This window comes from Nicotiana tabacum, chromosome 15 (assembly GCF_000715075.1).
Source record: "Nicotiana tabacum cultivar K326 chromosome 15, ASM71507v2, whole genome shotgun sequence".
NCBI classification, from domain to species: domain Eukaryota; kingdom Viridiplantae; phylum Streptophyta; class Magnoliopsida; order Solanales; family Solanaceae; genus Nicotiana; species Nicotiana tabacum.
The window spans coordinates 25364814-25436902 of record NC_134094.1 but is presented as its reverse complement, the minus strand read 5'-3'; the positions used below and the strand labels follow the sequence as shown (position 1 = coordinate 25436902).

General features: G+C 39.0%; 3 protein-coding genes across 3 annotated transcripts; 2 read left to right on the top strand and 1 right to left on the bottom strand.

Moving 5' to 3' along the window:
• Positions 1-10837: 10837 nt before the first annotated feature.
• On the top strand, positions 10838-11457 carry LOC142169880 (agamous-like MADS-box protein AGL62). Its single transcript, XM_075231822.1, has one exon. It carries the CDS (start codon positions 10838-10840, stop codon positions 11441-11443), a length of 606 nt encoding a protein of 201 aa, XP_075087923.1. The 3' UTR covers positions 11444-11457.
• A 13533-nt stretch (positions 11458-24990) lies between these two features.
• LOC142169879 (agamous-like MADS-box protein AGL62) lies at positions 24991-25610 on the top strand. The gene has a single exon (XM_075231821.1). It carries the CDS (start codon positions 24991-24993, stop codon positions 25594-25596), a length of 606 nt encoding a protein of 201 aa, XP_075087922.1. The 3' UTR covers positions 25597-25610.
• Positions 25611-49228: 23618 nt separating this feature from the next.
• On the bottom strand, positions 49229-49843 carry LOC107780853 (agamous-like MADS-box protein AGL62). Its single transcript, XM_016601456.2, has one exon. The coding sequence runs from the start codon at positions 49841-49843 to the stop codon at positions 49229-49231; it is 615 nt and encodes a 204-aa protein (XP_016456942.2).
• Positions 49844-72089: the final 22246 nt, after the last annotated feature.

Here is a 72089-nt window from a genome sequence, read left to right as displayed (position 1 = left end):
GAATTAAAACAAAGATCTCATGCATAGTTTGAAAACAAAAGAATTTGAGTTACTACAAAAGAATTTAAAGCTAAAAAGGAATTATCAAAATAAAAAGTTTGTATAGATGTATCTGATTAATATATGGTTATTTTTTAGTCAGGAATTAGACAGTGATGAAGATGCAAGACTTGCAGATTACTTTGATGTGATTGCGGAAACAAGTACAAGTGGCATACTGACTACTATGATAAGTGCTCCAAATAAAAAGGGTCGTCCCTTCTCTGCTGCCAAAGATATTGTATCCTTTTACTTCGAGCATGGCCCTAATAATCTTCCACCTGGGTACATATATATAGTTTTTATATATTTAATGTTTCTATTCTAAGTTTTAGCTTTTATACAAAAATGGAGTATAAAAATTATTACACTATTAGATCACCTATGTCATGACCCAAATACTTAATCCGTCGTGATGGCGCCTATCGTGAAACTAGGCAAGCAAACATTCTCAATATGCTTTCAATATATAATAAAAGTGAGCTAAAGCAATTAAATTAACTGAAGGTTTATATAACAACGGGGTAAAAACCCAATTATAAGTGCAGAATGATAGCCCGACCTCGGGGTGTCACTAAGTCATGAGCATCTAACAACCAATCTAGAAATAAAGTCTACTACAGTCTGTGCCAAATGCCAATACAAGAGAGAAAAAATAATAAGAAAGGAGAAACAAGGACTGCAGACGCCGACAACTACCTCGTAAGTCTCTGATAATCAGCTCGCACACGAACTCAGCGACCGTCAGAATCGTACACACCTGGATCTTCACATGAAGTGTAGGGTGTAGCATGAGTACAACCAACTCATAAAGTAACAGAATTAAATAAGGAACTGAGAAGCAGTGACGAGCCATAAAAAAATACAGATCATTTCAAAAGTTTTCAGTAAAGAGTGAACATGCTTTCAAATCTGGTGGTATAATTCAAATCAGTTCGAGCTCAAGTAAAACAGATATGAATCTTCCAGAAATTTCATAATAACAACAGATAACAACATAAGTGCAACAATAAATAAAAGCAAGTACAACCTCTCAAGGCAGTAATCACCCAACCCATCTCAACAGCTCATAGTCTTGGCTCTCGACTTTCAGCCCTCATTACACACTCTCAATAGGTACCTGCGCTCACTGGGGGTGTGCAGACTCCGAAGGGGCTCCTTCCAGCCCAAGTGTTATATCGCTGCAGCGTGCAACCCGACCCAATCATATAAGTAGCCATAAGACTCATTGCGGCGTGCAACCCGATTCACAGTCCATAACTAGCCATAAGGCTCGTTGCGGCGGCAACCCGATCCATATACCCTCACATAGTTCACAGCTCAACACGCAGGCCCTATCTCAGTCACTAACATGACCAGCCCATTGAGGTCAAAGAAAATCATAATAATCAGTCCAAACAGAGAATACAACAAGTATCAACAAGAAATGAGAGGGAACGGAGATATAACACATAATTAAGACCGTGACTTAGTACAAGACAGCAATTAGCAGTCAATTCAATAAGAATACGACCGTTGCGTGTCCCAACAATGATATTATATGGCCTAAGCATAGTTTCTAACATGAAAGGCAGTCAATTGCTTAAACACAAGGAAAAACAAGTAATTACAATGGCTATTCGACTTTACAGCCGCACGAGATGGACCAAGTCACAATCCCTCACGGTGCACACTCACGCGCCTGTCACCTAGCGTGTGCATCACCTTCAGCACTCACATCATACCAATTCTCGGGGTTTCATACCCTCAAAACCAGATTTAAGATTGTTACTTACCTCAAACCGCGCAAACTCCTACTCCGCAATGCCCTTGCCCATCGAATCAATCTCCAAATGCTTCGAATCTAGCCGTAAGCATTATGATATAATTAATATAAGCAAAAAGAATCAATCCCACAAGAAAAATATGAAATTATAAGCCAAAATCCGAAATAGGCTCAAACCGGCCCCCGGGCCCACGTCTCGAAATCCGATAAAAGTCAAAAAATATGAACAACCATCCACTCACAAGTCTAGCCTTAAAAGAATTACTCGAATCCAATCTCAAATCACCTTCCAAAACTCAAAATTTTAGCCTATGAAGTTTCTACCATTTTTTCCCAAATTTACAACTCAAATCCCTAATTATATGATGAAAATAGCAATAGATTCATGAAATATAGTCCAATCCGAGTTAGAATCACTTACCCCAACAATCTTCTTGACGAAATCTCGAACAATCGCCTCACACCGAGCTCTCAAAGTCCTAAAATCGAAATGGGAATCAAACCCTCGAAGTTCCATTTTCTGGCCAGTGCTTTCAGCCCTGCGGACCTTCTGTCGCATCTGCGACGCTGCACCTGTGGAAATTCCATCGCAGGTGCAGGAATGACTAAAAGGGATGGGTCCGCATCTGCGTGCAAGTGGTTGCACTTGCGTGTGCGCACCTGCGGATAAAAGTCCGCTTCTGCGACCCTCTCTTCCAATTCACTTTTCGCATCTACGAAGCTTCAGGCGCATATGCAGGCTCGGAGATGCGGAAACACCCTCGCACCTGCGACACCTAGCCATCTCCTCAACTCCCGCTTTTGCGCTCCTTCCTCCGCATGTGCAAGTACGCACCTGCGGCCTCCCCACCGCAGGTGCAAAACTACCAGATATCAGAAGGCTTCAGCAATTTCATAAGTCCAAAACTCAATCTGTTAAGCATCCGAAACACACCCGAGGCCCCCGAGACCTCAACCAAACATACCAATAAGTCATATAACCCCATGTGAACTTAGTCGAACCTTTGAATCACTCAAAACAACATCAAAATACCAAATTACACTCGTATTCAAGTCTAAAGAACTTCTAAACTTCTGAATTCCACAAACGACGCCGAAACCTACCAAACCATGTCTGATTGACCTCAAATTTTGCACATAATCATATTCAACATTACGGACCTACTTCAACTTTCGGAATCGAAATCCGACCCCGATATAAAAACGTAAACCCCCGGTCAAACTTTCCAAAAATTCGACTTTCGCCATTTCAAGCCTAAATTAGCTACAGACCTCAAATTCACAGTCCGGACATGCTCCTAAGTCCGAAATCACCCAACGGAGCTAACAGAACTCCAATCCGGAGTCGTCTTCACACATTTCCGACTACAGTAAAAATCTTGAGACTTAAGCTTTCGTTTTTAGGGACTAAGTATCCCAAAACACTTCGAAACTAAGAACAAGACCTCCCGGCAAGACACTTAAACAGAAACAGATACGGGAAAAACAGTAAATAGGGGATCGGGGCTAATACATTCAAAACGACTGGCTGGGTCGTTACATCCTCCGCCTCTTAAAATAATTGTTCGTACTGGAACGAGCATAGAGACATACCTAAAGTGGTGAAAAAGATGAGGATAACGGCTGCGCATATCATGCTCGGTTTCCCAAATCGCCTCCTCGACCGGCTGACCCTTCCACTGAACCTTTACAGAAGTAATATTCTTCGACCTCAGCTTTCGAACCTGCCTATCTAAGATCTCCACCGGCTCCTCAACATAAGATAAATCCTTGTCCAACTGGATTGAGCTTACATCCAATACGTGAGACGGATCGCCGTGATACTTCCGGAGTATAGAAACATGGAATACTGGATGAACTCATGCTAGACTGGGAGGCAAGTCAAGCTCATAAGCAACCTCCCAACATGTCGCAATAACTCAAATGGACAGATAAACCTCAGGCTCAGTTTGCCCTTTTTTTCGAACCTCAAAACACCCTTCATGGGTGACACCCGGATCAAGACCCGCTCTCTAATCATGAATGCAACATCGCGAACCTTCCGATCAGCATAACTCTTCTTTCTAGACTGGGTTGTGCGTAGTCTATCCTGAATCACCCTAACCTTCTCCAGAGTATCCTGAACCAAGTCTGTACACAATAATTTAGCCTCGCCCCGCTCAAACCAACCCACTGGAGACCTATACCGCCTACCATATAGAGCCTTATACGGTGCCATCTGGATGCTCGACTGGTAACTGTTGTCGTAAGCAAACTCTGTTAGTGGCCAGAACTGATCCCACGAACCCCCAAACTTCATCACACACGCATGGAGCATATCCTCAAATATCTGAATAGTGCGTTCGGACTGTCCGTCCGTCCGAGGGTGAAATGTTGTGCTCAACTCCACTCGAGTACCAAACTCATGCTGTACGACCCTCCAGAACCATAATGTAAAACTGTGTACCCCGGTCCGAAATGATAGATATTGGTACGCCATGAAGCCTGACGATCTCGCAGATATATAATAAAGCCAGCTGCTTGGAAGAATAGGTAGTCATCACAGAAATGAAATGAGCTGACTTGGTCAGCCGGTCCACAATTACCCAAACTGCATCAAACTTCCACTGAGGTCGTGGAAGCCCAACGATGAAATCCATAGTGATCCGCTCCCATTTTCACTCTGAAATCTCTAACTTCTGAAGCAACCCACCTGGTCGCTGATGCTCATACTTCACCTCCTGGTAATTTAGGCATCGAGCTACATACTCCACTATGTCCTTCTTCATTCTCCTCCACCAGTAATGCTGTCTCAAGTCCTGATACATCTTTGCGGCACCCGGATGAATAGAATACCCCGAACTGTGTGTTTCCTAGAGAATCAACTCACGCAAACCATCTACATTGGGCACACATAGTTTTCCCTGCATCCTCAATGCACCATCATCCCCAGTAGTGACCTCCCTAGTATCACCATGTTGGACTGTGTCCTTAAGGACGAGTAGATGATGGTCATTATACTGACGCTACCTGATACGATCATAAAGAGAAGACCGAGAGACCACACAAGCCAATACTCGACTCAACTCAGAAATATCCAATCTAACAAACTGGCTGGCTAAGGCTTGAACATCCAATGCCAATGGCCTCTCTGCTGCTGGAAGATAAGTTAAGCTCCCCAAACTCTCCGCCCAGCGACTCAAGGCATCGGCTACCACATTGGCCTTCCCGAGATGCTACAAAATTGTGATATCATAGTCCTTAAGAAGCTCCAACCACCTCCGCTGACGTAAGTTAAGATCCTTCTGTTTGAACAGATGATGCAAACTCAGATGATCAGTGCAAATCTCACAATGGACACCGTACAAGTAGTGCCTCCAGATCTTCAAGGCATAAATAATAGCTGCTAACTCCAGATCATGGACAGGATAGTTCTTCTCATAGGTCTTCAACTGGCGTGAAGCATAAGCAATCACTCTACCCTCCTGCATCAGAACACACCCAATACCCATCTGCGAGGCATCACAATACACTGTATAAAAACCAGAAGCTGATGGCAGAATTAGAACTAGAGTCGTGGTCAAAGCAGTCTTGAGCTTTTGAAAGCTCTCCTCGCACTCCTCCGACCACCTGAAAGGAGCACCCTTCTGGGTCAATTTAGTCAAGGGTGATGCAATAGACGAGAAAACCAGATCATACGAACTCGCTCGAGTGATCAAAACACCAAAATAATACCTAGAACTACGAATCGGACATCAAAATATATTAATTTTCAAAGAAACTCAAGAACTTTTAAATTCAAAACTGAGCTTCCGAATCCTATCAAAACAACTCCATTTTTCACCAAATTTTACAGACAAGTCTTAAATAGTAAAATTAACCTATGCCAAGTCAAATCAAAATGTGGAAAATGAAATAAACCCTCGATTCCACCCTTTTTCTGCCTAGGCTTTTCGCTTCTGCGAACATTTAATCGCTTCTGCAACTCCGCTTCTGCGAAAATTACATCGTATATGCAGAAGCCACTAAAGATCATGGACTTATGCTTCTGTGGAGAAAAGGCACACCTGTGCATCTGCTTTTGCGGACCTAAGGGCGCTTCATTGCGTCCGCTCCTGTGCAACAGTCACCGCACCTGGAGTCCCTCACCCCCACTCCAAATCCCGCATTTGCGAAGAAGTTGCTGCTTCTGCACGTGTGCACTTGCGCCCAGGTGTCCGCACCTACGACATTCTCTCTGCTAGCCTCCCTTCGATCCCCAACCGCACCTATGATCATAACTCTATTCTGGAGTCGTCTACACAAAAGTTAAACTCTGGTAAACTCTTTTAACTTAAGCTTCTAATCTCAGGACTAAGTGTCCCAATTCACTGTGAAACTCTCCCGAAACCAAACAAAGTACCTCGGCAAGTCACATAACTACAATTCAACATAGATGAGATAATAAATACAGGAACAGGACTAAAATATTCAAAACGACCGGTCGGGTCGTTACATTTCCCTCTCTATGTAATATGCTAATTAAAAGGGCTACGTAAACTTTTGGTTGTGTTATTATAAGCCAAACCAATGAAAATAAAAATAGAAATAAATTTTTTTTGTCGTTCTATGCAAAGGAATTTGAATGGTACGTTTGTTTCTTTCTGTATCTCCACCATCTAGCCAAAGTATCTTCATCTCTTGACATTTCTGTGTCCTCCAACTTCTCCTTAATAATCTCCGTAAATGTATTCTGCAAAAGAGTTAATTAGTTATTATATAAAATAACAAAATCTGCCAAGTTTCTTTCTGTATCTCCACCATCTACTGCCAAAGTATCTTCATCTCTTGACATTTCAGTGTCCTCCAACTTCTCCTTAATAATCTCCGTAAATGTATTATGCAAAAGAGTTAATTAGTTATTATATAAAATAACAAAATTTGCCAAGTTTAGCACCCAGAATGCAGCAAAGGGTGTTGCCTAGTGGTCCATGAAGTAGATGAGAACCATGAGTTCTCAGGATCAAATCCCAATGGAGGCAAAAAGCTGTATTCATGATTTGGTAGATAGAGTTACTTGATACTTGTTGATGGTAGAGATGGCATATTTCCCGTGGAATTAATCGAGGTGCGTCCAAGCTGGCCTAAATACTATGGTTATCAAAAAAGAATAGCACCAAGATAAATGCAGTGGTTTTCATTATTGTATACAGCTTTGCTGCTTTTTACATTGAGTTCATTTTCTTTTCATTACCTCATATAAGTAATTTCCTTTATGTTTTAGCAAAGCAAGACACGTCTTCTTGCAAACATGGATGTATAGAAAGAAGAGGTAGAAAATGCAAAAGAACAGTACATCAATCTCTTTTCTACTGCAGCAAATCATAATATTATCTTTTGCTAAATTATGCTCAAGTAAATACAAGAAACTTCAAAATTTTAAAAATTTGAATGATCATACAGATCGATGGCGCTTTTTTTTTTGCTGGTGCATCCGCTACTTGGTTTTGCTCCCTGCAGCTATAAGCGATGCTTATGGTCCCTAGGAGCATCATCAATGACCTGCATTCCAAAATAATAGAGTTTTAAGTATATTTCCATTTTGTAGCATATTGATTATCTCAGTGGAGTCTACAATTATCTCTAGCGGAGAAAGTGAATTTTCTACCTCAATCTTAAATCTTTAATGGGTTGTGAGTTCGAATCACCCCAAGAGCAAGGTGAGGAGTTCTTGGAGGGAAGGATGCCGAGGGTCTATTGAAAACAGCCTCTCTACCCCAGGGTAGGGGTAAGGTCTGCGTATACACTACCCTCCCCAGACCCCACTAGTGGGATTAAACTGGGTTGTTGTTGTTGTTGTAATCTTAAATCTCTACATAAGCGCCAATAGTTGAGCAAGAGTGTTAGTAGTGTTGGGATACATTCATGAAACCCCAATCGCCCCTACTATTTCTAGTATTTCCCCTTATCCCCCAACAGCATGGTTTCCAATTAACCTACTAGGTTTAGCAATTAAAGAAACTTCAGCCTTTTCATTCTTTATGATTAAAGACATTATCACTCCTAGTAAATCAGATGTGTCATAGGCGGACAACGATTATATCGACCCAAGAGAGGTAGTCATTGTACTCCTGAATTCTTGATGTTAATTAATTCCAAGTTGCGTTCCAAGACTTAATAGAAAAAACAATAGGGAGAGTCATTGGAGTTTTAGAGTTAAAGACCATAATGTCTTTCCAAAAGTTTAATTTGTGAGTTTGGGTAATCAAAGAAAATAGTTCACAACATGAATTATGAACGTGCATCACAGCCTGAACCATATTACAACATAATTCTCTGTTGTGGTTAATGAAAATTCAACAAATACATACTTTTTGAAGTATAATTTTTTGTGTGCATATTGCATTTTACGTGTAGAAGTTTTTTATGTTAAAGCTTTCAAATCTAGTGCTGCATTACGTAGGGTAGGTCGAGAACTCGCTTGATAAAAGAGCCATCTTGTGCAGAAAAAATATATATATATATATATATATATATATATATATATATATATATATATATATATATATATATATATATATATATATATATATATATGTTTAATTTGATAAAGGCGTGTGGTATTTTAGAGATATATACCACTGACATAAAATATAATGGACATCTAGTAGTTATTATTTTTAATTTTTAATTTTATTTTATTTTGTAGTGTAACATATATTGGCCTGAAATGAGTTTAGATGGAGAAAATAATGGCCAGTGATAACTCATATATAACCAACCCCAACTTATTTAGGATTGGAGCGTAGTTATTATTCTTTCATGTACTATTGAGAGCTTTCGACAAAATTAGCCCCTCGGCAAAAACTATACCCACAATTGCACATTACAGCTTGTAGCCAAAAATAAATAAATTATGTTAATCACTGTGCCGCCTCGAGCCTCAGCTTTTTTATACAAAATTATAATTTACTGTTAGGATACTTTCAGATATAGACTTCCCTTATACAAGTTTTTAATATTACGTTTACTTTATTTATTTTAATTTTTTGTGTAATAATTCTTTTAACTTATATTTTAGTAATGTAGATAAATAAGAGTATAAGATAAACGTGCCCTTTTCTATATTAAACTCATGAAATTGATAAATTCTATCAAACTAACGTATTTAACAGATTCTTTAAGGATAACAATCAAAGTAACGGTCCATTCTAGAGCAAATTATGCAAAATACCCATTGAACTTAAAATAATTATCCTTTTCTACCCTTTTAAAAACTAGTTATAATATATACCTACCTAATTCAAACTAATTACCTGACCTACCTGCCCGGTTTAGCTTGGCTTAGCTTACCTTGATTTAATTTGTCTTGTCTTGGCTTAGCTTAACTTGACTTATCTTGGCTTTATGGGTATTAAAAACATTTGTGGGTAGGGGCGGGTAATTTGTTTTTTGCCGCCTAGTTATTTGTAAAACATTCAACACTCAATATGTGCCACCCACCTACGATTACCCTGCCACCAAGAAAAAAGGAGAAAACAAAACCCAACAAACAAAAACATAAATTTATGGAACATAAAGATCTGAACTCGTGAATCTTTTTCCAGATAAGGGAGACAATTTATACGTATAATTATACAAAATAGATTGTCACTATACAGTTCTATTTTTACTTACAATTTTTTTGATTGTTTATCTGATTTACCTAAATATCTTTCTTATATGCTGGATTGTTGACTGAGCAGAACATTTTAAAACAAAGAATTGTGAGCATCAAAGTGGTTTTACCCAAGATTTTCCTGATTTGACCATACATATGTTCTATCTTTATTGAAATTATAAACTGCACAGGTGTTAGTGAGTATGATCTATAGTTCTTGCTTCTTTTATCTCGCCGAGGCTAGTTAGGATACTTATTGAGTACATGAGGTTGGTTGTACTCATACTACACTTTTACACCTTGCGTGCAGATCTTGGTGTGATGCTGCTATGTATGGCGGGAGCTAGCATTGAAGATGTACCTGCATTCCAGTTTTGGCTATCACTTGTCCTTGGTAGCTTTAGATTCGAATTTTGTTCATTTACATTATAAACAGATGTTGTAATTATTTCAATTCAGTTCTGTAAAAATCTAAGTCTTAGTGGCTCATGACTTGTACTACGAGTCCTTGGGGAGTTGTATAAAATTCCGTTATTTCCTTCTTGACTCTTAGCAATATTACTATATTGTATTTTATTGTTATTTGGCTTACCTAGCGGGTAGGGTTAGGTGCCACCACGACGGGTTGGATGTTGGGTCGTGTCAGACATGGTCAGTGATATAACGAACCCCAACTTGTTTAAGACCGTAGTTATTATTCTTGTATTTCCTATTTATCATGTCAGGTTTAGAATGGTGTTTAAGAGGTTTATAAAGATTAATGTTATTCAATAAATTATGCTTAGATTTTAGGGTTTTGTGGTACAAATTTCTTTCACTTGCCATAAGTATTACGATTAGGATTTACGAGTTCGTAAAGGCTCTAAATTAAATTCTAATTATCTTAAGATTTTATATTAAATTTCTCAAAACATTTACACTTTATGAGTAAGAAAATAAATATTTCTCAAAACGTAGAATGCATGAGCACTGTAGGGGAAAAAACTTTACTTCATAAATTGCCATCTTTTAATATGAACATACTAAAACTTATACCATAAAAGAATGGCGTGCAGCAAAAATTTCCCCATAAAAGGTACTCCTTATTTTTATTACTTTTCTTTAACTTCTCCACAAAATAATAGATGTGGTCTAAGTGCAATCCAATAACATAATTCTAATAAAGTAAAATATGTATTGTCTAATTATGATCATTTAGGATTAGCACTGACTAATAAAGAAATGGAACAACGAATGGGGCAGGTATTTGATTCAAATCCTTCTAGAAAAGGAATTAACATTAAAAGGTTTGATTCCCTTGTTAATTGAATTCATTTCCATTCAAACAATAAAAAGATTTTACAGCTATAAATAAACTCTTAGTGGTGAGACCCAAAATCACCTTTCTCTTTGTTTCTCAAATCATAAGTTTAGCCATGGGAAGAAAGAGTAACGGTCGCAAAAAAATTGACATGGTGAAGATACAAAACGAGAGAAACTTACAAGTGAGTTTCTCCAAGCGACGAATTGGCCTCTTCAAGAAGGCTAGTGAACTTTGTACATTAAGTGGTGCTGAAGTTGCCTTAGTGGGTTTTTCCCCCGGAAACAAAGTTTATTCATTTGGCCACCCTTCTGTGGATTTGGTCATGGATAAGTTCCTCGTAGAGAACCCTCAACCCAATATTGATGTTCCTAACCATCGAAATGCTAATGTTGGTGAGGTCAATATGGAAGAGTTGATCGATAAAGAGGGGATATTGGAAATGGAGAGAAGCCGCGGAAAAGACTTACAAAGAACCTGGAGGGAGGAGCGTTGGTGGGAAGCTCCAATTGAAGAGCTAAACTTTTTTCAACTTCAACAAATGGCAGAGGCAATGGAAATGACAAAGAAGCAATGTGAAATAGAGGCGGAACACCAGCAAAAGGTGCATGGTATTGCATTTCCATATCGTACCCTTGGAAGTGCCTTGGCTCCTTATGGGGGGGCTAGGGCGAGCTTTTCGTATGGCTCCAATGCTAGGGCATCTGAATTTCGTGACTAGCTAGCTCTTTCTATTTCAACACTAAATAAGGCTCCATGATTCACCTTTGGTGCTCTTAGGGCAAATGGATCTTCTTCAATTCAATAGTTCTCTATCATAATTGTCGTTTTGTTTTAAATATTTATAGTGATCTTATATTGACATACTTGATGTAGATTTTATCCATATTGTTAGCAATAGCTCGATGTAGATAAACTATTAATTAAGTTCTTATCTATGATTTTAATCTTATTTTTAGTGAATGAACATTATTTTATGCCATATATTTAGTCTGGTTTAGTCACTCATTGACATAAAAGTTATTCCCTGAACGCTAAAGTAGTACTACCTCCGTTCCAATTTATGTGAACCTATTTCCTTTTTAGTCCGTTCCAAAAAGAATGACCCCTTTCTAAATTTGGAAACAATTTTGGTTAAACTTACAATTCTACCCTTAATGAGAAGCTTTTATACCCATACAAATACTCTCGGCCCCTTTTTGAATTGTTTAGGACCACAAATTCCAAAAGTCTTCATTTTGTTCTTAAATTCCGTGTACAGTAAAACAGATTCACATAAATTGAACGGGGGAGTAAAAGGTTAAATTTGAATTTGACAAAGTAGTCATGTAAGTTAGCTTGAAGTATTTATTTACCATAAAAATAGTTATCTTTGACACAAACAAACTCTTGTCTAACTCTTCTTGACAGTCGGGAGTTTAGGCTTAAAACGTTTCTAAGTACAATTTGAGAGTGAAATTTATCCATTTTCAGTTGGGATAGTTTTTCTAAGAAAGCACAATGCTCATAAATAAATACAATGATGAGGGAGTAGTAAGCTTTTTAGAGAAGAAGTGTCGTTTCAGTTTAGTGCTTCAGTTCAGTTCAGATCTTCTTCCTTCTTTAATGTCTCTTTTTATAGCCAACTATTCATCAGCAATCTTCCCAAGTACAAAATGACCCGAATTCAATCTGAATCACACCCAGGCCCCCTGAGAACCCATCCGAACATAACATCAAGTCCCAAAATACACAACGAATTTAATCGACGCCTTAAATTACATCAAACGACATCAAAACTACGAATCGCACCCCAATTCAAGCCTATTGAATCAATTAACATTCAACTTCTAAAACTAACGCCGAATCATAACAACCAACTCCGAATGCGCTCAAATTTTGCATACAAGTCTCAAATGACACAACGAATCTATATCAACTCCTGGAATCACAATCCGAGCCCGATATCAATAAAGTCAAACATCGGTCAATCCTATCAACCTTCCAAACCTTCAATTTTATAACTTTCGCCAAAACGCCTCAAACTAACCTACGGAGCTCTAAATCAATATCCGGACATACGCCTATGTCCAAAATCATCATACGAAGCCACGGAACCATTAAAACTCTACTCTGGTATCGTCTACACAAAAGTGAAACTCTCGTCAACTCTTTCAACTTAAGCTTCCAACCTTGGGACTAAGTGTCCCAATTAACTCCGAAACCAAACTAACCACCCCTGCAAATCACATAACCACAATTGAACATATAGGAGGCAATAAATAGGGGAACGAGGCTAGAATACTCAAAACGATCGGTCGGGTTGTTGCACATACAATAAGGAGGAGGTTCCAGAATTTTGAAAAAATGGGTGCACTATTACAAAAAGGTGGATTCATGATATAAATTTTACGGCTTCAACCTTTAGTTTTTTCATATACATCTATACTCCTCAATGTGTCGGACTTGGAATTTTTGAAAGAATATACCAAAGAAAGAAAGAAAGAAAAAGAGAATGTACTTAATCAATGAGCTAGAAGTGGTACTACACATGCCTATCTCTCGTGGGTGTGGCAAATTCTAGAAAAAGAAAGGAAAAAAAACAAGATAGCTAGAGATAAGATTTAACTCACAACTTCACTGAGAGGTGTGTACCCAATAATTATCGCATCGCATGATATTTTGAGCTTTGACGGTATCCATATATATATTTAAGTATTTTAAAAAAGTATAACATTACTATACATGATCTAATGAGGGGAGTATGGGTTCGCATGACCCTGGGAACCCCTTTAGATACGCCCGTGAAAATGCCATGTGCTAATTCTTTCTATTTGCAATTTTATAAATAAAAAGACTAACTTTTAATAAAAAACACAGTCATCAGTCATCTTCATGTTTGTCATCAATCATCTTCATGTTTGTCATCAGTCATCTTCGTGGGAAAATTGGAACACGGTGGTGCACGAGACGTTACACTGTTTACATGGTTATATAAACCCTTCTTGTTTGATGCTCAAAGCACCAAAAAAATCTTAATACTTGAGCTATTGTTTATTTGCAACTAATTTTGTAGTCCAAAAAAGATACTCTAATTATCTGAAATGGCAATTACCAGATCTTTTTTTATTTTATTTTTTTTGGTACTGGCAACTACTGGATCAACATCCTCTGTGGTGGGAGAAATGGTGATTGTTCTTAGCATTGATGGAGGTGGCATTAAAGGCATCATTCCTGCTACTGTTCTTTCTTTTCTGGAAAGCCAACTCCAAGTTTACTGCAAATATATTTTCTACGGCTTCTTACTGTTGTTCCTTGCCGTTTTTCTTTTTATTACTTGTGCTTAAACTTTTCTGAGTCGAGGGTCAATTATTGAAAATCGCTTCTCTATCTTAACAAGTAGAAGTAAGGTCTGCGTACTTCTCCCAAACCCCACTATGTAGGATTATACGGGATATGATTTTGTTGTTAACCCTCCTATATATAAAAAGAATTAAAACAAAGATCTCATGCATAGTTTGAAAACAAAAGAATTTGAGTTACTACAAAAGAATTTAAAGCTAAAAAGGAATTATCAAAATAAAAAGTTTGTATAGATGTATCTGATTAATATATGGTTATTTTTTAGTCAGGAATTAGACAGTGATGAAGATGCAAGACTTGCAGATTACTTTGATGTGATTGCGGAAACAAGTACAAGTGGCATACTGACTACTATGATAAGTGCTCCAAATAAAAAGGGTCGTCCCTTCTCTGCTGCCAAAGATATTGTATCCTTTTACTTCGAGCATGGCCCTAATAATCTTCCACCTGGGTACATATATATAGTTTTTATATATTTAATGTTTCTATTCTAAGTTTTAGCTTTTATACAAAAATGGAGTATAAAAATTATTACACTATTAGATCACCTATGTCATGACCCAAATACTTAATCCGTCGTGATGGCGCCTATCGTGAAACTAGGCAAGCAAACATTCTCAATATGCTTTCAATATATAATAAAAGTGAGCTAAAGCAATTAAATTAACTGAAGGTTTATATAACAACGGGGTAAAAACCCAATTATAAGTGCAGAATGATAGCCCGACCTCGGGGTGTCACTAAGTCATGAGCATCTAACAACCAATCTAGAAATAAAGTCTACTACAGTCTGTGCCAAATGCCAATACAAGAGAGAAAAAATAATAAGAAAGGAGAAACAAGGACTGCAGACGCCGACAACTACCTCGTAAGTCTCTGATAATCAGCTCGCACACGAACTCAGCGACCGTCAGAATCGTACACACCTGGATCTTCACATGAAGTGTAGGGTGTAGCATGAGTACAACCAACTCATAAAGTAACAGAATTAAATAAGGAACTGAGAAGCAGTGACGAGCCATAAAAAAATACAGATCATTTCAAAAGTTTTCAGTAAAGAGTGAACATGCTTTCAAATCTGGTGGTATAATTCAAATCAGTTCGAGCTCAAGTAAAACAGATATGAATCTTCCAGAAATTTCATAATAACAACAGATAACAACATAAGTGCAACAATAAATAAAAGCAAGTACAACCTCTCAAGGCAGTAATCACCCAACCCATCTCAACAGCTCATAGTCTTGGCTCTCGACTTTCAGCCCTCATTACACACTCTCAATAGGTACCTGCGCTCACTGGGGGTGTGCAGACTCCGAAGGGGCTCCTTCCAGCCCAAGTGTTATATCGCTGCAGCGTGCAACCCGACCCAATCATATAAGTAGCCATAAGACTCATTGCGGCGTGCAACCCGATTCACAGTCCATAACTAGCCATAAGGCTCGTTGCGGCGGCAACCCGATCCATATACCCTCACATAGTTCACAGCTCAACACGCAGGCCCTATCTCAGTCACTAACATGACCAGCCCATTGAGGTCAAAGAAAATCATAATAATCAGTCCAAACAGAGAATACAACAAGTATCAACAAGAAATGAGAGGGAACGGAGATATAACACATAATTAAGACCGTGACTTAGTACAAGACAGCAATTAGCAGTCAATTCAATAAGAATACGACCGTTGCGTGTCCCAACAATGATATTATATGGCCTAAGCATAGTTTCTAACATGAAAGGCAGTCAATTGCTTAAACACAAGGAAAAACAAGTAATTACAATGGCTATTCGACTTTACAGCCGCACGAGATGGACCAAGTCACAATCCCTCACGGTGCACACTCACGCGCCTGTCACCTAGCGTGTGCATCACCTTCAGCACTCACATCATACCAATTCTCGGGGTTTCATACCCTCAAAACCAGATTTAAGATTGTTACTTACCTCAAACCGCGCAAACTCCTACTCCGCAATGCCCTTGCCCATCGAATCAATCTCCAAATGCTTCGAATCTAGCCGTAAGCATTATGATATAATTAATATAAGCAAAAAGAATCAATCCCACAAGAAAAATATGAAATTATAAGCCAAAATCCGAAATAGGCTCAAACCGGCCCCCGGGCCCACGTCTCGAAATCCGATAAAAGTCAAAAAATATGAACAACCATCCACTCACAAGTCTAGCCTTAAAAGAATTACTCGAATCCAATCTCAAATCACCTTCCAAAACTCAAAATTTTAGCCTATGAAGTTTCTACCATTTTTTCCCAAATTTACAACTCAAATCCCTAATTATATGATGAAAATAGCAATAGATTCATGAAATATAGTCCAATCCGAGTTAGAATCACTTACCCCAACAATCTTCTTGACGAAATCTCGAACAATCGCCTCACACCGAGCTCTCAAAGTCCTAAAATCGAAATGGGAATCAAACCCTCGAAGTTCCATTTTCTGGCCAGTGCTTTCAGCCCTGCGGACCTTCTGTCGCATCTGCGACGCTGCACCTGTGGAAATTCCATCGCAGGTGCAGGAATGACTAAAAGGGATGGGTCCGCATCTGCGTGCAAGTGGTTGCACTTGCGTGTGCGCACCTGCGGATAAAAGTCCGCTTCTGCGACCCTCTCTTCCAATTCACTTTTCGCATCTACGAAGCTTCAGGCGCATATGCAGGCTCGGAGATGCGGAAACACCCTCGCACCTGCGACACCTAGCCATCTCCTCAACTCCCGCTTTTGCGCTCCTTCCTCCGCATGTGCAAGTACGCACCTGCGGCCTCCCCACCGCAGGTGCAAAACTACCAGATATCAGAAGGCTTCAGCAATTTCATAAGTCCAAAACTCAATCTGTTAAGCATCCGAAACACACCCGAGGCCCCCGAGACCTCAACCAAACATACCAATAAGTCATATAACCCCATGTGAACTTAGTCGAACCTTTGAATCACTCAAAACAACATCAAAATACCAAATTACACTCGTATTCAAGTCTAAAGAACTTCTAAACTTCTGAATTCCACAAACGACGCCGAAACCTACCAAACCATGTCTGATTGACCTCAAATTTTGCACATAATCATATTCAACATTACGGACCTACTTCAACTTTCGGAATCGAAATCCGACCCCGATATAAAAACGTAAACCCCCGGTCAAACTTTCCAAAAATTCGACTTTCGCCATTTCAAGCCTAAATTAGCTACAGACCTCAAATTCACAGTCCGGACATGCTCCTAAGTCCGAAATCACCCAACGGAGCTAACAGAACTCCAATCCGGAGTCGTCTTCACACATTTCCGACTACAGTAAAAATCTTGAGACTTAAGCTTTCGTTTTTAGGGACTAAGTATCCCAAAACACTTCGAAACTAAGAACAAGACCTCCCGGCAAGACACTTAAACAGAAACAGATACGGGAAAAACAGTAAATAGGGGATCGGGGCTAATACATTCAAAACGACTGGCTGGGTCGTTACATCCTCCGCCTCTTAAAATAATTGTTCGTACTGGAACGAGCATAGAGACATACCTAAAGTGGTGAAAAAGATGAGGATAACGGCTGCGCATATCATGCTCGGTTTCCCAAATCGCCTCCTCGACCGGCTGACCCTTCCACTGAACCTTTACAGAAGTAATATTCTTCGACCTCAGCTTTCGAACCTGCCTATCTAAGATCTCCACCGGCTCCTCAACATAAGATAAATCCTTGTCCAACTGGATTGAGCTTACATCCAATACGTGAGACGGATCGCCGTGATACTTCCGGAGTATAGAAACATGGAATACTGGATGAACTCATGCTAGACTGGGAGGCAAGTCAAGCTCATAAGCAACCTCCCAACATGTCGCAATAACTCAAATGGACAGATAAACCTCAGGCTCAGTTTGCCCTTTTTTTCGAACCTCAAAACACCCTTCATGGGTGACACCCGGATCAAGACCCGCTCTCTAATCATGAATGCAACATCGCGAACCTTCCGATCAGCATAACTCTTCTTTCTAGACTGGGTTGTGCGTAGTCTATCCTGAATCACCCTAACCTTCTCCAGAGTATCCTGAACCAAGTCTGTACACAATAATTTAGCCTCGCCCCGCTCAAACCAACCCACTGGAGACCTATACCGCCTACCATATAGAGCCTTATACGGTGCCATCTGGATGCTCGACTGGTAACTGTTGTCGTAAGCAAACTCTGTTAGTGGCCAGAACTGATCCCACGAACCCCCAAACTTCATCACACACGCATGGAGCATATCCTCAAATATCTGAATAGTGCGTTCGGACTGTCCGTCCGTCCGAGGGTGAAATGTTGTGCTCAACTCCACTCGAGTACCAAACTCATGCTGTACGACCCTCCAGAACCATAATGTAAAACTGTGTACCCCGGTCCGAAATGATAGATATTGGTACGCCATGAAGCCTGACGATCTCGCAGATATATAATAAAGCCAGCTGCTTGGAAGAATAGGTAGTCATCACAGAAATGAAATGAGCTGACTTGGTCAGCCGGTCCACAATTACCCAAACTGCATCAAACTTCCACTGAGGTCGTGGAAGCCCAACGATGAAATCCATAGTGATCCGCTCCCATTTTCACTCTGAAATCTCTAACTTCTGAAGCAACCCACCTGGTCGCTGATGCTCATACTTCACCTCCTGGTAATTTAGGCATCGAGCTACATACTCCACTATGTCCTTCTTCATTCTCCTCCACCAGTAATGCTGTCTCAAGTCCTGATACATCTTTGCGGCACCCGGATGAATAGAATACCCCGAACTGTGTGTTTCCTAGAGAATCAACTCACGCAAACCATCTACATTGGGCACACATAGTTTTCCCTGCATCCTCAATGCACCATCATCCCCAGTAGTGACCTCCCTAGTATCACCATGTTGGACTGTGTCCTTAAGGACGAGTAGATGATGGTCATTATACTGACGCTACCTGATACGATCATAAAGAGAAGACCGAGAGACCACACAAGCCAATACTCGACTCAACTCAGAAATATCCAATCTAACAAACTGGCTGGCTAAGGCTTGAACATCCAATGCCAATGGCCTCTCTGCTGCTGGAAGATAAGTTAAGCTCCCCAAACTCTCCGCCCAGCGACTCAAGGCATCGGCTACCACATTGGCCTTCCCGAGATGCTACAAAATTGTGATATCATAGTCCTTAAGAAGCTCCAACCACCTCCGCTGACGTAAGTTAAGATCCTTCTGTTTGAACAGATGATGCAAACTCAGATGATCAGTGCAAATCTCACAATGGACACCGTACAAGTAGTGCCTCCAGATCTTCAAGGCATAAATAATAGCTGCTAACTCCAGATCATGGACAGGATAGTTCTTCTCATAGGTCTTCAACTGGCGTGAAGCATAAGCAATCACTCTACCCTCCTGCATCAGAACACACCCAATACCCATCTGCGAGGCATCACAATACACTGTATAAAAACCAGAAGCTGATGGCAGAATTAGAACTAGAGTCGTGGTCAAAGCAGTCTTGAGCTTTTGAAAGCTCTCCTCGCACTCCTCCGACCACCTGAAAGGAGCACCCTTCTGGGTCAATTTAGTCAAGGGTGATGCAATAGACGAGAAAACCAGATCATACGAACTCGCTCGAGTGATCAAAACACCAAAATAATACCTAGAACTACGAATCGGACATCAAAATATATTAATTTTCAAAGAAACTCAAGAACTTTTAAATTCAAAACTGAGCTTCCGAATCCTATCAAAACAACTCCATTTTTCACCAAATTTTACAGACAAGTCTTAAATAGTAAAATTAACCTATGCCAAGTCAAATCAAAATGTGGAAAATGAAATAAACCCTCGATTCCACCCTTTTTCTGCCTAGGCTTTTCGCTTCTGCGAACATTTAATCGCTTCTGCAACTCCGCTTCTGCGAAAATTACATCGTATATGCAGAAGCCACTAAAGATCATGGACTTATGCTTCTGTGGAGAAAAGGCACACCTGTGCATCTGCTTTTGCGGACCTAAGGGCGCTTCATTGCGTCCGCTCCTGTGCAACAGTCACCGCACCTGGAGTCCCTCACCCCCACTCCAAATCCCGCATTTGCGAAGAAGTTGCTGCTTCTGCACGTGTGCACTTGCGCCCAGGTGTCCGCACCTACGACATTCTCTCTGCTAGCCTCCCTTCGATCCCCAACCGCACCTATGATCATAACTCTATTCTGGAGTCGTCTACACAAAAGTTAAACTCTGGTAAACTCTTTTAACTTAAGCTTCTAATCTCAGGACTAAGTGTCCCAATTCACTGTGAAACTCTCCCGAAACCAAACAAAGTACCTCGGCAAGTCACATAACTACAATTCAACATAGATGAGATAATAAATACAGGAACAGGACTAAAATATTCAAAACGACCGGTCGGGTCGTTACATTTCCCTCTCTATGTAATATGCTAATTAAAAGGGCTACGTAAACTTTTGGTTGTGTTATTATAAGCCAAACCAATGAAAATAAAAATAGAAATAAATTTTTTTTGTCGTTCTATGCAAAGGAATTTGAATGGTACGTTTGTTTCTTTCTGTATCTCCACCATCTAGCCAAAGTATCTTCATCTCTTGACATTTCTGTGTCCTCCAACTTCTCCTTAATAATCTCCGTAAATGTATTCTGCAAAAGAGTTAATTAGTTATTATATAAAATAACAAAATCTGCCAAGTTTCTTTCTGTATCTCCACCATCTACTGCCAAAGTATCTTCATCTCTTGACATTTCAGTGTCCTCCAACTTCTCCTTAATAATCTCCGTAAATGTATTATGCAAAAGAGTTAATTAGTTATTATATAAAATAACAAAATTTGCCAAGTTTAGCACCCAGAATGCAGCAAAGGGTGTTGCCTAGTGGTCCATGAAGTAGATGAGAACCATGAGTTCTCAGGATCAAATCCCAATGGAGGCAAAAAGCTGTATTCATGATTTGGTAGATAGAGTTACTTGATACTTGTTGATGGTAGAGATGGCATATTTCCCGTGGAATTAATCGAGGTGCGTCCAAGCTGGCCTAAATACTATGGTTATCAAAAAAGAATAGCACCAAGATAAATGCAGTGGTTTTCATTATTGTATACAGCTTTGCTGCTTTTTACATTGAGTTCATTTTCTTTTCATTACCTCATATAAGTAATTTCCTTTATGTTTTAGCAAAGCAAGACACGTCTTCTTGCAAACATGGATGTATAGAAAGAAGAGGTAGAAAATGCAAAAGAACAGTACATCAATCTCTTTTCTACTGCAGCAAATCATAATATTATCTTTTGCTAAATTATGCTCAAGTAAATACAAGAAACTTCAAAATTTTAAAAATTTGAATGATCATACAGATCGATGGCGCTTTTTTTTTTGCTGGTGCATCCGCTACTTGGTTTTGCTCCCTGCAGCTATAAGCGATGCTTATGGTCCCTAGGAGCATCATCAATGACCTGCATTCCAAAATAATAGAGTTTTAAGTATATTTCCATTTTGTAGCATATTGATTATCTCAGTGGAGTCTACAATTATCTCTAGCGGAGAAAGTGAATTTTCTACCTCAATCTTAAATCTTTAATGGGTTGTGAGTTCGAATCACCCCAAGAGCAAGGTGAGGAGTTCTTGGAGGGAAGGATGCCGAGGGTCTATTGAAAACAGCCTCTCTACCCCAGGGTAGGGGTAAGGTCTGCGTATACACTACCCTCCCCAGACCCCACTAGTGGGATTAAACTGGGTTGTTGTTGTTGTTGTAATCTTAAATCTCTACATAAGCGCCAATAGTTGAGCAAGAGTGTTAGTAGTGTTGGGATACATTCATGAAACCCCAATCGCCCCTACTATTTCTAGTATTTCCCCTTATCCCCCAACAGCATGGTTTCCAATTAACCTACTAGGTTTAGCAATTAAAGAAACTTCAGCCTTTTCATTCTTTATGATTAAAGACATTATCACTCCTAGTAAATCAGATGTGTCATAGGCGGACAACGATTATATCGACCCAAGAGAGGTAGTCATTGTACTCCTGAATTCTTGATGTTAATTAATTCCAAGTTGCGTTCCAAGACTTAATAGAAAAAACAATAGGGAGAGTCATTGGAGTTTTAGAGTTAAAGACCATAATGTCTTTCCAAAAGTTTAATTTGTGAGTTTGGGTAATCAAAGAAAATAGTTCACAACATGAATTATGAACGTGCATCACAGCCTGAACCATATTACAACATAATTCTCTGTTGTGGTTAATGAAAATTCAACAAATACATACTTTTTGAAGTATAATTTTTTGTGTGCATATTGCATTTTACGTGTAGAAGTTTTTTATGTTAAAGCTTTCAAATCTAGTGCTGCATTACGTAGGGTAGGTCGAGAACTCGCTTGATAAAAGAGCCATCTTGTGCAGAAGAAATATATATATATATATATATATATATATATATATATATATATATATATGTTTAATTTGATAAAGGCGTGTGGTATTTTAGAGATATATACCACTGACATAAAATATAATGGACATCTAGTAGTTATTATTTTTAATTTTTAATTTTATTTTATTTTGTAGTGTAACATATATTGGCCTGAAATGAGTTTAGATGGAGAAAATAATGGCCAGTGATAACTCATATATAACCAACCCCAACTTATTTAGGATTGGAGCGTAGTTATTATTCTTTCATGTACTATTGAGAGCTTTCGACAAAATTAGCCCCTCGGCAAAAACTATACCCACAATTGCACATTACAGCTTGTAGCCAAAAATAAATAAATTATGTTAATCACTGTGCCGCCTCGAGCCTCAGCTTTTTTATACAAAATTATAATTTACTGTTAGGATACTTTCAGATATAGACTTCCCTTATACAAGTTTTTAATATTACGTTTACTTTATTTATTTTAATTTTTTGTGTAATAATTCTTTTAACTTATATTTTAGTAATGTAGATAAATAAGAGTATAAGATAAACGTGCCCTTTTCTATATTAAACTCATGAAATTGATAAATTCTATCAAACTAACGTATTTAACAGATTCTTTAAGGATAACAATCAAAGTAACGGTCCATTCTAGAGCAAATTATGCAAAATACCCATTGAACTTAAAATAATTATCCTTTTCTACCCTTTTAAAAACTAGTTATAATATATACCTACCTAATTCAAACTAATTACCTGACCTACCTGCCCGGTTTAGCTTGGCTTAGCTTACCTTGATTTAATTTGTCTTGTCTTGGCTTAGCTTAACTTGACTTATCTTGGCTTTATGGGTATTAAAAACATTTGTGGGTAGGGGCGGGTAATTTGTTTTTTGCCGCCTAGTTATTTGTAAAACATTCAACACTCAATATGTGCCACCCACCTACGATTACCCTGCCACCAAGAAAAAAGGAGAAAACAAAACCCAACAAACAAAAACATAAATTTATGGAACATAAAGATCTGAACTCGTGAATCTTTTTCCAGATAAGGGAGACAATTTATACGTATAATTATACAAAATAGATTGTCACTATACAGTTCTATTTTTACTTACAATTTTTTTGATTGTTTATCTGATTTACCTAAATATCTTTCTTATATGCTGGATTGTTGACTGAGCAGAACATTTTAAAACAAAGAATTGTGAGCATCAAAGTGGTTTTACCCAAGATTTTCCTGATTTGACCATACATATGTTCTATCTTTATTGAAATTATAAACTGCACAGGTGTTAGTGAGTATGATCTATAGTTCTTGCTTCTTTTATCTCGCCGAGGCTAGTTAGGATACTTATTGAGTACATGAGGTTGGTTGTACTCATACTACACTTTTACACCTTGCGTGCAGATCTTGGTGTGATGCTGCTATGTATGGCGGGAGCTAGCATTGAAGATGTACCTGCATTCCAGTTTTGGCTATCACTTGTCCTTGGTAGCTTTAGATTCGAATTTTGTTCATTTACATTATAAACAGATGTTGTAATTATTTCAATTCAGTTCTGTAAAAATCTAAGTCTTAGTGGCTCATGACTTGTACTACGAGTCCTTGGGGAGTTGTATAAAATTCCGTTATTTCCTTCTTGACTCTTAGCAATATTACTATATTGTATTTTATTGTTATTTGGCTTACCTAGCGGGTAGGGTTAGGTGCCACCACGACGGGTTGGATGTTGGGTCGTGTCAGACATGGTCAGTGATATAACGAACCCCAACTTGTTTAAGACCGTAGTTATTATTCTTGTATTTCCTATTTATCATGTCAGGTTTAGAATGGTGTTTAAGAGGTTTATAAAGATTAATGTTATTCAATAAATTATGCTTAGATTTTAGGGTTTTGTGGTACAAATTTCTTTCACTTGCCATAAGTATTACGATTAGGATTTACGAGTTCGTAAAGGCTCTAAATTAAATTCTAATTATCTTAAGATTTTATATTAAATTTCTCAAAACATTTACACTTTATGAGTAAGAAAATAAATATTTCTCAAAACGTAGAATGCATGAGCACTGTAGGGGAAAAAACTTTACTTCATAAATTGCCATCTTTTAATATGAACATACTAAAACTTATACCATAAAAGAATGGCGTGCAGCAAAAATTTCCCCATAAAAGGTACTCCTTATTTTTATTACTTTTCTTTAACTTCTCCACAAAATAATAGATGTGGTCTAAGTGCAATCCAATAACATAATTCTAATAAAGTAAAATATGTATTGTCTAATTATGATCATTTAGGATTAGCACTGACTAATAAAGAAATGGAACAACGAATGGGGCAGGTATTTGATTCAAATCCTTCTAGAAAAGGAATTAACATTAAAAGGTTTGATTCCCTTGTTAATTGAATTCATTTCCATTCAAACAATAAAAAGATTTTACAGCTATAAATAAACTCTTAGTGGTGAGACCCAAAATCACCTTTCTCTTTGTTTCTCAAATCATAAGTTTAGCCATGGGAAGAAAGAGTAACGGTCGCAAAAAAATTGACATGGTGAAGATACAAAACGAGAGAAACTTACAAGTGAGTTTCTCCAAGCGACGAATTGGCCTCTTCAAGAAGGCTAGTGAACTTTGTACATTAAGTGGTGCTGAAGTTGCCTTAGTGGGTTTTTCCCCCGGAAACAAAGTTTATTCATTTGGCCACCCTTCTGTGGATTTGGTCATGGATAAGTTCCTCGTAGAGAACCCTCAACCCAATATTGATGTTCCTAACCATCGAAATGCTAATGTTGGTGAGGTCAATATGGAAGAGTTGATCGATAAAGAGGGGATATTGGAAATGGAGAGAAGCCGCGGAAAAGACTTACAAAGAACCTGGAGGGAGGAGCGTTGGTGGGAAGCTCCAATTGAAGAGCTAAACTTTTTTCAACTTCAACAAATGGCAGAGGCAATGGAAATGACAAAGAAGCAATGTGAAATAGAGGCGGAACACCAGCAAAAGGTGCATGGTATTGCATTTCCATATCGTACCCTTGGAAGTGCCTTGGCTCCTTATGGGGGGGCTAGGGCGAGCTTTTCGTATGGCTCCAATGCTAGGGCATCTGAATTTCGTGACTAGCTAGCTCTTTCTATTTCAACACTAAATAAGGCTCCATGATTCACCTTTGGTGCTCTTAGGGCAAATGGATCTTCTTCAATTCAATAGTTCTCTATCATAATTGTCGTTTTGTTTTAAATATTTATAGTGATCTTATATTGACATACTTGATGTAGATTTTATCCATATTGTTAGCAATAGCTCGATGTAGATAAACTATTAATTAAGTTCTTATCTATGATTTTAATCTTATTTTTAGTGAATGAACATTATTTTATGCCATATATTTAGTCTGGTTTAGTCACTCATTGACATAAAAGTTATTCCCTGAACGCTAAAGTAGTACTACCTCCGTTCCAATTTATGTGAACCTATTTCCTTTTTAGTCCGTTCCAAAAAGAATGACCCCTTTCTAAATTTGGAAACAATTTTGGTTAAACTTACAATTCTACCCTTAATGAGAAGCTTTTATACCCATACAAATACTCTCGGCCCCTTTTTGAATTGTTTAGGACCACAAATTCCAAAAGTCTTCATTTTGTTCTTAAATTCCGTGTACAGTAAAACAGATTCACATAAATTGAACGGGGGAGTAAAAGGTTAAATTTGAATTTGACAAAGTAGTCATGTAAGTTAGCTTGAAGTATTTATTTACCATAAAAATAGTTATCTTTGACACAAACAAACTCTTGTCTAACTCTTCTTGACAGTCGGGAGTTTAGGCTTAAAACGTTTCTAAGTACAATTTGAGAGTGAAATTTATCCATTTTCAGTTGGGATAGTTTTTCTAAGAAAGCACAATGCTCATAAATAAATACAATGATGAGGGAGTAGTAAGCTTTTTAGAGAAGAAGTGTCGTTTCAGTTTAGTGCTTCAGTTCAGTTCAGATCTTCTTCCTTCTTTAATGTCTCTTTTTATAGCCAACTATTCATCAGCAATCTTCCCAAGTACAAAATGACCCGAATTCAATCTGAATCACACCCAGGCCCCCTGAGAACCCATCCGAACATAACATCAAGTCCCAAAATACACAACGAATTTAATCGACGCCTTAAATTACATCAAACGACATCAAAACTACGAATCGCACCCCAATTCAAGCCTATTGAATCAATTAACATTCAACTTCTAAAACTAACGCCGAATCATAACAACCAACTCCGAATGCGCTCAAATTTTGCATACAAGTCTCAAATGACACAACGAATCTATATCAACTCCTGGAATCACAATCCGAGCCCGATATCAATAAAGTCAAACATCGGTCAATCCTATCAACCTTCCAAACCTTCAATTTTATAACTTTCGCCAAAACGCCTCAAACTAACCTACGGAGCTCTAAATCAATATCCGGACATACGCCTATGTCCAAAATCATCATACGAAGCCACGGAACCATTAAAACTCTACTCTGGTATCGTCTACACAAAAGTGAAACTCTCGTCAACTCTTTCAACTTAAGCTTCCAACCTTGGGACTAAGTGTCCCAATTAACTCCGAAACCAAACTAACCACCCCTGCAAATCACATAACCACAATTGAACATATAGGAGGCAATAAATAGGGGAACGAGGCTAGAATACTCAAAACGATCGGTCGGGTTGTTGCACATACAATAAGGAGGAGGTTCCAGAATTTTGAAAAAATGGGTGCACTATTACAAAAAGGTGGATTCATGATATAAATTTTACGGCTTCAACCTTTAGTTTTTTCATATACATCTATACTCCTCAATGTGTCGGACTTGGAATTTTTGAAAGAATATACCAAAGAAAGAAAGAAAGAAAAAGAGAATGTACTTAATCAATGAGCTAGAAGTGGTACTACACATGCCTATCTCTCGTGGGTGTGGCAAATTCTAGAAAAAGAAAGGAAAAAAAACAAGATAGCTAGAGATAAGATTTAACTCACAACTTCACTGAGAGGTGTGTACCCAATAATTATCGCATCGCATGATATTTTGAGCTTTGACGGTATCCATATATATATTTAAGTATTTTAAAAAAGTATAACATTACTATACATGATCTAATGAGGGGAGTATGGGTTCGCATGACCCTGGGAACCCCTTTAGATACGCCCGTGAAAATGCCATGTGCTAATTCTTTCTATTTGCAATTTTATAGATAAAAAGACTAACGTTTAATCAAAAAGACAGTCATCAGTCATCTTCATGTTTGTCATCAATCATCTTCATGTTTGTCATCAGTCATCTTCGTGGGAAAATTGGAACACAGTGGTGCACGAGACGTTACACTGTTTACATGGTTATATAAACCCTTCTTGTTTGATGCTCAAAGCACCAAGAAAATCTTAATACTTGAGCTATTATTTATTTGCAACTAATTTTGTAGTCCAAAAAAGATACTCTAATTATCTGAAATGGCAATTACTGGATCTTTTTTTATTTTATTTGTTTTGGTACTGGCAACTACTGGATCAACATCCTCTGTGGTGGGAGAAATGGTGATTGTTCTTAGCATTGATGGAGGTGGCATTAAAGGCATCATTCCTGCTACTGTTCTTTCTTTTCTGGAAAGCCAACTCCAGGTATACTGTAAATATATTTTCTGCGGCTTCTTACTGTTGTTCCTTGCCGTTTTTCTTTTCATTACTTGTGCTTATACTTTCCTGAGTCGAGAGTCTATTATTGAAAACCGCTTCTCTATCTTCACAAGTAGAAGTAAGGTCTACGTACATACTATCCTCCCAAACCCCACCATGTAAAATTATACTGAATATGATGTTGTTAACCCTCCTATATATCAAAAGAATTAAAACAAAGATCTCATGCATAGTTTGAAAACAAAAGAATTTGAGTTACTATAAAAGAATTTAAAGCTAAAAAATCAAGACTTGCAGATTACTTTGATGTGATTGCGGTAACAAGTACAGGTGGCATATTGACTACTATGATAAGTGCTCCAAATAAAAAGGGTCGTCCCTTCTCTGCTGCCAAAGATATTGTATCCTTTTACTTCGAGCATGGCCCTAATATTTTTCCACCTGGGTACATATATATAGTTTTTATATATTTAATGTTTCTATTCTAAGTTTTAGCTTTTATACAAAAATGGAGTATACAAATTATTACACTATTAGATCACCTATGTCATGACCCAAATACCTAATCCGTCATGATAACACCTATCGTGGAACTAGGCAAGCCAATATTCTCAATATGCTTTCAATATATAATAGAAGTGAGTTAAAACAATTAAACTAACTGAAGGTTTACATAATAACGAGGTAAAAACCCAAATACAAATACGGAATGATAGCCCGACCTCGGGGTGTCACTAAGTCATGAGTATCTAACAACCAATCTAGAAACATAGTCTACTACAGTCTGTGCCAAATGCCAATACAAGAGAGAAAAGATAATAAGAAAGGAGAAACAAGGACTGCAGACGTCGGCAGCTACCTCGTAAATCTCCGATAATCAGCTCGCGCACGAACTCAGCGACCGTCAGAACTATACATACCTGGACCTATACATGAAGTGCAAGGTGTAGCATGAGGACAACCAACTCAGCAAGTAACAGAATTAAATAAGGAACTGAGAAGCAGTGACGAGCTAAAAAAATATATAGATCATTTCAAGAGTTTTCAATAAAGAGTGAACATGCTTTCAAAACCGGTGGTATAAGTCAAATCAGTTCGAGCTCAAGTAAATCAGATATGAATCTTCCAGAAATTTTACAACAACAACAAATAACAAAATAAGTGCAATAATAAATAAAAGTAACTACAGCCTTTCAAAGCAGCAATCACTCAACTCATCTCAACAGCTCATACTCTCGGCACTCAGCCCTCCATACACACTCTCAATAGGTACCTGCGCTCACTAGGGGTGTGCAGACTTCGGAGTAGCTCCTTCCAGCCCAAGCGTTATATCGCTTCAGCATGCAGCCCGACCCAATCATATAAGTAGCCATAAGGCTTGTTGCGGAGTGCAACCCGATCCACAGTCCATAAATAGCCATAAGGCTCGTTGCGGCGTGCAACCCGATTCATATACACTCACATAGTTCACAGCTCAGCACTCATGCCCTATCTCAGTAACTAAACTGTCCAGCCCATCGGGCTCAAAGAATATCATAATAATTAGCCCAAACAGAGAATACTCAAGTATCAATAAGAAATGAGAGGGAACTGAGATATAACACACAAGTAAGACTATGACTGAGTTCAAGACAGCAATTAGCAGTCAAATCAATAAGTATACGACCGTTACGGATCCCAACAGTGATATTATATGGCCTAAACATGGCTTCTAATATGAAAGGCAGTCAGTTGCTCAAACACAAGGAAAAACAAGTAATAACAATGGTTATTCGACTTTACAGTCTCACGAGACGGACTAAGTCACAATCCCTCACGGTGCATGCTCACGCGCTTGTCACCTAGCATGTGCATCACCTCCAACACTAATATCATACCAATTCTCGGGGTTTCATACCCTCAAAACCAGATTTAAGACTGTTACTTACCTCAATCCGCGCAAACTCCTACTCCGCAATGCCCTTGCCCCTCGAATCAATCTCCAAACACTTTGAATCTAGCCATAAGCATTACGATATAATTAATATAAGCCAAAAGAATTAATCCCGCAAGAAAAATATTGAATTATAAGCCAAAATCCGAAATAGGCTCAAACCGGCCTCCGAGCCCACGTCTCGAATGTTACATCTCGCATTTTTTGTACGTTAAAGTTTCGTCTTTAGATAATTGACATAGACTCGGGGATGAGATTATCTTGAGGTTAGCATAATTATGCTATTTATAACAAGCGATAAGTAAGTACCATGAAGGATAAAGGGTACACGAATTAAAGAAAATGAGTTTCGTTGAAGGTTGTCGATTTGGGATAAAATACGATCCGAGTTACAATACCCGATATTTATGATGTATGAGGTATATTAAATAAGTAGGATTTTAAGTAATTTAAAATAATTCTTAATTATGCGGATAATTGATTAATCACCGGGTAACGGAACATTACCTAATTAATTAATAAATTGGATAAAGATTATAACCACTCCCTCCACCACCATGTGGCAGCAAGCCACTACCCAAAGCAAATGACTCATTAGTCATGTTGGGTAGGCGGCAATAAATTAAAAGAAAAGCCTTCAACATTTGAGAGAAGTAAACAAATCTCTTAAACAGATCTTTTAACATTAGGAGACTAGATATCTTTTAAGAATTAAAAGGTGTATATCTTCAACATTGAGAGAATAGAAAAGGACCATCTGAAGCTAACGAAAACGGCATCTGAAGCCAACGTTGAAGGCCATCTGAAGCTAAGGATCTTTAATAATTCAAACAGAGATTTCGTAGTATCATAAATAACGTGAGATTTTGTAATTTTAAGGGAGTACGGTGTAAACCTTCTCAAGAATATCACACAAATTTGTTTCTACTCCGTGTATGTTAAGGCTAAGCCCTTCCTTCATTTTGGCATGATCCCGTAATACAAAAGAATCTGGAAAATTATGCTGAATTGTAATAATGCAAAAATTGTTTATGTAGTAGAAAATAATGAGGAAACAATAATATGTGGATTATTATGTAAGGATTTTCTAATTGAAGGTGTTGAGATACCTTTATTACTAACACACTGATGCTTTTACGATTTCGGCATAAGTTATACCAAAGTGTAAAATAATCCTGGTTAGTTAACGAGCATAAGCTTACAAACACCATATGTCATTACTTAAAAAATGAATGATTAAATAATAAGGAAATCCATAACATGAGTTGATGACGAGACAAAAGAGAAATTCATATTCCGGAATTTATGTAAATTTTTCTAGTCTCATAAGTTAAAGTATTCTTCCTTATCGGGACTTCATATTTATTGATCTAGTCAAGAGAGCCGAGAGCCTATATATGCAGTATTACAGTATTTTCATTACCATCGAGCTATAATCGATGGGCAGGCCTCTATTGGGAAACCTCTGATCAGATGATAAGTTATATACCGAGCTTACTGTGGCCGAGCGCCTTTGAGCGAGCCCAGCATAGCCGAGATACATAGCCTAGTATGGCCGAGCGCGTATGAGCGAGCCTACTACGGCAGAGCAGATATATACATATACCGAGCCTTATAAGGTCGGACAACTATTTTACTTACTATATTGAGAGAATTCAGTCAGTATCAGCAGGTAAGCATACCTTCAGATTATCTTTGACTCCCAGCTGCTTTCAGTTATTATATTATCAGTTCAGTTTCAGCTTTCGGTTATATTATTGCCTTGCATACTCGGTACATTATTTAGTACTGACGTCCTTTTTTTTTTTTTTCTGGGGACGCTGCATTTCATGCGTGCAGGTTCAAACAGATAGACGGGTAGACCTCCTTAGTAGGTGTTGCCCGAATTCAGCTTTATCGGTAAGCTCCAGATCTCTCGGAGTTGCCGGGTCTAAAAGTTTTGTGTACATCTTGTGTATATATGTATATAGGCTATGGGCAGGTCGGGGCCCTGTTCCGATCACAGTACATTCCTCAGTAGAGGCTTATAGACATATCCTGTCAGTTAGTGCAGTATGTTGGGCTTGTAGGCCCTGTATGTATATTTTGTTGGCTTGCCAGCTGTAGTAGTTATGACGGCCTTGCCGGCCCAGCTTTATATTGACATTTAGTCAGCGGTAGTTTCCATTCAGTTTTATGTTTTGCTTCGCAAATTGTCTTGCAATGTGGCCCCTGGCCAAAGTATGACATTATACGTCCAGCATCCCTTAGTCACAAGTTGGTACGCAAGTATAAATGAGGCACCAAGTGCCAGTCTCGCCCCTAGGTTCAGGCTTGACAAAAAGTGGCATCAGAGCAGTTCTGTCCTAGGGAGTCTACATATCATTTCTAGTAGGGTCTTGTTTATAGATGTGTGGTGCACCACATTATATAAGCAGGGGACTACAGGGCATTTAGGAGTTGGTTACCTTTCTTTCAATCCTAAATCGTGTTGTAGAACTGTGTTATAGGAAATTTGAGTTAAACATACGCGTTGGCATTTGCATGCACAGATGACAGTAACTAGGAAGACTATGGCTAGCCAGAGGAGAGATACATCAGTAGGTGAGGGGACTAGCAGGGTACCCCTAGTAGATGGGGCCCAATCGGAGGCCCGGGGAGAGACCCCTACTCAGCCATTACCGGCTACTCCACTACCTGAGGAGATTCTTAGGGAGACCGCACATCCAGTTCCCCCTCCGCTTCCATCAGATCAGGACTTGAAGGGTGCGATGCATTTGTTGACACAGTTGGTAACTACCAAGCAACAGGCTAGGGTATCCGCTAGTACAGGACATTCTGAGGGGTCTGGGAGTTCAAGGGTCCGAGAGTTTATTGCTTTGAGTCCCCCAGAGTTCACGGGGACAGATCGAAGGGAGGACCCGCGGGATTTCATAGACCATCTTCACAGGATCATTCGGGTTATGCATGCCACGGAGAAAGAGGCAGTTGAGCTAGCAGCTTTTCAACTCCGAGATATAGCCATCCTTTGGTACGAGGGATGGAAAAGGTCCAGGGGACGTGATGCACATCCAGCTATTTGGGCGAATTTTTTAGATGCCTTCCTTGACCAGTACTTACCGCGGGGGATTCGACAGGCTCGAGTCGATCAGTTTCTAGCCCTCAAGCAGGGCAATATGAGTGTTCGAGAGTATAGTCTCCGTTTTGACTCATTGGCCAGATATGCACCATCCATAGTTGCTACTATGCGGGACAGGATCCACAGGTTTATAGCAGGGTTGGCCCCAGAGTTGACTGAGGCATGTGCCACTGCTGCATTGCAGGATAGTATGGATATCTCCTGGATTCAGGCATTTGCCTAGAATATAGAAAGGGCTAGGCGTCGGCAGCAGGGTACAGAGAGGACTGAGTCAGGGCAGCGTAAGAGGATGAGATTTGCCAGGTCTCAGGAGCAGTCTCATGGTAGTTGTAGGCCCTAGTAATTCGAACGGCCACCTAGGCCTCCGCCACCTTAGTTACAGGGTTACAGGTATGACCGTTACACTTAGTCAGGACTAGGTGAGAGCTCCCAAGCGTCGGGTTTACAGCGACAGCGGGGTCTGGGAAAGACATGGTTAGTGTGTCATCTGCGGTAGAGGACACTTGGGCCAACGCTGAGCCGGTTCCGATGCTTGTTATACCTGTAGACGTCTGGGGCATATGATGCGAGATTGCCCAAATAGAGATTCTGGGGGTATGGCACAATCAGTGAATTCAGCAACAAGATCATCTATGTCTGTGCATCCTTCAAGGCGCGGGTCTTAGTCTTTGGCTGGTAGAGGTCGAGGCAGAGGTAGAGGTTCCAATTCAGGTGGTAACCAGAATTGTAGCTATGCTTTAGCGGGTCGACAGGATCAGGAGTCTTCACCAGATGTTGTGATAGGTATGTTGACCATCTGCTCTCACGATGCTTATGCCTTGATAGACCCAGGATCTACTTTATCGTGTATTACCCCATTTTTCTCGGGGAAGTTTGGTATAGTGAGTGAAATACTAAGTGATACTTTTGCGGTATCTATACCGGTCGGAGAATTGATTATTGTTAGACGGGTTTACCGAGGTTGTACGGTGTCAGTTTGTGGTCATCAGACCTCAGCCGACCTAGTTGAGCTAGAGATGTTGGATTTTGATGTTATTATGGGCATGGACTGGTTGGCAGCTTGCTATGCCACAGTTGATTGTCGAGCAAAGATAGCTAGCTTTCATTTTCCGGGTGAGCCAGTCCTTGAATGGGTAGGTAATACAGCGACACCCAGAGGTAGGTTTATTTCCTATCTGAAGGCGAGGAAGATGATTTTCAAAGGGTGCATTTATAATATTGTGCGAGTTAGGGATGCAGATGCGGAGATACCTACACTTCAGCCTATTCCAGTAGTCAAAGAGTACGCAGATGTATTCCCAGATGAACTTCCAGGTATTCCTCCAAAGCGAAAAATTGATTTTGGCATCGATTTGCTTCCGGGAACTCAACTAATATCCATCCCTCCGTATAGAATGGCACCTATCAAATTGAAGGAGTTGAAGGAGCAGTTAAAAGATTTGCTGGAGAAAGGTTTCATCAGGCCCAGTACCTCACCTTGGGGTGCACCGGTACTGTTTGTACGGAAGAAAGACAGATCGCTAAGGATATGTATCGATTATAGGCAAGTGAACAAGGTAACTATTAAGAATAAGTATCCACTTCCAAGGATAGATGACTTGTTTGACCAGTTGCAGGAAGCTAGATGCTTTTCAAAGATAGATTTGAGGTCGGGGTACCACCAGGTAAGAGTTCGGGAGAAAGATATTCCCATGGCAGCCTTCAGGACCCGATACAGCCACTTCGAGTTCCTTTTCATGTCCTTCGGGTTGACGAATCCACCTGTCGTATTTATGGACTTGATGAATTGCCTATTCCGGCCATTTTTAGATCTGTTTGTGATAGCCTTTATTGATGATATTCTGATTTATTAACATTCAGAGGATGAGCATGCGGACCACCTGCGAGCGGTACTCCAAACCCTCCGTGATAGTAAATTGTATGCTAAGTTTTCTAAATGTGAGTTCTGGTTGAAGTCTGTAGCATTCTTGGGGTACATTGTATCCGATGGAGGTATAAAGGTAGACACTCAGAAGATTGAGGCTGTGAAATCCTGGCCTAGACCTACCACTCCAACAGAGATTCGTAGCTTTCTAGGCTTAGCAGGATACTACCGGAGGTTCGTAGAGGGGTTTTCTTCTCTTTCAGCACCATTAACGAAGTTGACGCAGAAAGTAACTAAGTTTCAGTGGACAAAGGCTTGTGAGCAGAGTTTCCAAGAGCTTAAGAACAGGTTGACCTCAACGCCAGTTCTAGCACTTCTAGAGGGTCCCGATGGTTATCCCATGTATTGTGATGCCTCAAGTGTCGGGTTAGGATGTGTCCTAATGCAACATTGGAAAGTAATTGCGTATGCTTCAAGGTAGTTAAGGAATCACAAACGGAATTATCCAACCCACGACCTCGAGTTAGCTGCGGTTGTCCATGCACTTAAGATATGGCGGCATTATTTATATGGTGTTCATGTTGATGTATTCACATATCATAAAAGCCTGAAATATATCCTCAAGCAAAAAGAGTTGAATTTACGATAGAGGCGATGGCTTGAGTTATTGAAAGATTACGATGTTAACATTCTCTACCATCCAAGGAAAGCTAATATTGTAGCAGATGCCTTAAGTCGCAGATCTATGGGTAGCTTAGCACATGTCAATGCCGAGAAAAGACAATTAACTAGAGAGATTCATCAATTGGCATGTCTGGGGGTTCGGTTAGTAGACTCTGGCAATGGTGGAGTTGTACTCCAAAATACTGCAAAATCATCTCTCATAGCTGAAGTAAAGGAGACGCAATACGAGGACCCAAAGTTGATCGAGTTGAGAGAGCGATTTTCGCAGCAGAAGAAGCCGTTGTTAGAACTCAAGGGAGATGGGGTTCTCAAATACAGGGGTCGTTTTTATGTTCCAGATATAGCAGGTCTACGAGATAGGATTATCTTAGAGGCACATTATTCGTGGTACTCCATTCACCCTAGGTCAAAGAAGATGTATCGTGACATTAAGGATGTGTACTGGTGGAACGATATGAAGAAGAACATTGTTGAGTTTGTCGCTCAGTGTCCTTGTTGCCAACAGGTGAAGACAGAGCACCAGAAGCCCGGAGTGCTAATATAGACTATAAAGATCCCGACATGGAAATGGGAGGTGATAAACATGAACTTTATCACGGGTTTACCTCATTCTCATCATAAGTTCGATTCCATATGGGTGATAGTCGATAGGCTCACGAAATTAGCTCATTTCCTACCGGTCAGATCTGCATATACAGCAGAAGATTATGCAAAATTATATATTAAGGAGATAGTGCGACTACATGGAGTACCAATATCTATTATATTTGACCGTGAGGCCCAGTTTACAACACATTTTTGGAGGTCATTTCAGAGAGGTCTAGGAACTCAGGTGAATCTCCGCACAACTATTCATCCACAAACTGATGGACAAGCCGAGCGCACAATTCAGACGCTCGAGGATATGTTACGAGCATGTGTGTTGGATTTTAAAAGAAGTTGGGATGAACATCGACCTCTTATCGAATTTGCATATAATAATAGTTACCACTCCAATATCGAGATGTCTCCGTACGAGGCTTTATATGGGCGTAAGTGCAGATCTTCTATAGGGTGGTTTGATGTTGGAGAATCTGGATTACATGGGTCGGACAGGGTTTAGCAAGCCATAGAAAAAGTAAAGCTTATCCGGGAGCGACTATTGACATCTCAGAGTCGTCAGAGTCATATTCTGACATGCGGCGATGAGATTTAGAGTTCGGGGTTAATGACTGGGTATTCTTAAAGGTGTCACCTATGAAGGGTGTGATGAGGTTTGACAATAAAGGCAAGCTTAGCCCACTGTATATTCGGCCTTATAGGATCATTCGGAGAGTGGGACAAGTAGCTTATAAGTTAGAATTGCCCACAGAATTAGAGTCTGTCCATCCGATGTTTCACGTATCCATGCTACCGAAGTGCATTGGCGATCTTACCCGAGTGGTACCCACAGATGATGTACAGATTACGGAGGACTTGTCATACGAGGAAATTCCGGTTGCCATCCTAAACCGATGAATCCGCAAGCTACGGAATAAGGAAATAGCCTCCGTGAAGGTGTTATGGAGAAACAATAATATGGAAGAGATGAAATGTGAAACGGAGGAAGAAATGAAGTCTAAACACCCCACCTATTTCAAATTAAAGATATGGCTAAAGGTGGGATACCTTAGCACAGCTCTATTCAGGCCGGTAGGTCATCAAGTAAGCTCTTATTTTTTACTTTCAGAATTTATAATAGAGAGCTATGTGAGGCCAAGTATGGCATGTATAACATGTTTTCTGGCTGCGTGCGGGGTGGTTTTAGTCTAGTGTACGGAGGAGACTCTGAAAAAAATTTCCCAAAGTATCTAAGAGTAAACATTCGAGGAAGAATGTTTCTAAAGGGGGAAGGATGTTACATCTCACATTTTTCGTACGTTAAAGTTTCGTCTTCAATTAATTGACATAGACTCGGGGATGAGATTATCTTTAGGTTAGCATATTTATGCTATTTATAACAAGCGATAAGTAAGTGCCATGAAGGATAAAGGGTACACGAATTAAAGAAAATGAGTTTCGTTGAAGGTTGTCGATTTGGGATAAAATACGATCCGAGCTATAATACCTTAGACTGGGAGGCAAGGCAAGCTCATAAGCAACCTCCCCAACACGTCGCAATACCTCAAATGGACCGATAAACCTCGGGCTCATCTTGCCCTTCTTTTCGAACCTCATAACACCCTTCATGGGTGACACCCGAAGCAAGACCCGCTCTCCAACCATGAATGCAACATCGCAAACCTTCCGATCCGCATAACTCTTATGTCTGGACTGGGCTGTGCGTAGTCTATCCTGAATCACCCTAACCTTCTCCAGAGCATCTTGAACCAAGTCCGTACCCAGTAATCTAGCCTCGTCCCGCTCGAACTAACCCACTGGAGACCTACACTACCTACCATACATAGCCTCACATGGTGCCATCTGGATGCTCGACTGGTAACTGCTGTTGTAAACAAACTCCGCTAGTGGCAAGAACTAATCCCATGAACCCCCGAACTCCATCACACATGCACTAAGCACATCCTCTAATATCTGAATAGTGCGTTCGGACTGTCCGTCCGTATGAGGGTGAAATATTATGCTCAACTCCATTCGAGTACCCAACTCATGTTGTACGGCCCTCCAGAACTGTGATGTAAACTGCGTACCCCGGTCTGAAATGATATATACTGGTACGCCATGAAGCCTGACGATCTCGCGGATATACACTCGAGCCAGCTGCTCGGAAGAATAGGTAGTCATCACAGAAATGAAATGATCTGACTTGGTAAGCCGATCCACAATTATCCAAACTGCATCAAACTTCCGCTGAGTCCATGGAAGCCCAACGATGAAATCCATAGTGATCTGAAATCTCTAACTTCTGAAGCAACCCACATGGTCGCTGATACTCATACTTCACCTGCTGGAAATTTAGGCACCGAGCTATATACTCCACTATGTTCTTCTTCATTCTCCTCCACCAGTAATGCTGTCTCAAGTCCTGATACATCTTTACAGCACCCGGATGAATAGAATACCCCGAACTGTGAGCCTCCTAGAGAATAAACTCACACAAACCATCTACATTGGGCACACATATCTTGCCCTGCATCCTCAATGCACCATTATCCACAATAGTGACCTCCCTAGCATTACCGTGCTGGACCGTGTCTTTAAGGACGAGCAGATGGGGGTCATCATACTGATGCTCCTTGATACGATCATAAAGAGAAGACCGAGAGTCCACACAAGTCAATACTCGACTCGGCTCAGAAATATCCAATCTAACAAACTGGCTGGATAAGGCCTAAACATCCAATGCCAATGGCCTCTCCGCTATTGGAAGATAAGTTAAGCTCCCCAAACTCTCCGTCTGGCGACTCAAGGCATCGGCCACCACATTGGCCTTCCTGGAATGATACAAAATAGTAATATCATAGTCCCTAAGAAGCTCCAACCACCTCCGCTGACGTAAGTTAAGATCCTTCTATTTGAAGAGATGATGCAAACTCCGATGATCAGTGCAAAGCTCATAATGGACATCATACAAGTAGTGCCTCCAGATCTTCAAGGCATAAACAATAGCTGCTAACTTCAGATCATGGACAAGATAGTTCTTCCCATGGGTCTATAACTGGCGCGAAACATAAGCAATCACTCTACCTTCCTGCATCAGAACACACCCAATACCAATCAGAACATACCCATTGGGGTCCCCAACTGCCTCACTCCTCTTCGCGAACGCGACTCTGCTCCCGTGTTCGCGATGCACACGCAGACCACACCTTCGTGAATGCGAAGAACAAAATCTCACCGCTCAGAAAACACTCTTCGCGAACACGAGGGCCCACTCGCGATCGCGAAAGAGGAAACCAGAAGAATGCAGCAGCAGATATTAGCAATCTCACCAAGGCCAAAAATGATACGTTAACCACCTGAAACTCACCCATGGCCCTCGGGACATCAACCAAATATACCGATGCATCCCATAACATCATACGAACTTAGTCGAACCTTTAAATCACCTTCAACAACACCAAAAATACGAATGACACATGGATTCAAGCCTAATGAACTTAGAAATTTCTGAATTCCACAAACGACGCCGAAACCTACAAAACCACGTCCGAATGACCTCAAATTTTGTACACAAGCCAGAAATGATACCACGAACCTACTCCAACTTCCGAAAATTAAATCCGACCCCGATATCAAAATTTTCACTACCGGCCAAAATCGCCAAAATTCTAACTTTCACCAATTCAAGCCTAATTCTACCACGGACCTCCAAATCACATTGCGAATGCGCTCCTAAGTCCGAAATCACCTAACAGAGTTAACAGAACCATCAAAATTCAAATCCAAAATTGTTTACATATAATTCAACATCCGGTTGACTTTTCCAACTTAAGCTTCTAATAAAGAGACTAAATATCTCAATTCACTCCAAACCCGAACCAACTAACCCGGTATATCATAACATAGCTGAAGAACACAAAAAAGCAGAAAATGGGAGAACGGGGCTATAACTCTCAAAACGATCGGTCGGGTCGTTACATGAACCCGGTACTTGCAAAGCTTTTCTGTAAAATTCATTAAAATTGCAACAAATGGTAGGTCTAAAACCACAATTTTAAAAATACAATGGATTCAATGCTAAAAACCTTAAAATTGAATCCATAAAATTTAAATCCTGGATCCGCCTATGTCCTAAATAACAGCCCTTTGGAGCGGTCACCTGGTGTCATTTGTACGACTTCTTCTGTCTAGTACAAGTGTTATCAAGCACAAGGGTGTAGCACATGACAACAGTGAAACTGAAATTAACCTTCATAGAATATATCCTCACATGAGTCCCATGTATCAAAGTAAAGTCCAAAATATTTGAATTCCATAATACCCACTGAATACTCATGTACCGGTGTATTCTTTTAAGGAAACAAATGATTAATTTATTTGTTACAAAATAAAAAAAAGTGGCTTTACTCGGAAAATTTATAAGGTTAAGTGATCATTTCAGAAATAACTCTTTTAAATTATTGTTCTTTCGTATTATAAAAGTAGAAAGCATAATCGAAGGAATGTAAAAGAGGATGACTTCTGAATTATTTTATCATTCACTCATTCAAAAGAAGGGAAGTTTATTGGAGCAATAGTAAAGTTATCTGCGGGTAACTTATAGGTTACTAGTTCGAGTCGTGGAAACAGCCACTGATACTTTCATTAAGGTAGATTATCTACATTACACCCCTAGGAGTGTGCCCCTTCCTGAACCCTAAGTGAATGAGAGATATATTGTGCACTGACCTTATTCACTCATTCAAAAAATACAATAAATTAAATATAATGCCAGAATATATTTTTCAAAATTTTAATAATATTTTTCTATTATAGTAATATAACGACCCGACCGATCGTTTTGAGAATTAGCGTCCCGTTCATCGGCTTAAGGCCCCGAGCAGTTTTGTATTATGTATTATAACTTGCGTGTGTGGTCGAGTTCGGTTTTCGGATGATTCGAGATCAATTTGGAAGAAGGATTCTTATTTTTGAAGCTTAAGCGGTAAGAGTTCACTGAAGTTTGACTTTTGTGTAGATGACTCCGGAACATAGTTTTCAGGGTTTCAATAGCTCTGTATCGTGATTTTGGTCTTAGGAGTGTGTCCGGATATTGATTTGGAGATCAGTAGGTCGTTTCAGCATGAATTGGCGAAAGTTAAAAAAAATGGAAGATTTTGAAAAGTTTGACCGGGAGTTGACTTTATTGATGTTGGGTTGGACCCTAGTTCCGAAAGCTGGAATAGGTTCGTATTGTCATTTATGACTTGTGTACAAAATTTGAAGTCAATCGAAATTGGTTTGGTATGAATCGGCATTAGTTTTGGAATTTAGAAGCTCATAAGTTTCTTTGGCTTGAATCGAAGCACGATTCATGATTTTAATATTGTTAAATGTAATTTGAGGCTTCGAGCAAGTTCGTATCATATTTTGGGACTTGTTAGTATACTTGGTTGGGGTCCCATGGGGCTCAGATGAGTTTTGGATGGGTTTTCTAACGTCTTTGGTGTTTAGACATTGTTTTGAGCATAAGCATGTAATGATCAAAATGTTCATTTTTAGTTCTGGAAATTAAAATTCGATTTCGACACTTCCGAGAATTTGATAATGAATTATAGGAATTTTCTGGAATGTTTGGTCTAATTTCATCAAGTCGCGATTTGGTTTTTACCGCGAAACATGAGTTAATTTAACGAGCGAAGTTAGTATTGCATGAAGAAAATGACCTCTGAATTGAGTTTCAATTGAACGACTAGGTTCATATTATTATTTGTGACTCATAGAAACAAGAATCGTCGAATTCCGAGTTCGTATGATGGAGTTAGAGACTTTTTAATGAAAAATAAACTGTTGGTGCAAGTAGGTTCTGGTACGCGCCTTTACCGACCAGATTTGGCACATTTAGAGACGGGAATTAGGCTTTTAGCGACTAGATTAGTGTGTTTATTGGACAGTTTTTTTATAAGCTCATTTCAACATTTTTGGAGCTAGGGAACTCGAATTTGGGCGATTTTTAGAGCATTTTCACCAAATGGATTGGGGTAAGAGTTTCCTACTCGATTTTCATTATATTTCATGATTCCATGATTTTTTGCATCCTTAATTTGTGAATCGAATAGAAGAAATTGGAAAAAATTGTAAAATTTTTCAAAAATGTAAAATGAAGATTTGAAGGGCGATCCGTTATCGAAATTTGATAATTTAGGTATGGTTGAACTCGTATCGGAATGGGTATTCAGATTTCGTGAATTATAGTCGGGTTCCGGGATCGGGACCCAGTGTTGACTTTTTAAAGTAAAATTTAAAGTCGGCGTTTTATTATCCGAAATTGTTCCCGATAAATTTTAATGATGTTATGTAATTAATTTTGCCAGATTTGAGCCGTCTGAAGGTCATTTCACGCGAGTAAGCTATTTTAGAATATTGACCTAATTTCGATAGGTAAGTGTCTTGTCTAACTTTGTGTGGGAGAAACCACCCCTTAGGATTTGAGATGATTGTGTCATTCGTGTTAAGTGAAGGTCGTGTACGCGAGGTGACGAGTGGGTACATGACCTATACGTGGTATTTTATCGATTTGGACTGTTAGGCTTCCTTCATGTAATTAATTGTAGCTATCGTTTCATGACTATATCTTTTGTTGTTAGAATTGTTTGTACGTGCTTTACTTAAAATTGTTAGCACATGTTCCATATTTGTTGTCAAGTTCACCCTTATATGCCAATTGTTGATTGCAATCACTTGTTGAATTCATGTTTTATCTGCTACATACCCAATAGTTAATTGATGCTCATAAATTGTGCCTTAGTTTATGTATTGTCATTTCCTTGCTATTTGATTTCGTAAGCTATCGTGTAGCCTTTTTCATTAGTTGTGACTTCCTTATGTAGCCTCGTTATTCCTTTTGATTTTGTGGTACACTGCAGTTGGTTGTAATTTGGTTGCTTAATTTGTGTTGCTTGAGGAGCGGGTTGCACGCCGAAATAGATGTGTTTAATATTTATATTGAGGAGCAGGTTGAACGTCGCAACAAATTTATTTAATTTTTATAATGGGGACCGGGTTACACGCAGCAAAAAATAAATAAATATGATTAATGTTGTATGTGATCGGGTTGCACGCCGCAATAAATAAACAGATATGATTATTATTGAGTGGGATCAAGTTGCACGCCGCAACAAATAAACAGATATGATTATTATTGTGTGAGATCGGGTTGCACGCCGCAACAAACGTAAAGATATTAAATTATTGTGATATTAAGGTTAATTCCGATTGTGATTCTCATGATGCATTTCATGCTAGGACGGTTACTTTGTTTTCTTAAATCACTTCATTCTATTTTGATCATAATTAATTAACCGTCAATATATTAAAAATGAAACAATATGGAATTCTTGTGTGAGTCATGCATCCTATGTGATATGTTAAGTTGCTAAAATTTGACACAATTAAATGAAAGAATTCTCAAGTTGTTCGATTTGCAAGTCTTTCAAAATAAAACTCATATCTTGTTCTGAGTTCTACTAATTAAAATAGTGATTCCATTTTTACTCTAATTGGTATTTCAAATTCACTCATTATCTTATTGTCGTGCAATTTACGAAAAAATTATTCTTTTGTATTACCTTAATAAATCTCATATTTATCTCGTTAAAATTTGGTTGATGTCCTATTTTTGTATAAATACAATATTTTTATCGAATCTCATATATTTCTAAACTAAACTCAATTGATATTCTATTTGCACAACCTCTCACTATTTTACTTTATTTGAATCCTAAATTGGCTTAATAAATCATTTGATGCTTCACTGTATTAAATTTGAAAATGGTATTTAAGTGTGTTTAATTATTCATTAGTCATCTTGGTTGATATTGATACGGAATCTATATATATGGTAGCACGAGAATATTTGCCGTGCAAAAGTGATTCAAAAAGATGTGGGCATAAGATGTCACATGTATAAGAATTGGAAGTTGTGAATCATGATTTGAGATGTCAAGGAGTGATACCTCGAGTAATTTATGTTGAAATACATGCGGTATAAATAATTTAATTGATTGATTCATCATATGATTCCTTACTTGAACCCATTCATATGTCATTTCTACTCTGATTATGTTGTTGCTTAATTACTTGATTGTTTTCTCGTTGCCATCCGTGTTCTCCTTATTCTCATTGTTGATTTGAATTGAAAATTCTTCTGTTATTAGCCTTACATTAATATTTTTCCTTGTTAGCTTTATGTAACATTTTGTATACGTTTATATGTCTGGTAAGTATCTTGACCTGGCCTCGTCACTACTCTACCGAGGATAGGCTTGATACTTACTAGGTACTGCTATGGTGTACTCATATTACTCTTCTGCATATTTTTGTACAGATTCAGGTACCTCATAGTCCTTATATTCCTGTTATTTGATCGGGCATTTCTGTGGGGACTCAAGGTACACCTGCTGTCGCGTTCGCAGGCCTCAGAGTCACCTTATGATATTTTCTTTGCACTGTTTGATTCTATTCTGGAATAGTTGTATTTGGAGATGATTTTCTAGTAAACTCTGTAGAGCTTGTTACTTGTACTACCGTCTTTGGGAATGTAGGAAATTCTATTTCATATTTAATAATTATTGGTTGAGTTGCCACTAATTAAGTAAGTGTTAGGCTTACCTAGTTCCTAATACTAGGTGCCATCACGACATTCTACAGAGAAAAATTTGGGTCGTGACAAGTTGGTATCAGAGCTCTAGGTTCATAGGTGCTACAAGTCATAAGCAGGTTTAGTAGAGTCTTGCGGATCGGTATGGAGATGTCTGTGATTATCTTTGATAGGCTACGGAAACTATTAGAAAATTCCACTTCTTTTATTCCTTATCGTGCGATATTGATTCAACTTGAAGCATATATCTTATATTCATTTAGATCCACTAGTGTATGACATTGCGCACTCGGTATCAGTTGTGCGTTGATGGTTCGTGAGGACAACGAGGGAGCCAGGGATGCTCAAACATCATCTCAACGTGTGGTCCCGACTGAAGATACAAATGTATTGAAGGATCACTCAGTGATTTACGTGGGGGTGCAGCGGATTCTGTCATCTGGTTGATGAGTACGAGCTGTGAAGATAAGTATTGTGGATCATCGCATCCTATGGCTTCATGCCAGGTGGGGGAGTCCACTATAGACAAACATATTGTAGGGTCATGTGTTATATCAGTTCTGTCCTGGGATGTATATATGTGGTACTAAAAGGTTCCCCAAAATTTGCACATGTTTAAGGCCTGAGATTTTGCAGGTGATAATGTTGGGACTTGCGGTATGTCTGTGTCCTTAATAATCCTATACTTCAGTGCCAAAGGAGCTAGAGAAACAACTTCAAATTTATAGAAGATCTACTCAGTGTGGGCGTCTCGGTTGCGGCAGTATGGGGTGCCTCAGAGGAAGTACGATGGTTTTTGCTTCTGGGCTACGCGGTTCGTGCCAAGATTTGTCTGTATGGAGCTTTAATTTTGGGATCATTGTGTATAAATAGGGAGAAGTGTTACCCCAAGGAAGAAGCGAGGAGTATGTGAAGCAATGGGTCAGCTTGGTGGTGCTGAGTTAGCATAGCAAAGGAAGAAATTGGCCTTTGGAGAGATAATTCTCCACATGTGTTTGTGGCAAGTCTATGAAGAGGGCAGACCAGACAATGCAACACCACCTACTTGGGCTAAGTTTGTAGAATGTTTTTGAGGGAGTTTGTTCCCTAGACTCTACAAAATACGTGGTGCACAGAGTTTGAAAGGTTGCGTCAGGGCACAATGACGGCGTAAGAACATGCCATCAGGTTCAGTCAGTTAGCCCGTAATACTCCTACTTTGGTTCCTACAGCCAGAGAATGAGTCTGCAGATTCATTGAAGGATTCAGTTATGATCTTAAATTCGGTATGACTCGAGAGCTATAGGCTGATACTTAATTTCGGTTAGTGGTGGAAATTGCCAAGAGGTTAGAACGTGTTTGGGGTGAGGAAAAGGAAACTAAGGAGACCAAGAGGTCTCGAGGTTCTGGAGAATTTAGTGGATTCTACTCTGTAGCTATAACTCATTATGGCGGAGACTCGAGAAGTCCTTGAGCTCAGTCCGCACATCATATTACTCGGGGTGCACCAGTAAGTTATTTTACTGCACCACCGACACGAGATTCCTACAATGGTTATTCCAGTTATCCGGCACTGACTTAGTAAGAGCAGCCGAACCCGCAGAGGGGTTGTTATGAGTGTGGGGATACTAGGCACATCATGAGAAATTGTCCCAGACTTGGGAGAGACATATTTCATTAGAACACTCAGGCTTCGAGCCCCATTTCAGTTGCTACTCCACCTACATATCCAGTTAGGAGTGGAGGACAGGCAGGTAGAGGGCGTCCTAGAGGTGGAGGCCTGACCCGTTGATATATTTTCCATGGTATGGCAGAGGCTGCTACATCAGATGGTGTCATTACAGGTACGCTCTCAATTTATTATAATGGAATAATTTTCTTAACTTGATTCAGTTCTAAGTATCGAGGCGAGTCCTCCTATTATGCTCCACTTATGAGTGAGTTTCGTAATCCTGTAATCTACTTATGTGTTTACTCCTGTTGCGAGATTCTATGGAGATAGTCGTGTCTCTCATTCTATTTTAGTCACTAAAAAGGGTTGTGAGGCTAAAATATGATTAAATATAATTAATGTTGTATGGGATCGGGTTGCACGCCGCAATAATTAAATAGATATGATTCTTATTCAGTGGGATAGGGTTGCACACCGTAACAAATAAACAAATATGATTATTATTGAGTGGGATCGGGTTGCAAGTCGCAACAAATGTAAAGATATTAAATTATTGTGATATTAAGGTTAATTCCGATTGTGATTCTCATGATGCATTTCATGCTAGGACGGTTACTTTGGTTTCTTAAATCACTTCATTCTATTTTGATCATAATTAATTAACCGTCAATATATTAAATGAAATAATATGGAATTCTTGTGTGAGTCATGCACCCTATGTGATATGTTAAGTTGCTAAAATTTGGCACAATTAAATGAAAGAATTCTCAAGTTGTTCCATTTGCAAGTCTTTCAAAATAAAACTCATATCTTGTTCTGAGTTCTGCTAATTAAAATAGTGATTTCATTTTTTACTCTAATTGGTATTTCAAATTCACTCATTATCTTATTGTCATGCAATTTACAAAAAATAATTGTTATTTTGTATTACCTTAATAAATCCCATATTTATCTCACTAAAATTTGGTTGATATCCTATTTTTGTATAAATATAATATTTTTATTGAATCTCGTATATTTCTAAACTAAACTCAATTGATATTCTATTTGCACAACCTTTCCACTATTGTACCTTATTTGAATCCTAAATTGGCTTAATAACTCATTTGATGCTTCACTGTATTAGGTTTGAACCCATTTTATCTTTCTTTATTCAATTTGACTTAATTTATCGCTTTGTATCAAATTAATCTGCGTATCCTTAAAACCACTTACCAATTTAATTGTTATCCGATTTTGAGGGTAAACAAAAATATCTAAGTACAACCCGGATCTGGAGTCACAAGTGCACGAGCTTCTACAAGTGCTACAATAAAGTCTGAAATAAGTACAATTGACTCGAATGAAATGAACAGTAAATAAGGAAAGAGGAAGGGGACTTCAATGTCTGCAGATTCCAGCAGATCTACCTCGAGTCTTCAAATATGCCAATCCGAGCTGATGCACCTCACGTACAGCTGGGACCAATACCAAAATATGCATAAGAAGTGCATAGTGAAGTATGAGTATAACCGACCTAGTGTACTCTGTAAGTGTAGAGCCTAACCTCGATGAGGTAGTGACGAGGCTATGACAGGACACTCACGTAATTAAACCTGTGCAAACGAAAATATATGTACAACATAACAACAATAAATATTAAACATGTACTATTGGGAGGGGGCATGCGAAAGGGAACAAGATACGATAGCTATAACAAAAATAACAACATAAAATCATCAAGTAAATCACCAACAAATGGAAACGGATAACATAATGAATAAAGACTGCATGACATCACCCATCATGCTTTTACTCTCAACCTCACATAGAACAACAATAATGGCACGGCATCACCCTTCGTGTTTTTAATCTCAATCTCCCCATAAAATGATAAATAGGCACGACATCACCCTTTGTGTTTTTAATCTCAATCTCCCCATAAAATGTAAGGCCAATAACAGAAGAATTTCGAATTCAAATCAACAATGAGAACAAAGAAAACACGGATGGCAACGAGAAAACAATCAAGTAATTAAGCAACAACATAATCAGAGTAGAAATGACATATGAATGGGTTCAAGTAAGGAATCATATGATGAATCAATCAATTAAATTATTTATACCGCATGTATTTCAACATAAATTACCCGAGGTATCACTCCTCGACATCTCAAATCATGATTCACAACTTTCAATTTTTACACATGTGGTATCTTTTGCCCACATCTTTCCGAATCACTTTTTCATGGTAAAATCCTCGGGCTACCATGTGTATAGTTTCTGTAGCAATATCAACCAAGATGACCAATGAATAATTTAAACACACTTAAATACCATTTTATGTGAATGAGTGATTAAACCAGACTAAATATATGGCATAAAATACTGTTCATTCACTAAAAATAAGATTAAAATCATAGATAATACGAACTTAATTGATAGTTTATCCGCATCAAGCTATTGCTAACATTTACTAAATTAAACTAAGACAATTAATCTATTCAAGCGATATTCTAAAGTATAAATATTTAAATAAAACTAATCTAGAGTAGCAAACTAAGAAATTAAAGAAAATATGTCGGCCCCTATTCGAACCAAAGGTGAATCCTAGAGCCTTGTTTTGAAATGGGAAGAGCTAGCCACAAAATTCAGATGGCCTAGCATAGGAACCATTCGAAGAGCTCTCCCTAGCCCCCCCATAAGGAGCCAAGGCACTTCCAAGGGTACGATATGGAAATGCAATACCATGCACCTTTTGCTGGTGTTCCGCCTCTATTTCACATTGCTTCTTTGTCATTTCCATTGCCTCTGCTACTTGTTGAAGTTGAAAAAAGTTTAGCTCTTCAATTGGAGCTTCCCACCAACGCTTGTCTGAAGTAGCACCCCTCCTAATTCCTTGTAAGGCTTCTGTGCGACTTCTCTCCATTTCTAATCTCCCTTCTTTGTCGATCAGCTCCTCCATATTGACCTCACCAACGCAACCATTTCGATGAGCCTCAATAAGCTGGTTAGGAGAGTTCCCTGGCAGGAACCTATCCATGACCAAATCCACAGAGGGGTGGCCAAACGAGTAAACTTTGTTGCCTGGGGAAAATACCACTAAGGCAACTTCAGCACCACTTAGTGTACAAAGTTCACTAGCCTTCTTGAAGAGGCCATCGTGTCGTTTAGAGAAACTCGCTTGTAAGTTTCTCTCATTTTGTATCTTCACCATGTCAATTCTTTTTCGACCATTACTCTTTCTTCCCATGGCTAAACCTATGATTTGAAAAACAAAGAGAAATGTGATTTTGGGTCTCACCCTTAAGAGTTTATTTATAACTATAAAATCATTTCATTGTTTGAATGGAAATGAATTCAAATAACAGGGAATTAATTTTTTTTTATGTTAATTCCTTTTCCAGAAGGATTGAAACAAATCTGGGCCTCATTCTTTTTCTTTTTCCTTAAACGTCAGTGCTAATCCTAAATGATCATAATTAGACAATACATATTTTACTTTATTAGAATTATGTTATTGGATTGCACTTAGAACACCAACTATTATTTTGTTAAGAATTTAAATAAAAGTAACAAAAATAATAGGGATTACCTTTTTGTGCGTGGGTGGGAAAATTTTTGCTGCATGCGCCATTCGTTTATGGTATAAGTTTTAGCATGTTCATACACAAAAAGATGGCAATTTATGAAGTAATCTTTTTTTTTTCCTATTGTGCTCGTGCATTCTAAATTTACTCTAGTTTTTATATGGATATCTTCTTATCTTGCTTAGGAAAAATCATTCCATTATAAGCTTTAAATATGTTAAAATATTTATTCTCTTACTCATAAAGTACAATTATTTTGAGAAATTTAATATAAAATCTTAAGATAATTAGAGAGTAATTTAAAGCCTTTACAAACTCGTGAATCCTAATCGTAATACTTACGGCAAGTGAACAAATTTTGTAGTCCAAACCCTAAACTTGAAGCATAATTATCGAATAACTTTAATCTTTATAAACCTCTTAAAACGCCTTTCTAAACCTAACGTGATAAATAGTACATGAAAGAAATCATTTCACTGTGTAACGATCCGGTCGGTCGTTTTGAGTGTGCTAGCCTCGAACCCCTATTTATTGCCTCCTCTGTATTATATTATAGTTACATGACTTTCTGGGGGTTTTGGTTTTGGTTTCGGGTGAGTTTCGGATTGAAAGGGGACACATAGTCCCTAAGTTGGAGGTTTAAGTCGTAGGAGTTGACCGTAGTTTGACTTGTGTGAAGATAACTCCTGAATAGAGTTTGGATGGTTCCAATAGCTCCGTATGGTGATTTTTTCTTAGGAGTGTATCCAGATGTTGATTTGGAGGTCCGTAGGTCCTTTCTGCACGATTTGGCGAAAGTTGAAAAATGGAAGGTTTTTGGGAAGTTTAATCGGGAGCTGATTTTATTGATATCGGGGTCGGATCCCGATTCCGGAAGTTGGAATTCGTCTGTTATTTATGACTTGTGTACAAAATTTGGTGTCAATCGGAGTTGGTTTCAGAATTTGGAAGTTCATAGTTCATAGGCTTGAATTTGGGTTTCGACCCATAGAATTTATGTTGTTTGATGTGATTTGTGGTCTCGAGTAGGTCCGTTATATATTTTGGAACTTGTTGGTATAATTGGTTGAGGTCCGGGGGCATAGGGGGGATTCTGGATGGATAATGGATCAAAAGAATTTGGACTTGGGAAATTTTGGAGGTTCAGTTCTAGTGCAATCGCACCTGCAAGGAGCTTTCCGTAGGTGCGATTCCGTAGAAGCAGTTCAGGCATCGCAGGTGCATAGTTGGATGGGCTACTGATGGATCGCAGGCGCGAGGAGTGTGCCACATCTGCGAGCCTGCAGATGCGGAAAGTTGGTCGCATAAGCAGAATTGGCGAGGAAGGCCTGGGATCGCAGAAGCGGACATCGTCCGTAGAAGCGTGTGTGCAGAAGCACGTTTTGTCCGCAAAAGTGGAAGCGCAGAAGCACGTTTGGTCCGCACAAGCGGTAAGTCCTGACTTAAGCTGGAACCGCTCCTGTGATGGTTTTTTCGCAGGTGCGGCGTCGCAGATACGACAGAGCGACCGCAGCTGCAGATTCACTAGGCAGAAAAGGGAATTTTCGAGGGTTAGTCTTCATAATACATCTTGGGACTTTGAGAGCTCGGTTTAAGATGAAATTTCGAGGGATTTTCAGCGGAATTGTTACGTTGGGGTAAGAATTCTTAACTCTATTTTGGTTAAATTATACTAATCTATCTTTGTTACTGTCATGTAATTAAGGATTGGAGTCGGAAGAATTGGGAAAAAAGTGGTAGAACCTCTTAGACTGCCCCTATTGTTTTTTCTATGAACTCTTGGAACGCAACGTTGACTTAATTAACATCAAGAATCAGGAGTACAATGATTACCTCTCTTGGGTCGATATAATCGATGTCTGCTAATGACACATCTAGTTTGCTGGGAGTAATAATGTTTTTAATCATAAAGAATGAAAAGGCTAAAGTTTCAAACACTATTTATAACGCTGCGGAATATGCTTTAATTGCTAAGCCTAGTACGTTAAATGGGAACCATGCGGTTGGGGAATAAGGGGAATTGCCAAAAATAGTAGGGGTTTCATGAAAGGTATCCCCAACACTACTAACACTCTAGCTGAGCTATTGACGCTTATGCAGGGATTTAAGATTGCGGTAGAAAATCTCTTTCTCTGCTAGAGATAATTATTGACTCAAGATAATCAATATGTTACAAAATGGAAATATACGTAAAGCTCTATTATTTTGGAATGCATGTCATTGATGATGCTCCTAGAGACCACAACATCCTTCATATATATATCTATGGGGAGCAAAACCAAGTGGCGGATGCACTAACAAAAGAATGAGCCATCGATCCGTATGATCATTCAAATCTCTTAAATTTTAAAGTTTCTTGTATTTACTTGAGCATCATTTAGCAAAAGATAATATTAGTGATTTGCTGCAGTAGAAAAGAAATTGATGTACTCTTCTTTTCCATTTTCTACCTCTTCTTTCTATGCATCCATGTTTGCAGCAAGACGTATCTTGCTTTGCTAAAACATAAAGGAAATTACTAATATGAGGTAAAAAAAAACCATGAACTTAGTGTGAAAAGCAGCAAATCTGTATACAATAATGAAAACCACTGCATTTATCTAAGTACTATATTTTTTTTGATAACCATGGTGTTTGGGCCAACTTGTATGCACCTCAGTTAATTCCACGGGAAACATGCCACATCTTACTAGCAACAAGTACTAGGTAACTCTATCTACCAAAATTTGGATAGAGTTTTTGCCTCCACTAGGATTTGAACATGAGATCTCATGGTTCTCACTCACTTTAATGATCAATAGGCAACACCCTTCGCTGCATTTCGGGTGACAAACTTGGCAGATTTTGTTATTTTATATTATAACTAATTAAATTTTTTTCAGAATACATTTACAGAGACTATTAAGGAGAAGTTAGAGGACACTTAAATGTCAAGAGATGAAGAAACTTTTGTTGGGAAACTAATATCCCGCGTAGAAATAATATCCACGATAAATAACAATAATACAAGAGAGTAATAAAGACAAAATCTTTTAATGGGGTAAAATACAATACCCGAGTGGAGCAATATTACCATTATATTATTACAACTTAGTAGTGTTGTAATGATCTGACCGGTCGTTTTGAGTATTATAACCTCGTTCCCCCATTTACTGCTCAATTTATGCTTTATAGTTATTTTATGACTTACCGGGTTAGTGGGTTCGGGTGCGGAAGGAATTCAGAGTGAAATGAGACACTTAGCCTCATAATTAAAAATTTAAGTTAGAAAAGTGAACCGGATATGGACCTATGTGTAAACGACCTCGGATTTGAATTTTGATAATTCCGATAGCTCCGTATGGTGATTTTGGGATTAGGAGCGTGTTCGAAATATTATTTGGAGGTCTGTAGCGGAATTAGGGTTGAAATGCCGAAAGTTAATTTTTTTGGGAAGTTTGCCCGGGGGTTGACTTTTTGATATCGGGGTCGAAATCCGATTCTGAATTGGGCTTGAATTGGGTGTAATTCATTAGGCTTGATTTGGGTGTAATTCATGATTTTAGCGTTGTTTGAGATGATTTGAGGGTTCGACTAAGTCCGTATTATATTTTAGAACTTGTTGGTATATTTGATTGAGGTCCCGAGGGGCTTAAGTGAGTTTTAGATGGTTAACGGATCAAATATTCGGACTTGAACAGCTGCTAGAATTTTCTGATATCTCATGATGTTTTCCTTCTACGCGATCGCGTGAATGTATCTGCGATCGCGTAGGCTTAGTTTGTCAGTGGGGATTTTTGTTCTACGCGATCGCATAGAGATATCTGCGATCGCGTAGGGTTAATGTGAGGCAGTGGCATTTTGTGCTTCGCGATCGCGTAGCTCTGGGATTTTGTGACTTGCGAACGCGTGAAGAAGGTCGCATTCGCGTAGAGTAAGTGGAGCGGAAATAGAAGTCACGCGTTTTGTGCTTCGCGATCGCGTGGACGAGTTTGCAATCACGTAGGTCTGTGATGTTGTGCTTCGCGATCGCCTGGAAAAGTGCGCGATCGCGTAGAGTAAAATCTGGGCGATGAAAAATTGTTCTTCGCGATCGCGTGGGAATGTTCGCGATCGCGTAGAGCAGATGTCTGAGCAGCGAGTTTAAGTTCTGAAAATGGGACTTTGTCCCATTTTCAGTTTTTGACAGATTTGAGCTCGGGGAGAGGCGATTTTCGGGAGTTTTTCAAGAAAAACAATGGGGTATATGTTCTTAACTCAATATTGGTTAAATTACCCAAATCCATGATTGTTTTTATCATTTAATTGGTGAATTAAGTTGAAAAAGTTTGAAAAACCTCTTAGTTTAAATTAAAGATTTGAGGGTCGAGTTGGGGTCGGATTTTGATAAAATTAGTATGGTTAGACTTGTGATTGAATGTGTTTCCAGATTTTGTAACCTTTGTCGAGTTCCGAGATATGGGCCCCACAGGCGATCTTTGAGCTAAAATTCGGATTTTTATGGAAAATTAGCATTTTTTATGAAATTAATTTCAATAAATTTTATTGACTGAAATGAATTATTTGTTACTAGATTCAAGGCATTCAGAGGCCGATTTGCGAGGCAAAGACATAGCAGAGTAAAGAATTTCACGCTCTGAGGTAAGTAACAGTTTTAAATGTGGTCCTGAGGATATGAAACCCCGAAATTTTGTGTCATGTGATTATTTTGGAGGTGACGCACATGCTAGCTGACGGGCGTGTGTACGTGCACCGAGGGGATTGTGACTTGGTCCGTCCCGTAAAACTGTAATGTTGAATAATTTATTGTTAGCTATATGCTCTCTATGTGTTGAAGAAATTTGACTATAAATCGTGTTAGAAATCATGCTTAGGCTATGTGATAGTACTGTTAGGACCCACAGAGGGCACGTACTTATTGAATTAATTGCTAATTTCTATCTTACGCTCAGTCATGATTTTACTTGCATATCATGCCTCAGTCTTTCTTGATATTTGTTGATTATGTTATGTTTGTTTGGGCTGATCTTTGTGATTTCTGAGAGCCCGAGAGACTAGAGAGGTTGAGGACTGAGTAAGGCCGAGGGCCTGTCGGCGAGGTAAGGATATTATGGCACGTGAGTTGTCCATGCGGGATATTATAGCACGTGAGTTGTCCGTGCAGATTATGGCGCATGGGCTGTAGGAGGCCCTCTGGAGTCTGTACACCCCCAGTGAGCGCAGGTACCTATTGAGTGTGAGTGCTGAGGGCTGAGAGCCGAGTGATGAGTTGAGTGACCGTTGCCTGAGAGGCTGTACTTGCTTTGCATTTGTTATTGCACTTGATTGCTATCTGTTATTGTTGTGAAATTTCTGAAAGATTTTATATCCGGATTACATGAAATTAAACTGTATAAAATTGATTTGACTTACACTGTCGGATTTGAAAGTATGTCTATTCTTTGCTGGAATTACTGGAAGTGAATTATAACTATGTAGCTTGTCATTATCTTCAGTTCCTTAGTTATTATTGTTACTTGCTGAGTTGGTTGTACTCATACTACACCTTGTACTTCGTGTGCAGATCCAGATTTTTTCGGACATAGCGGGTATTGATCATTTCGCGCAGTTGATTTTCAGGAGATTCAGAGGTAGCTATCGTGTTTCGCAGACCTTGTCTCTCTTTCCCTATATCCTTGTTTATTGTATTTTGGTATTAGACTATTATAGACCTTATATTTCAGATTTGTATCCATATTAGATGATCATGTACTCAGTGACACCAGATTTTGAGGAGTGTTCGTGTTAGTATTTATTGGATTTTATATTGTATTAAATTATTATATTTTCAAACTTAAGAGAAATCGTGGTTTATCAAGATTATTGGTTTGCCTAGCATCGAGATAGGATTCATCACGACAAGTTAGAATTTTGGGCCGTGACAAGTGTCAAGAGACTACTACATCTTCGAAAGAAATAATACTCTTTATTTTAAATACCTCACAATAATATTACTCACACTCACTATTTATCTCACAAACTATTATATGTGGATTACAACTTCTGTTACTTCTCTCTCTCTCTCTCCTTTTTGGTATGTTGAAAGAGCTCTCCTTGTATAGGAGAAAAATATGTAGCCTCCAAGAATGCTATAGGAGAATTTTTAATTCTCCCCAGAAAATTTAGCCTTTGGCTTCAAGTCTCTTAATCAACCTATCCATAGGCACATGCCTATTTCACTTGTTCTTTCTTTGTTTTTGAAATGGGTTGGACCCCACAATCTCTCCCTTAATTTTTCTTTTTTCTTTTTCATTTAAATTCTTGATCTCAACCTCTGAAAATCTTCAAACTTGAGAGATTTTGTAAATATATCCGCACATTGATCATGTGACTTCACATATTTGAGCTCAACTTCTTTCTTGGCAATGCATTCTCTGATAAAGTGATACATTGTATCTATATGCTTGCTACGATCATGATACACTGGATTCTTCGTGAGTGCTTGTGCGTATTTGTTATCAATACAAATCTCCGTAGCTTCAATATTTAGGTAACGAAGAATTATTCTAGCGACTTTAAAGTGAGTGGAGTTAGGAGCTTGCATGAAGCGACTTACTACTCCAACTACAAAGAGTATATCTGGCCTAGTACAAGTCAAGTACCTCAAACTTTCCACAAGACTTTTGAAAAATGTGGGATCTATTTTATCTTCTTCATTAAACTTGGATAGTTTTGTCCCACTCTCCATTGGCGTGTTTACAAGGTTGCAATCGAGCATGCTGAACTTCTTCAATATCTCTTTTATTTAGCTCTCTTGAGAGATAAAAATTTCATCCTCTATCTGCTTCACTTCTAGGCCCACGTAGTATGACATGAACCCTACATCCGTCATCTCGAACTCACGGGACATATCTTTCTTAAAAGCTTCAAACAAACTTGGGTTATTACCCGTTAAAATAAGATCATCAACATAGAGATAAATAAGTAAGATATCTCCATTAGTATGAACATTAATGTAAAGAGCATATTCATGGAGACAACGAGTAAACCTATTTCTTGAAAATACTTGTCGATGCAACTATTCCATGCCCGTGGGGCTTGCTTCAATCTATATAAAACTTTCTTCAACCGCAACACTTTATCTTCATGATTTTTTACCACAAATCCCAGGTTTCATGAATGGTATCCCCAACACTACTAACACTCTAGCTGAACTATTGGCGGCTTGACGCTTATGCAGGGACTTAAGATTGCGGTAGAAAATTCACTATCTCTACTAAAGATAATTGTAGACTCCACTGAGATAATCAATATGCTACAAAATGGAAATATGCTTATAGATAGCTCTATTATTTTGGTATGAAGGATGCTCCTAGGGACCACAAGCGTTCCTCATAGCTACACGGAGCAAAACCAACTGGCGAATGCACTAGCAAAAGAAAGAGTCATCTATCCGTATGATCATTCAAATCTTTTAATTTTTGAAGTTTCTTGTATTTACTTGAGCATCATTTAGCAAAAGATAACATTAATGATTTGCTGCAGTAGAACAGAAATTGATGTACTGTTCTTTTCCATTTTCTACCTCTTCTTTCTGTGCATCCATGTTTGCAGCAAGACGTGTCTTGCTTTGCTAAAACATAAAGGAAATTACTAATATGAGGTAAAAAAAAAAAAATCATGAACTCAATGTGAAAAGCAGCAAATCTGTGTACAATAATGAAAACCACTACATTTATCTGAGTGCTATATTATTTTTGTTTTGATAACCATGGTGTTTAGGTCAACTTGTACGCATCTCGACTAATTCCACGGGAAACATGACACCGCTTACTAGCAACAGGTAGTAGGTAACTCTATGAACCAAAACTTGGATAGAGTTTTTGTCCTCTAGTGGGATTTGAACCAGAGATCTCATAATTTTCACTTCTCACTCACTTTAATGACCACTAGGCAAAATCCTTCGCTGCATTCTGGGTAAGGATGCTTATCGGGCAGATCAGACGAATAATTACGCTTAACGGTTCGATTTAACGGTTATCGAAGTATAAATGTAGTAATCCGCTGGCCATCCAATAAGATAATGGGCGGATTGGTATCAGATTGACGATTATCGGACGGTTTATATGCTAAACCAAATATAATTTTTTTAAACAATCAAGTACATACAAGAACTACTGATAAGGAAGACATAACAGATACGAGCTAATCTATGCAAAGAACATAGTTCCAGTTCATTGCACTGTACAAAATCCAGACGAGCATCCTAAACATGAAGAAAACTAGCTTCATCCATCTTACTACAGCTCCGCCTAACTTTACTGTGCTATAATATGAGCTAACAGTAGAAATTAAGAATTTAGCCATTTAGGATTTCAATAGTACTTTATATACATAGCCCCCACCCCAATTATTACAATTTTATGTATATTTGTTCGATCGTCATTAATTACATTGCTGATTACGAGTCAATTATTTTTGAATTTTAATATTGGAAATTCTTTCATATTCTGTAGAGTGTTTTGCTGGATAAATAACATCTTTATGCCACCCACAATTACCAATTTTAGCTACCATCCGAAATCTTCTACCATAATAGCCATTTAAAGACCTCAAGCTTGCAACCATTTCACTCATCTTAACCTCCAAGTGATGAAGAGCAATGCCAAATTGACCCTTAAATTCTTTTAATAATTGCTGGCTAATTATTGAATTTCTCAGCCAATTCTTCCACTTTGACCTCCATTTTAAGGGCCGTTAAGGTAATTTGTCGAATGAGTTTTCTGCATTTATCACTTTGCTGTATTGAATACCTCAACATATATTCGTATTATGAGCATCGTGCTCCAGCTCATATCAAAATTACAAATATTATTAGAATTATCATAATAAGGACTCAGAAAAAGATAGAAGTATTAGAACCCGGTTCCAATGGCCACCTTGACTACCGTATACATTACAAAAATTTCACTCATAGGATTGGAAAGTTGCAATAACCCGCTCTTGAAAATATTTTTTAATAATTTTTCAACAAGTGGGGTCCTCCACAACATGGGCAAGTATCACTAAAATTAAGAATAACCATAATTTGACCAATATTAATTCTAAGATGCCATGTCAAGAAAAGCAATAAACATTCAACCGTTACTATTACGCCTCCGTCCATAACAAGTTAGGGTCATCGATTTGAATCCTCATTCCTTTCAGTAAGCTCAACCCATATCATTATTATTTTTAAAATAAAATAGAGTGCAAGTAATAAAAGGTAAATGTATATAATAAAAACTTGATTAGACAAACAACAAAAATCTAATCTAGAAAAATGGTTAATTTTACGTCCGTTACAATGGCGCAAAAAACTTGTTGGTCCCAATTCTCAAACGCACATGCAAATATATATGAGCGAGAACTAATAAAATTATAAGTAGGGTATCGTTTCCACGAGGACTTATACTTAACTATTAACTAAACAAAAGTAGAGCAGTTTATTTGTCCAAGAGATTTCTCAAATTATTGCTTTTAACTAATTATAACTAATGTAAAATAATAAAATAAAGCAATTTAACGAAGACAAGTAGTCAAGCTTGAATTGAGATCAATAAAAAGGAGTATATGAGGTTGTGGTCGCTTTACCAATCCTTTTAAATTTTGATTACTCCCATTAATTCGAATTACATATGTTTACTAATTGACCGGATTAGAATTACTTATAATATTATTCCGAAGTACTACTCGCCTATTCAAGATAACTTTTATGAAATTGAATCTATCAAGAATGCACAGAGATCACGTTACACAATTAAGTAAGACTGTTAGGTATATCCTTTTCCTAACTACAAAATCATTCCCCGAGACTCTGGTTCAAAAACTTGCCCTCTATATTTCTTCTCTAATGTAAAAACAGTTTTTCTAAGTATAAGTTAGATAGTACATAGAACTTAATTGTTGGCCAAACAATCAAGCTATTATGCGCATAATTAAAGAAATCACCAAAAACAACAATTCGTATTAATAGGAAAATAATTGCTAATATGGTAGCCTTGGATTCCCTGGCTAATATGGTAGCCTTGGATTAATACTTAAAAGTTAACATGTGTTGCTCTCAAGAATAGTTTCCCAATAAGTCTTTCTTTTATATCTTTTTCAGTTCTTGTCCACCAGCAGTTCCCTCAATTAGTGCTCTTAACATATCAAAATAGCACACAATTAGTGTAATTTCAATAATTAAATATAGTTCAGCACATTAAACACAAAATAGAACCAAAGACAAAAACATGAGTAAAGTAATATCGACACATATACAAATATGCCCAACATCACAACTCAAAACAAAAAAGGCATTTCATAAGTCATAAATCATTTGAAGAGTTAAAACATTCTTTGAATATTGAACATACGGCCTTAGTCTTTTTACATAACATAACATATATCAAAAATTTAATTGGCAGCACCTATTACGAAGAACATTAATACTCCCTCCGTTCCAGTTTATGTGATCCTATTTTCTTTTTTGTCCGTTCCAAAAAGAATGACCCATTTCTAAATTTGAAAATAATTTTCCTTAAACTTACAATTCTATCCTTAACGAGAAGCTTTTATAACAACACAAATACTCTGGGGCCCTTCTTGAATTGTTTAGGATCACAAATTTCAAAAGTCTTCATTTTTTCTTAAACTTTGTGCCCAGTCAAATATGTTCACATAAATTGGAACGAAGGGAGTATCAACTATGATAAAAAGGTGTAATTTTCAACTTGTCGTTAAAAGACTTTTCGTGTCACTCCGTATCATACATTAATCAGTTCACAATATGAATATTACACGTCAAAACATCCCTTGAAAATTTTCCCATCTCATCTTCTAATTTCTTTCAACTCTTTTCTCTTACTATTCTCAAACTCAAATTTTGTTTAACTAGTTGGCATTTTCTTTTAATAGGTTGTTTTGGATGCATGTTCTTATTCTATTTTATCTTTCATTTTTCTGTTGAACTTTTTCTTTTCTAATTTTTTGTACCAATTAACTCGGCACCCAGGAAGAAAGGGTAAGTAAAGAAAGAGAAAACATCATGGGATACGACCCTAAATACCACTCCCTTAAAATGGACAAGTAATTTGAATCACTATTCAGAACTTCTCTTTTGTATATGTATGAAAATTTACAAAGGGCATGATTTCTTTTATCTTTTTTCTTTTTAAACTCAAAGAAGAGTGTTTGATCTCTTCTGGCTGGCTATGCGAAAGAATGCTTGAAAATTTAAAATATTCTTGTAACGACTCGACCGGTCGTTTTGAGTATCGTAGTTTCGTTCCCCCATTCATTACTTATTCTATGTTCGTTTGTTGTTATGTGACTTGCCAGAGTGGTTAGTTTGGTTCCGGGGATGTTTCAGAATGAATTGGGATACTTAGTCCCAAGGTTGGAAGCCTAAGTTGAAAGAGTTGTCCGAATATTGACTTATGAGTAAACGACCCCGGAATAAAATTTTAATGTTTTCGATAGTTTAATATGATAATTTTGGACTTAGGAGTATGTTCCTATATTGATTTGGATGTCCGTAGGTCGTTTTAGGTTGAATTGGCGAAAGTTGAAAAGTTGAAGGTTTGGAAAGTTGAGAGGTTTGAGCAAGAGTTGACTTTGCCGTTACTGGGGTCGTATTTTGGTTCTGAGAGTTGGAATAGGTCCGTTGTATCATTTATGACTTTTGTGCAAAATTTGAGGTCAATCAGAATTGATTTGGTGCATTTCGGCATTGGTATTGAAAGTTGGAAATTCAATAGTTCATTCGGCTGGAATTGAGATGCGATTCGTGCTTTCGATGTTGTTTGATGTGATTTGAGACTTCAACTAAGTTCGTATGATATTTTAGGATGTGTTGGTATGTTTGGATGGGGTCCCAAGGGACTCGGGTGAGATGCCAACTGAGTTTGGCCTTCTGGAGTTGCTGAACTGCTGGTGTCTGGTTTCCTATTACGCAATCGCATAAAGGGGGTCGCGATCGCGTAGGGTTATTTGTGGCAGGGGCATTTTTGTGAAACGCATTTGAAAGTTTGTGTATGCAACCGCGGAGCTTTGGTTAGTTGCGCATCGCAAACGCGGGTGTTGGGGTGCGTCCGCGAAGAAGGAAGGGGAGGTCTAGGAAGCCCACGCATTTGTTCTTTGTGATCGCGTGTGAGAGTCCGCGTCCGCCTAGGCCATTTCTGAAGGTAGTAAACTTTGTTCTTCGCAATCGCGAGGGTATTTCCGCGATCGCAAATGGGAAACATCTGGGCAGACTATTTAATTTAAAAAATGAGGGTTAGAGTATTATTTCACTTTTGGACCTCGGTTTTGGGCGATTCTTGAAGCGATTTTCAAGGAGTTGATTGGGGTAGGTGATTTTAACTCATATTTGATTAATATATATGAATCAATCATTGTTTTTACTATTTAAGTATTTTGGATTGGAAATTTGGGGAAACTTCAAAAGCTATATTATGAGGATTTGAAAGGTGATTTGAGGTCAGAATTAGATGATTTTGGTATGGTTGGACTCATTATTGAATGGGTATTCAGAATTTTTTTTTAATTTTGTCGGGTTCCAAGATGTAGGCCCGGAGTTGACTTTTTGGGTTCACTTTTTGACTTCGGTTAAAGAACTTACCTTTATCGTATGTAATTGATTCCTATAGCTTGTATTGATTGTATTAAGTTGTTTGGGGCTAGATTGGAGTCGTTCAGAGGCCGATTCGTGAGGAAAGGGCTTGTTGGAGTTTGTGAATTGCGCGGTTTGAGGTAAGTAACACTTCTAAACTTGGTACTGAGGGTATGAATCCCTCAAATACGTGTTATGTAATTGGTGTTGAGGTGACGCACATGCTAGGTGACAGGCGTGTGGACTTGCACCATGGTAATTGTGACTCGGTTGATTCTGTGGTACCATGTAGTTATCTGTCACGACCCAAAATCACATGTGTCGTGATGACGCAAGGCCGACAACTCCCAAATAACAAGCATCTTTAATTTAAACATACTGAAATTGGCTTAAGTAAAAATAATCTCATAATAACTGGAAGAAAACACCGCAACTCAATACAGAATTCCCCAAAGAAATCCGGGTGTCACTGAGTACATGAGTATTTATACAATAACATGGTCTGACTGCGGAAACACTATCTAGGAAGATAGAATAGTACAAATGAAACTAAAGAGAAAGAAGGAGAGTTAAGCTCTGCGGACGCCAAGGCAGCTACCTCGATAGTCTCCTAACTGAATAAGCTCCAACATTAGCAACTTCCGTATCTGGAAGCACCTGGATGTGCACACGAAGTGTAGAGTACAGTATGAGTACAACTAACTCAATAAGTATCGTAAATAAATACAACAATGTAAGAAAAGCATAAATTATTGATGATACTAGCTATCACGTGTGTAGTTCCATCTTTTAAACCGACACATAACAATATTAAAAATTTACTCGTCAAGTTTTATGAGAAAATAGTCGTGTGTGCAACTATACAGTTTCTCAAATATTCTGCTCCGACAATATCATGGCATGTAGAGGTGATAAGCAGTTAAATCAGGAAAATGATCAAGGAATTGCAAAATCCACACAACACTAGTCGGATTCTCTCAACTTTCCATATCCGTTCCAAACCACTGATCAGTATTCTCAATAATCGCGTGTACACCATCAAGAGAAAAATATGAGAGGGTGATCCTAGGGGATGGATCCGTATCCACACACTGCACGGAATACACACGTGCTAATAATAGAACCCGCACGGACAGCTCACGTGCTACACGGATAACTCATATGTCAATAACATCAATATATAGATCCGCACGGAAAACTCACGTGCCAATATCACAATCCGCTCGGTATGGTCACAGGCCTCCAGTCCAACATATCATACATGAGTAAATAAACAAGTATACATGTATGTGATGAATGAATAACAATTTTCATGCTCCTAGATTGGTATAAATGACATGCTAACGTGTAGCCATGTGCAAAGTGTGCTATCATAGTTCAAATCGGAAATTTCGCCACTGAAAAAATATTTATCAAGTTCGATCAGGGATTAAACCTCTATATAGCCTCAACATGGCTCAAATAGATCATACAACTGTTACGAACATGAGAAATATCATAGCTTAAAGCTTAACAGTCAATTCTAGGCTTATAAGAGCCCGAACACAACCCGAACATGAATAAATGACCTCAGTGCTCGCACATGGGTTTATCCCCACGCATGTGCGCACCTAGTAGCGCGTAGCTATCACAACAATTCAGGCAACTAGTTTAAATAAGATACTTACCTAAAGCAAATCAAATCACTCCGCTAGCAAGCCCTTCCCACGCGTATCGGCCTCCGTAAGGATCGAATATAGCCAAAAATAATGTAATACTATCAACAAAAGCTATAGGAATTGATTCCAATTAATAAAGCTATGATCTTTAACGAAGGTCAAAAAGTCAACTGAAAAAGTCAACCCCGGGTCTAAGTCTCGGAATTCGAAAAAATTAACAAAATCCAAACACCCATTCAACCACGAGTCCAATCATATCAAAATTACTCAAATCCGATCACAACTCGACCTTCAAATCCTCAAATTAAAGCCTATGAAGTTTCTACAATTTTTTCCAATTTTTCCAACACAAAAACACTAATTAAATGATAAAATCAATGATATATTAATGTATATAATTACCAAATCCGAGTTAGGATCACTTACCACAATCAACTCCTTGAAAATCCCTTCCATAATCGCCCAAATTCTAGGTCTCTAGCTCAAAATATAAAAAATGGGTTCAAACCCTCATTTTTGAAAATTAACACTGTTGCCCAGCGAATCCTCTTCGCGATCGTGGAAAGTCCCTAGCGATCGCGAAGAACAAAACAAACCTGCCCCAAAAATGGCCTTCGTGAATGTGGATAACTCCACACGAATGCGATTCAAAGATTCACAGACCTACGCTATCGCGAACATATTCACGCAATCGTGAAGAACAACTTTGCGTGACCCCAGCTGCCTCACTTCCTTGTACGCGAACGCGATCCACTGTACACGTTCGCGAAGCACAAGCTTCTCAAATTCCGCGATCGCATCCCTCACTACGCGAGCGCGAAGAGAAAAAATTCAACAGCCCTCACAGACCCTTCGCGATCGAGGACCTATCTTCGTAATCGCTTAGAAGGAAACTAGAACACATAACAACATCAGACTTCAGCAATCTTCAAAGTCTAATTCCTATCCGTTAACCATCTGAAATCCCCCAGAGGCTCTTGGGACCTCAATCGAACTTACCAACAAGTCCTAAAACACTATACAAACTTAGTGGAGGCCTCAAATCACATCAAACAACATAGAAAACACAAATCGCACCCGAATTCAAGCCTAATGAACTTATGAACTTCTAACTTCTACATTTGATGCCGAAACCTATCAAATCAACTCCGATTGACATCAAATTTTGTACACAAGTCATAATGACACAACAGACCTATTCCATTTTCCAGAACAAAAGTCCGAGCTCGGTAACTACAAAGTCAACTCTCGGTCAAACTTCTCAACTCTCAAAACTTTTACTTTTCCAACTTTCGCCAATTCAAGCCAAAATTGACTATGGACCTCCAAATCACTATCCAGACACATTCATAAGTCCAAAATCACCCTACATAGCTATCATAACCGTTAAAACTCCATTCCGAAGCCATTAAACATAAGATAACATCCGGTCAACTCTTTCAACTTAGGCTTCCAACCTTGGGACTAAGTGTGTCAATTCATTCCGAAATATCCCTGAAATCAAACCAACCACCTCGGCAAGTCACATAATAATAATTGATCATAGAATAAGCAGTAAATAGGGGAACTAGGTTACAACACTCAAAATGACCGGTCGGGTCATTACATCCTCCCCATCTTAAACAAACGTTCATCCTCGAACGGGTCTAGAATCATACCTAGAGTCTCAAATAGGCGTAGATATCTGCTCTGCATCTCCTGCTCGGTTTCCCAAATAGTCTCCTCGACTGGCTGACCTCTCTACTGGACCTTCACTTAAGCAATGTTCTTTGACCCCAACTTTTGAACCTGCCGATCTAAAATGGCCACCGGCTCCACCTCATAAGTCAAATCACCATCCAACTGAACCGTGATGAAATCCAAAACATGAGACGAATCTCCGACATACTTCCGGAGCATGGATACATGAAACACTGGATGAACACTCGAAAGACCAGGCGGCAATGCAAGTCTGTAAGCCATCTCCCCGATCCTCCCAAGCACCTCAAACATGCCAATATATCCTGAACCTCATAACACATTTTATGGGCAAAACTAGGAGTAATACCTTCTCTCCCACCATGTAAGCAACATCGCGAACCTTTCGATCAACGTAAATCTTATGTCTAGACTGCGTCGTGTGAAGCCGATCCTGGATCAACTTAACCTTGTCTAAAGCATCCTAAACCAAGTCAGTACCTAATGGCCTAGCCTCACCCGGCTCGAACCAACCCACCGGAGACCGATACCGTCTCCCATACAGGGCCTCATATTGAGCCATCTGAATGCTCGATTGGTAGTTGTTGTTGTAAGCAAACTCTGCAAGCGGCAGAAACTGATCCCAAAAACCCCTGTAATCTATGACACAAGCACGTAGCATATCCTCCAATATCTGAATAGTGCACTCGAACTGTCCATCCATCTGAGGATTGAATGTTGTACTCAACTCAACCCGTGTGTCTAACTCTCGCTGCACTGCTCTCCAAAACTGCGATATAAATTGTGTGCCCCGATCTAAAATGATGGACACCAGCATACCGTGAAGGCGAACAATCTCGTGGATGTAAATCTCAGCCAACCACTCTAAAGAATAGATAGTCCTAACTGGAATAAAATGCGCGAACTTGGTCAATCGATTCACAATCACCCAAATAGCATCAAACTTCAATGAAGTTCGTGGGAGACCAACTACAAAATCCATGATTATACGCTACCATTTCCACTCCGGAATCTCAAGCCTCTGAAGCAATCCACCCGGTCTCTAATGCTCGTACTTCACCTGCTGACAATTTAGGCACCGAGCAACAAACCCCACTATATCTTTCTTCATCCTCCTTCACCAATAGTACTGCCTCAAGTCCTGATACATTTTTTGCGGCACCCATGTGAATGTAATACTGCGAACTATGGGCCTCCTCAAGAATCAACTCATGTAGCCCATCTACACTGGGCACACACATCCTACCTTGCATCTGCAACACCCCATCTTCCCCAATAGTAACCTCCTTAGCATCAACATGCTGAACCGTGTCCTTAAGGACAAGCAGATGAGGTTCATCATACTAATGCTCTCTGATGCGATCATATAAGAAAGACCGAGAAACCACACAAGCTAGAACCCGACTGGGCTCCGAGACATCTAACCTTATGAACTGATTGGACAAGCCCTGAACATCTGATGAAAGTGGTCTCTTACCAACCAGAATAAATTCATGATTGCCCATAATCATCGCCTCTCTACTCAAAGCATTGGCCACCATATTGGCAGTCTCGGGATGATACAAAATGGTAATATCATAGTCCTTAAGCAGCTCCAACAATCTCCGCGGCCTCAAATTCAGATCCTTTATTTGAACAAGTGTTGGAGACTCCGATGATCAGTAAATACCTCACAAGACATGCCGTAGAGATAATGCCTCCAAATATTCAATGCATGAATAATGACTGCCAACTCCAAATCATGAATAGGGTAGTTCTTCTCATGGGGCTTCCACAGGCGTGAAGCATAAGCAATCACTCTACCCTCATGCATCAAGACACACCGATACCAATCCGAGAAGCATCACAATATACTGAATAAGAACCCGATGCTGAAGGCAAAACTAGAACTGGAGATGTGGTCAAGGAAGTCTTGAGCTTCTGAAAGCTATCCTCACACTCATCCGACCACCTGAATGTAGCACCCTTCTGGGTAAACCGGGTCAAAGGCGCTACAATGGACGAGAAACCCTCTTCAAAGCGACGATAATATCCGGCCAAGCCTAGAAAACTCTGAGTTTCAGTAGCTGAAGACGGTCTGGGCCAACTCTAGACTACCTCTATCTTCTTTGGATCCACCTTAATCCCCTCACTGGATACCACGTGCTCCAAGAACGCCACCGAACTAAGCCAAAACTCACACTTGGAGAACTTGGCATAAAGCTTCTCCTCCCTCAACCTCTGTAGTTCAATCCTCAAATGCTGGTCATGTTCCTCCTGGCTACGTGAGTACACCAGGATATCATCAATGAATGCTATGACAAATGAATTAAGATATGGATGAAATACACTGTTCACCAGGTGCATGAATATTGCTGGGGCGTTGGTCAGCCCAAAAGACAACACAAGGAACTTATAGTGACCATAGCGGGTCTGAAATGCTGTCTTCAAAATATCCGAGTCCCGAATCTTCAACTGGTGATATCCAGACCTCAAATCAATCTTAGAGAACACCCTCGCTCCCTGAAGCTGGTCAAATAAATCATCAATGCGCATCAACGGATATGTGTTCTTAATTGTAAATTTGTTCAACTGCCTATAAACGATGCACATCCGTATAGTACTATCATTCTTCTTTAGAAACAGAACCGGTACACCCTAAGACACCACAGTAGTCCTAATGAACCCCTTATCAAGAAGATCCTAAAGCTGCTCTTTTAATTCCTTCAACTCTGCTGGTGCCATACGATATGGAGGAATAGAAATGGGCTGAGTGCCCGACACCAAGTCAATACCAAAATCAATATCCATGTCGGGTGACATGCTTGGAAGGTCTGGAGGAAACATATCCGGAAAGTCTCGCTCTACCGAAACAGAATCAATAGTAGTAGTATCAGCACCAACATCCCTCACCAAAGCCAAATATGACAAACACCCCTTCCCAACCATTAGCTAGGCCTTCAGATAAGAAATCAGCCTGTTGGGAACATAATCTAGAGAACCTCTCCACTCGATCCTTGGCAACCCCGGCGTCACTAATTCTACGGTCTTAGCGTGACAATCCAGAATAGCATGACATGGAGACAACCAATCTATACTCAAAATCACATCAAAATCAACCATACTAAATAATAAGAGATCAACTTTAGTATCCAATCCTCTAATGATCATCACACACGATCGATACACACAGTCCACAATAACTGTATCGCCCACCGACATAGATAAATTGAAAGGTGAAACTAAGGACTCACGAGGAATATCCAAATATGAGTTAAATAGGATGATACATAAGAATAAGTAGAACTAGGGTTAAATAATGTGGAAGAATCTCGGTGGCACACTGAAACAATACCTGTGATCACTGCATCTGAAGCAACGGCCTCTGGCCTGGCAGGAATTGCATAGAATTGAGCTTGTCCACCACCCGATTGACCTCCCCATCTAGGGCGACCTCTAACTGCCTGAGACCCACCCCTAGCTGGCTGGGCGAATGGTGTAGCTGCTAGTGCCAGTACCATCGGCCGAGAACATTGCTGAAAGACTGTAAAATAATAATAATGCCTGATCCACGTCCAATCCGCACTCAATAGTAAATGGAAACGGTCATTGAAAGAATAGTACCCAACAAGAGTCGGGGTCGATTTTCACAGGGAGTTTAATATGGGTGTTAGGGGTATACACTTGACGAAAGCAAATGGAACAACTAGATTGCACTTCCAAACAAAGGGTTTTGATTTCTAATTCTATGCTAAGAGAAGAAACTAGAAAGAGACTGATTGTTTTTGGTATTTTTCCAAATTGTTAAAAAAGCATAGGGATGTGACCTTAACCTAGGTGTTTGCCTAATGGGTTAAATACGTTAACACTTGTTTTATTGATCGGGGTATATTATAGCTCTCAACTCTAAGTTACCCACTCAATACCTCTCGATCATAGAGTGATTTTGCCCAATTTAGATTTTTTAAGCCCAAATGGGTATCAAACTAAATAGTTGATATGAACTCAAGTTGGGTTCTCACTATCTCTAGTTCAAACCCTTTAATATGTCTAATCAAACTCTTAATTAGCCTAATTTCTTATTAGCCAAGTTTTGCTAGACTAGATATCTCTTTCTTAAGCAAAGACCAAGTCAAATAGGCATGAATAAATATTTGCAACCGCTAATTCTAAAATTAAAGCATAAACTAGGATAAATAATCAACACCCAATCATAAACAAACATTAAATTAAATACCCATAAGATTTACACACTAGGGTTGGGTCACAACCCTGGTAAGAATGTAGCTACTCATAGTGAGAAATGAAGTAAACAAAGAAGAAATACTAATTAAACTCATAATCTAAGATTAAAATGATAAAATATGATGTTTAAATCCTAATATAGTCAAAAAATTCCTAAAATAAAATACAACGGCTACAACAACTCAAACTTCAAAACTTGACCTAAAAATGTGATTTTCGTTTATTTATAGTTGCTCAAAATTCGCTCACAAATATGCTCCTCGGGAGGTTCTGCGGCCGCACAATTCCATGTGCGGTCCACAAATTGCTTAAGCTTTTAAGGAATTGAATTCTGTAGCCGCACAATTTGGTCTGCGGTTGCAATGCATCTTATGCGGCCGCACAATTCTTGTGCGGTCGGCACTTCAGGCAAGGCTTCAAGTCTTGGTCGTTTGCACACTCTCTGAACTTTGAATTCTTAATCAGTTCAAACTCTGTTTTGCGACCACACAAATCATGTGCAGTTTGCACATCAGCTAAAACTCTACTGGGATTCTTCACTTGTCCACACTTTCTTCTGCGGACTGCACTTCTGAGTCGGAATACTCCTTTTTGAGTCGGATTTCATCATGGGAGCCCAAACATCCAACATTCCTGCAATTTGCACACTTTCATTAGTTTTGGGAACATAAATAAATACTTTTGGACTAAAACAAAAGCAAAAGGGTACTAATAAGTGTTCAAAATCCACACTTATCAACAATCCTTCTTGAGATGATTCAAGTTCTCGCACTCGAAACAACCCCTCCTATGACGGAGCTGCTGCTCCTGATAACCCAAGGAACTACTTGTAAAAGCCTGGAAAAAGGAAGCATGGTGAGAAATCTGCACTGGTAATGCACTGAATGATGATTGTCCCGAACGAGCACTGTAAGAACCATGGCAAACTAATGCACCATGATGAACAGGACGAGCCATCTGAGCAGGCCTATAAGGACGACCCTGGTGGGACTGACCCCAGAAGAAACACCGCTGAAACCACCCGAACCACAAGGCCTCTTGTCCTCCCTCTTCTCATACTCCTGACTACAGACCAGCTCTAGTCGTCGAGCAATATCAACCACCTCGTCGAACCGAGCACCTGATGCATTCTCCCAAGTCATAACAAAATGCAACTGATAGCTGATGCCATCAATGAACCTCCTACTCCTCTCCCTCTTTGTGGGAACCAACCAAATTGCGTGACGCGCCAACTCTGAAAATCTCATCTTGTACTAGGTCACATACATACCCTCCTAGTATAGCTACTCGAATTGCCTACGCAACTCCTCCCTGCGAGTTGGTGGCATAAACTTCTCCAAGATGAGAACGAAGAACTCGAGCCATGAAAGTGGTGCAACACCAGCTGGCCTGCCCTGCTCATAGGTCTCCCACCATCTGAAGGCTTCCTCCGTTAGCTGAAAAGTAGTAAATGAGACCCCATTAGTCTCCAAAATACCCGCCGCGTGAAGAATTCGCTGGCACCTATCCAAGAAGTTGTGAGCATCGTGTGACTCAGCCCCACTGAATGTGGGAGGCTTGAGCCTTCCAAACCTCTCTAGTATCTTTTACTCCTCATCACTCATAATGGGACCCACCTGGGCCTGAGCAACAGCAACCGATTGGGCGGGTAGTACCCCCGGTGTTTGAAGTTCCTATACCACCTTCTCTGAAGTACGGGCAGTGGGAGTCTAAGAACCTCCCCCGGCCTTAGAAGTA

Coding starts and splice junctions, on each gene's coding strand:
- LOC142169879 (XM_075231821.1), top strand. CDS start 24,991: ATGGGAAGAAAGAGTAACGGTCGCAAAAAAATTGACATGGTGAAGATA.
- LOC107780853 (XM_016601456.2), bottom strand. CDS start 49,843: ATGGGAAGAAAGAGTAATGGTCGAAAAAGAATTGACATGGTGAAGATA.
- LOC142169880 (XM_075231822.1), top strand. CDS start 10,838: ATGGGAAGAAAGAGTAACGGTCGCAAAAAAATTGACATGGTGAAGATA.